Raw genomic sequence first — 72,089 nt, 5'->3', positions numbered from 1 at the left:
GACAGCCACCCGCAAATACCACCAACTGATTCGATCCGCTAAGAAATCAGCATTCAAGGATCGTCTCGACAACAACACTAATAACAGCAAGGAACTCTTCAACATCGTCAAAGAATTCACCAACCCCACCGCAGCATCTAACGACATCACCCCCTCCCAAGACCTCTGCGACGCCCTATCCTCCTTCTTCTACAACAAAATTGCCGACATCCACAACAGCTTCAAGAATTCTCCCAGCGTTCACCCCTCCCCACCCCCCTCAGATCCCACACCGCCAACTAACAACCTCAGCACCTGGAACCCAATGACCACTGAAGACACCATTCGCCTCATGAACTCAATCCACTCTGGCTCGCCCACGGACCCCTGCCCCCACCACATCTTCAACAAAGCTGACTCCATCATCGCACCCCATCTCCGTGATGTCATCAACTGCTCGTTCAACTCTGCCACCTTTCCAGAAAGCTGGAAACACGCCGAACTCAGCGCCCTTCTGAAGAAACCCACAGCAGACCCCTCTGAACTCAAAAACTTCCGACCCATATCCCTCCTCCCTTTCCCGGCCAAAGTCATCGAGAAAGCCGTCAACAGCCAGCTCGCCGCCTTCCTTGAATCCAACAACTCCCTTGATCCATCTCAATCTGGATTTCGAGCCAAACACAGCACCGAAACTGCCCTCATTGCAGCGACCGGCGACATCCGAGCACTCCTGGACAACGGAGAAACAGTGGCCCTCATCCTACTCGACCTATCCGCCGCTTTCGACACAGTCTGCCACAGCACCCTTATCCATCGCCTCAGCAACATCGGCATACAAGGAAAAGCCTTGGACTGGATCATCTCATTCCTCGCTGGGAGAACTCAAAGAGTCCGACTTCCCCCATTCTACTCAGAGGCCACCGAAGTCATCTGCGGCGTACCTCAAGGATCTTCACTCAGACCCACCCTCTTCAACGTATACATGACTCCTCTCGCCTCCATCGCGCGTCAACACAACCTCAACATCATCTCTAATGCCGACGACACCCAGTTAATCCTCTCCCTCACCAAAGACCCCAACACCGCCAAAACAAACCTTCACGAAGGCATGAAAGAAGTAGCCGAATGGATGAAACATAGCCGCCTTAAACTCAACTCAGACAAAACGGAGGTACTCATCCTAGGACCTTCCCCCTCAGCTTGGGACGACTCCTGGTGGCCTTCCACGCTGGGCGCAGCACTCACACCCACAGACCATGCACGTAACCTTGGCTTCATCCTAGACTCCTCTCTCTCAATGTCCAGACAAGTCAACGCTGTCTCTTCCTCCTGCTTCAACATACTTCGCATTCTCAAAAAGATCTTCCGCTGGATCCCCCTTGAGACAAGAAAGACTGTCACCCACGCACTGGTCACGAGTCGACTGGATTATGGTAACACACTTTACGCCGGAATCACAGCAAAATTACAGAAAAAACTCCAGCGCATCCAAAACGCGTCAGCGAGACTCATTTTAGACATCCCGCGCCAAGATCACATAACCGGACATCTAAAAGACCTCCACTGGCTTCCGGTTAACAAAAGAATTACTTTCCGCCTTCTCACCCACGCACACAAAGCCCTCTACAATCTAGGACCCGAATGCCTCAACACTCGACTGTCCTTCTACAAACCCACCCGCCAACTAATATCGGCCAATCATGCCCTCGCCGCAGTCCCGCGCATCCGGAAATCCACCATGGGTGGCAGATCCTTCTCCTTCCTGGCTGCCAAGACCTGGAACTCACTCCCCACACACCTCCGCCTTACTCAGAACCACATCTCCTTCAGAAAAGAACTTAAAACTTGGCTTTTCGACAAATAATGAACCCCTTCCCCTAGCGCCTTGAGACCCTCTGGGTGAGTAGTGCGCTATACAAATGCTAGAACTTAACTTAACTTGAAGTTAATAAACAAAGAAATGTATAGATATCTAGAGATGCAGAACCTCCACGGATCCATAGATACCTGTGGGGAAACCACAGGTACAAAGCTTAATGGAAAAAAACTCACTCACTTACACACCATATTAAAGTACGGTAATGATATATATTACTTTACATTAAAAAACCATGCAAATTCAATTAAAAAAACAAAGGTTACAGGAACCTTATAGTTAGGTTCATGTGTTACCCACACAAAACCATAGAAATGTGGCCGTTATAGTTATTTTTTAAATTCTATTTGCTATCTATAAGTTCTCTGTAAACTTTGTTTTTTTAATGAATTTCTAAGGTTGTTTAAATTTTATTTGATAACAATAATGTCCCTGCAACCTTTGTTTTTTTTGTGTGAATTTTTTTTTTAACTAGCGGTAAAGTTTGCAGAGTGGTGGAGAAAGGGTGTGCAGCCTCCAAAAAGCCCTTAGGAATTCTACTGCGTAGGACTTACAGGAGGTACCAGGAGGGCTTCTTGGTCCTCAAGGTCCCGCGGGAGCCTAGGGAACTTTATCCCCCAACTAGTAGTGCGCCAGGAGGCACATTTGCAGAGTGGTTGAGAAAGGTGATGTGACAACTTCTCAGCAGTCCTGCTGTGTGGACTTACTGGAGGTAACAGGAGGTGTAGTTGGCCCCCATGGACATCCTTGGGGGCCAACTACCCTCCTAATACCTCCGTTAAGTCTCATACAGCAGGATTGCTGAGTTCTAAGAGCAGGCCACGCCCCCTTTCTTCCCAACTCTGTAAATGTGCCTCCTGGCAGGCTCTTGGTTGGGGGATGAAGTCCAGTTTGCTGCTGATTGCCCTTAGGGACCAACTAGCCAACCTGTTACCTTCAGTAAGCCCCACATAGTAGGATTGCTGAGAGGTGGCCGCAGGTCACGCTCCTTTCTCCACCACTCTGCAAAGGCGCCTCCTGACGCACTGCTGCTTGGGGGATGAAGTCCACTATAGTCATGAGTCTCTCAGGATGAAAGGGGACCTCCTCGCCCCACCAGCAGCGTGTCGAGAAGGGGCATTTGCAGAGTGATGGTAAAAGGGGCATGACCTCTGACCACCTCTCAGCAATCCCACTGTGTGGGGATCACTGGAGGTAACAGGTAGGCTAGTTGGGCCCAAAGAACCCTCACCAGCAAAGGGGACTTCATCCCCCAGCCAAGAGCGCAGCAGGAGAAGAATTTGCAGAGTAGTGGAGAAAGGGGGTGGGGCTTTTGTGAGATGCAAGTTTCCTTTTTTTGTGTGTGGCCCCCTTCCCTTGACCCTTTGGGGCTCCGGGGACCCCGTCCCCTGCGACCTGACTCATTTAAATTTTTTTTATTAAAATAAAAGGGGATGGGGGCCGTGCCGCACCCCCTCCCCAGACTGATTTTGGCCCTGGGAACCCCTTCCCCAGGGGCGTGGCCATTTTTTTTCTTTTAAAAGGAGGGGGCCCGAAGGACCCCATCCCCCATGGCCATGATCCTTGGGGACGATGAGGAGGCTGAATGCCCCTGCAGTCCTGGCCCGCTCCTTCCTCCTTTGGGAGCTGGTATTGCTTTTTACACCGAGGAAGCTACTAAGATGCAGCTGCCTGGGTGTAAAAAGCAAAGTGTTCCACTTTGAACAAGCAAGAACGTAATACTCTTGCATGTTCAAACCGGAGCACTTGTTTGCTATGGGATGATGGGAATACTGCTCCATCCATCCCATAGCAAACTGCAGTGTCCTCAGGACATTGCTGGAGCTGGCCCTGAGGGTTGGCAGTCCCCCAGGGCCATTTACAGCTTCACGAGGGAGGCTGTGTGGCCCCTCTCCCATTTCACAGATAGCACCAGGGAGGTGGTGGCCTCCCTTGATTTTTATATACAAGCCACTGGGAAGTGGCGTTCCCCGGGGCTGCGTGGGGGGCAGAGCCCCCATGCATCCTTTTTCAGTATAACACAAGATGGCTGCCAACACTTCCTGGTTTGAGGCACGAGATCGGGAGGGGTTCCCGGATCCGTCTGGGCCACATTTGTATATCTGAGCAATCTTACAATTTCCCAGGCACTACTGAACGTATTTACATCATTTAACAAAAAGAGTGCTTTCTTGACCAAGTACTACCTTTTTGCCAAATATGGTGTAATTTCGTTCATCAGTTCGGGCTGTAGCCACGTCAAGAGTTTCCTATGAAAATTAACATGAAGAAGACCCATTTTGGTACCCCTTTTTTCCCAGCCCTCGCTTCACAGATCAATCTGATATTTTAAACACAGCAGCTGATGTGACCGCTTCATTTGTTTTGAAACTTTCGCGAAGACTCATCAAACGGCGCCACCGTTATTGGCAAATCAAAAAACTAGAAAGTAGGTCCTAACTATTACTACTTAGGTAATATATATATATTTTTTTTTTCACTGAAAAAAGCATAGGTTTCAGGGACGTTATAGTTAGCTGGACATTTCACTCATACAAAACCATAGAAATTCCACCGTTATAGTTAGTTCAGCTAACTTTAACTCACGCCCCCACAATGCACTGCTCAAGACATCACATATTACATCATTCATGACATGGTCAGTGACACCACTGATGACATCACTGATAACATCTCAAATGACATCACTGATGACATCTCAAATGACATCACTGATGACATTATCCACTTGAAAATCTGATGCACCGCCTCACACTCTAAGATAACCTTTGATACACCCACTATAAAATACAGACTGCCATTTTCGAAACCAAGACCAGTTACTACATACGCACTGCAGGGGCGCAAGTTATAGTTAGCTGAACTAACTATAACAGTGGAATTTCTATGGCTTTGTACGAGTGAAAAGTCCAGCTAACTATAACGTCCCTGAAACCTATGGTTTTTTCAGTGAATTTCGAAGGTCATATAAATGCAAATGTCTAACTACAATGTCCCTGAAACCTATATTGTTTTTAAGTACATTTTAAAAAGACGCGCATACTTTTTGTAGTGAAAAACTAACTGTAACAGTAGGCTGTTATAAGTTATAATTTAACAATGTTTAAAACTTAATTAGCATTAATTAACTTATACGTGTGGAAAAAGTGTGACGTAGCAGTTATGTTAACTGACTTCGAAAAACACTGTTCACAGTTCGATTCCCAGCTATTCTCGTTCTCCCTATACAGTATATAGGAATAGTATTGTATATATTACTACTTTTTTATATATTCTTAATGGAGTACATGATCTGTTACCGGAGCAGTGAGCGACCTCTAAGCACTATGACAAAACTTTCCTGACTTCTACAGAATAGAGACTGTAAAAATTTTGTTTTTTTGTTGTCCTACTTATTCTTTTTCCCCTGTGGAATACTATAAAGTCACTGTGTATATGTTAATACTTTGAACAGATAGTACTTCAGAGGTGATGGAGATCTATCTCTGCGACATCCATTTACTACAATTATTTCCATTGATAACTTACTACCTCACAGTTTGTAACACTGCTAATATTTTATAAAATAGTAGTCTTTTAAAAAAAAAACTGTATACATAGTGTTTTATTTAATGTTTTGATGAAGCGTACATTTTTAGGTAATATGACATCATTTATGTTTAACTGTTTTTTACTTGTTATTGTTCTCCTGACCTGAGATGATGTAGTACGGGAGTGTTTCTTGTAGCACTTCTTTTTTACTTTATCTAAAAGTAACTGATGCCCTCTTACATTAACAAGAATATGGGGCAACACTTTTACAAACTATAGGTGACAAAAAAAGGAGGGTGTGGCCATGCTTAAGGGATATTTTATGAATTGCGTTATTATTTGTCACCCCTCTGATATATACAGCTACACTTTCTTAAGAAAGTATAATGTTGATTACTTAATAAAAACTGCTTCAAACCTAGACTTAATTTTTTGGAGCGCAACCACACCTACTATTTTGTTGCAAGGAAATAGCCCTACCCGCGACAGAAGTAAGCACCACAGTATAATTATACATTATAAGTAAACATTGCTCCCGAGAAGTAGGTTACCCAGAACCTTATTTAAATGAAGTGGGCAACAGCGCACCTTCTTTTTCAACCCAACACACTGTTATTTTCCCGACATGATTTGTAGGCCCCACGCAAATTATATAAATGGCCCTTAAAATATATTAAAGAAATTTACCTTCACAGTCCCGGTCCACCACCTTGTGATCACTGTACAGAGTTAACAGTGTTCCTACACTCCCTTCTACTACTTTGTTTTCCCGTACTCCTTCGAAGTAGGTCACAAAATGGCTGACAACAGTGAACCGTTCCCACCTAATAAGGAGCAAACTTGTACTCAGAACACTTTAGTCAATAAAATGTCCATGGTGTTCCGCAGAAGGGGAGGGAATGGCTGTCAACACTTCTACTTTTAATGCTTCGCAGCCAATGAACATTAAGCTTGGGAAGGGCCTGTAAAATGTACCTTCACAGTCCCTGTCCATCACCTAGTGACCACTGTTCAAATTTAACAGTGTCCCTACACTCCCCTCTACTACTTTGTTTTCCCGTACTCCTTTGAAGTGCGTCACAAAATGGCTGAGAACAGTGAACCATTCCCACCTAATAATGAGCAAACTTGTACTTGAAACACCTTAGTCAATGAAATGTCCATGATGTTCCGCAGAAGGGGAGGGAATGGCTATCAACAATTCTACCTTTAATGCTTCACAGACAATGAACATTGAGCTTGGGAAAGTCCTCCTTGGAACACGTCAGCCAATTAGATGTCCCTCCTACTCCGCCGAGGGGATGTGAATGGCTGGCAATATTTCTACTTTCAATAGTTCGCAACCAATCAACATTAAGCTCTGGAAGCTCCTCCTTAGAACACGTCAGCCAATCTGATGTCCCTCCTATTCCGCAGAGGAAAAAGGAATAGCTAGCAACACTTCTACTTTCAATGATTCGCAACCAATAAACTTTAAGCTCTGGAAGGTCCTCCTTAGAACAATGGAGCCAATCAGAGGTCCTTTCTACTCTGCGAAGGGGAAGTGAATGGCTAGAAACACTTCTAATTTCAATGGTTCGCAGCCAATGAACATTAAGCTTGTTGTTGCAACACCTCAGCCAATTAAATGTTAATTTTGTTCCGCGCACAGATTTAGAACATGCCCTCCCACATATTATTAAATTTCCTTTAACAAAGTTACACTATCCGTGATTAAAGTGAACACTGCATTATAAATAATCATTATTCTGCATTATATTAAAGGAAGGCCGCAATACAGCGCATTGTTGTTTTCCAGATGTAATTTCTACAGCCTACCCAATCCCCCTCCCAACATGAGCAAAGCCCCAAGGCTGTGGGGGCCCCAGTGGACCACACTATTATTTTTTAAGAAATGGCCCTGGACCTAGCCCACCCAGGGGCCTCATTAAAATATTATTTTTTAAGAAATGCCCCCGGGACCTAGCCCACCCAGGGGCCTCATTAAAATAAAATGCGGGAACTCGCACCCCAGTTTTATAACAAAAATGCTTTTTTTTGGCCCTGGGGGGCCTTCCGAGACCCCCTAAGCATGCCTAGGGGGTCAGGGTCTTTCTACCCTACCCCTTTCTCTTGTTTGCGCGTTTGTTTTATACCTTTATTGCTCTGTTTTCTGGTGACTCGCTTTTACCGAGCCACAAGATGGCTGCCAACACTTCCTGGTTTGAAGTGTTCACAGCCAATCACAGTGAAGCTCGTGCACTGGACTTAGGCCCAGCCCAGATATCGAAACTTTTACTTTTCTAATTTCTCAGCAACTACTGAACAGATTTACACCATTTAAAAAGGTTGCTTTCTGATCCAAGCAGTATCTTTTTGCCAAATATGGGGTAATTCCGTTCAGTAGTTTCGGCTGTAGCCTTGCACAAAAATAAGAGTAAAAAAATCTATTTCCCATAGGAAACTTTAGCCAAGGCTACAGCCCGAACTGCTGAACGGAATTACACCAAATTTGTCAAAATGTACTGCTTGGCTAAGAAAGCAACCTTTTTAAAAATGGTGTAAATCCGTTCAGTAGTTGCTGAGAAATTGTAAACAAAAAAATATCGATATCTATGGCCGCGGTGGAGTGGCGACCTCTCCAGACCACGAGCTTCATTTTAATCGGCTTTCAACTCTCCAAACCAGGAAGTGTTGGCAGCCATTCTGTGACTCGGTAACAGAAAACAGAAAAAAAAGAAAAACAAACATGAAAATCAAGAAAAGGGGGCAGGGTAGAAACACCCTGACCCCCTAGGCCTGCTCAGGGGGTCCCACAAAGACCCTCATGGGCAAAAAATGCATTTAAAAGAAAAATTCAGGTGAAATTTGTTCTGGGGTCGCGAATCTTGCCCAAATTGTTTTCCACGCTTCATTTAATTGAGGCCCCCGGGTGGGCCTGGTCCTGGGGGCATTTGCAATAAATATATGCGGGGCCCTCCACTCCCCGGGCTTGCTTTATATCAAGTGCGGGAGGGCACTCGATTGCTATCCCCGGGGCTTCTTTTTTAATGTGTGGGGTTCCTTCAAGCCCTGGAGACCGCCACCCCGTGGCTTTTTAGTGATTAGTCGCAGGGACACATGGCCCCCTTGCTGCCCTGGGGACCGCCACCCCCGGGGCTTTTTAAAAAACAATATCTAAACCTCTGTGGAGGGGCTCCAGACCCCTCACGCACCCCAGGGACTGCCACCTCCCCGGGGCACTAATATGCAAATGCGGGTGTCCATTAAGGTCCCACAAGCCCACCACCTCCTCTTGGCTATACATTAGGTGGGAGGGGGGCCACGCTGCCCCCCTCCTGGAGCCCTTAATGTCCCTGGGGACTGCCACCCCACAGGGCCAGCCCCTGAAGTGTCCCGGGGGACCTACCCCAGTGACACTCCTGTGCTCCCGCCCTGTCATTGCAAACTTGCTTTGGATTTTGGAAGCGAGAGCAAGGAAATCTGCTCTCGTTTCCAAAATCCAAAGATGATTACTTTTCCACACGGGTGCTGCATGTTAGTAGCTCCCCATGTGAAAAAGCAATGCTGGCTCCTGCAGGAAGAGCGGAGCCAGCGGGACGTTGGGGGTATTAGGGCCCCTCCCATGGTTTCCAATGAAGTGGCCAGGCCCTGGGGGATGGGGTACTCAGGGCCAGAAGTGGCCCAGGAGGAGGACCACACGGCCCTCCTCCCCAGGAAATGGGGATCCCGGGGCTATATTTGGCCTGAGGAGGGGGGAAACCATATAAGCCCATGACTCGTGCTAGACCATCTCCACCTTCCATTGACATGGAAGGAGTACCTGAATTTTGAGTAAAATCTGTCCTCAATTCCAAGAGAGTTTGTGGGAAATTATATTATTTGGCAAACTGGAAGGGTTACGGGCCTGAGGAATGGTCCTGGGAACCTCTTGCTAATTTACAAAATGCACCAAGAATGGTGAAGGCATTTTGTACCCGATATCCTGACAAACCAAAACCCATTCCTTATGTCTTAGGGGGGATTTTGTGAGGGGGTACTGTCATGATACCCCTGTCCCAGCCCCGAAAATCATGGAGTCTGGCACAGCATAGCTTCTCCTGCTCCTCGTGGAGCCACAGATCCCCCTTTAAAAACCCTCCCATGTCCCGTGCAACCTGCACGCCAAGTATGTATTATTGGGTAGTAATGTGCTAGTATTGTGCAGTCATGTGCAAGAACCTTTATTATGGAGTAATCATCATGATAATACTGTGGAATTCCAATGCTTGTCTGTACTTACAATAACCATGTAACAGTAATGTGCAATAACAAAACTTGTTTGTGCTTACAGTGATCATACGCTGGTTTTTACTGACTGCTCACTGTTTATACTTAATAGAGGGTCCTGCTGTGCATGCAACTCTGGAGTTGGTAGAATCGAACTATACACAAATTATTTAGGTAGGATTACTACACTGAGGCTGATTGCACCTGTGTTTATAAATATGGTGGAGGTACACTGTTTTGACATAAATATATGGTTAGTTTTTCTCTTTCTCCTTTTCACTGCAGGATCACCAGATCTTCTGATTAAGACAAATTGATTTTGGTAGGTCCTTCAATTTTGTATGAATATATTTATAATTTTTGATATTTCACTAACTAAGCAGAGTGACTTGATATTAAGGTCCCAATGAATGCCCTGTACAAAGTACTGTCAGCTTGGGCAGAAACATGTTGACCATCACACAGGGTAGACATCCATAACCCTGTATCCTGTTACCTTTTTAATCTTATCCAGTGGGACATTTGAATAAAGTTTAGTAGTACCCTCTGAGATAGTTTTAATTCACACACTCTTTAATTAAATTTTGTTTGCACTCTGCCCCTTACTCGCACCATTGAGGTATGGAAACATTTACATGCTAGGTTAAAACACTCCTGCTCCTTCCCGAGGGGGAAGTTGAAGCCCGTACTGGTACCTTGTGGTCTCAGTGTGCTTGAAGGAACCCAATGATGAAGCATGTCACCCTTGGGTGAGTGAGGGTTTTCGTCCATTAATAGGTAATGCCCCCCACATATACACACACACATACATTCCCAGTTAGTTTAGTATCCTTTATTTAGTGTGAGTTATACCGTAAACTCTATCCAATCCACTGACTGACTGTTTACTACATTTCCTAGTGAGGTCAGCCAGAGGTGTGTCTTGTCTGTACAATGTCCTGTGTGCTGACTTGTTTTGAAGCAAACTGAAGAGGACACGCTAATTTTGGCAAAACAAATTTGCATGATTATCAAGTGGCGATGTTTATTTTGGACAAAGAAAACTTTAATTAGTTATTGTGGCGTAGTAAGTTAGACCAATTGGGTCAGATCAGTTTGCAAAAAAACACACTGGTAACAACAACACATAGGTGGAAAAAACTGATTTATGGTAAATTGATTTTGGGAAGCTCCAAAGGCTTAATCTTGAGGAAGGGACTGGCCTTTCAGTGTGACATTGGTATCATTAGTTGATTGTTTCCTCCAGTCAATTTACCATAAAGCAGTTTCTGCCGCCAATGTGTTTCTGTTATCAAAACAATTCTTTACAAGCTGATTGGATTCAACTAGTCTAGCTTACTAAGCCAAAATACCCAAACAAGGTTTATATTCACTTCCACCTTTATTTACTTGTCTTCTGAGGTGAACTTAAAATCTCCTGTATCTATTATGGTCCAGATGGTGGTCTCACATGCTGATAACACTGGAAATCTAAACGTTGATGCCATATCCATTTCTTTCATGTAAATCTTTGGATATTTGTTCTGAAATCATTTGATAAATAGAATGGACTGATTCCATGATTATAAATAGTGGAATTTGCATACATTGATCTATGGTTCTAAGACATAACATTTTAATTATTTCCTAGTCATATGAATAATATATGAAGGGTTTATTTGTTTGTTATGTAGCCTATATTTTGAATTATTTACATTATAAACATTTTTCATACCATTTGTTATTGTGTATGCCTGTTCCGTTTGCAATTGCTTCAGAAGGCCAATAAATCTCCTTAGTCTCGTGCCTTAAGATTAATTCTGCTTGTCACCATCCTTTGGAAAAATAATTAATTTTTACTCACTGAATATATGTTTAAATGACTCCCCTGTTGGCAAATTACTTTTACTTTTATTTTAGCAAAACCTAGCAGACCTAAAGCTTTATCCTTCAATGACACAGCACTTTTAAATCCACTACCATTAGCAGGCAGTCAACTGCCCAGAAAATACTAATAATAGACCCATTCTAGCTAAGGGCATCTGTTAAAATCTGGATTGTGGCGTAAACATTATCGGCGCCATCTTGTCCTTTCCAGATCCATACGTGCGCGTAAGCAGCGACCATTTTGATTGCCATGGCCTCTCTGCCCACTCCCGATAGCCAGCGTCTCTCTCTCTCTCCCTCACTCCCCAGCCTCGCAAGCATCCCCGACAACCCCCGGTCTCTCCTACTTGGGTCATAAACGCACCTCCAGCGCGACCCTGCCTCCGAGCCACATCCCGTGCTGAACCCCCTCACTCTTTCATCTCATTCATAGAACAGGCCCTTTTGATAACCTCTTCCTCCCTGCCCGATTGTCCGGCCTGACCCCAGGCCATCACTTAGCTCAGCAAATGCAGTTTATTGCCCCCTACAGTAGGACCTCGCCCCACATCAAAGGAGTGGGGATTAATCAATGCCTTCACCCCCCCCTAGATCCGACCGATTGCCCACATTCCTGTTCCCAACGGAATGTCCAGCTGCGCGATAGCCATCATGCTGTGATCTGGGTGGGGACCTCTACTGTAGATATGTGTGAGAACGGGCCTGAACCGGGGATTCCAAAGATGCCTTTGTGAACTTCAAAGCAATACCACGGATGTCATAAATGTAATAAAGCCATAAACCTGTGTATAAGAGGCCAGGCCTCAGAGATGCGGTTAGAGCACCTCGAGAAGATACCCTGTTGTCTGATTTGACGTGTTCTGCTCCGTCGGAATAAAAACTTCTGTTTCCTGCCTTCCAGTCTCCAGCGCCTGCCTCTTTATTTGGTAACCGAGAGTTGGGTGAGAGGCGGCTAACGCCGGGCAAACCTTGAGAAGGGGTAATCGACCTGTGGAAAAGTAAATTTTGCCATGTTCTGTGTCCCTACGTGTCATCCATCATATGTTATGTGTGCATGACCAATATGCATATGTTATTCCCCATGTCCGATTAATGACGCAATTATAGTTGTGTCCTCCTCTAGTATGCCAGTTTCCAGTCCTCGTGAATACTACGGATACCAGGCCTATGTAAAGCTACGTTGCCACGTTTCTCAGTGTGCACGTTATTTCATTATAAAGTCCCCGTTTCTAGGCCTCAACAGGGCCCGGACATCAGATTCAGATTCAGCCCCTGTCTCCTGAAGCCTCGCTGAGGAGCGATACAGCCCCCACCTGTATCCTCGACCTTTCACTTACTTCCTGCCTCGCAGTGCCCGGTGCAGCTTGGCTCTGCCTCTGAGTCTGCCAAGACTATGTTATGATTCCAGTTATCAGTTTAGTCCTCCTTCTCTGCATTCCTAAACTACTGAACTGCATCAATAGTTTCCGTCATTGTCTAGCCTATGCGGCTCCATGTTAAGAGAAATACTGTATTTAATGGTCATTTAATATTCTTCATCACGCACTATATGTAGAATAAATGCATGCTCTAGTCTTAGAGTCAGTTAGCTTTTCCCCTCATGACTTCTAGTTTATATCAACATGTTCCCTAAACATCAGATACTAGATAGGGTTTAGGTACATGTCGCTCCGACCCTCCAGACTTTAGTCTCTGCTCCTAGCACAGAGTTCATAGCCCCCAGCTTCTCCTAGTAACACGTCATTGCCAGTTTGCGCGCACCACCAGGTTAGAGGTCCCGGCTCCTTAGGTAGCCCCCTCCTATGTTTCCGCCCATTCATGACATATTCTGTTACGTTTGCATCACATGTCTGAGTTACACCTTCTTTTTACTCTTATCTTTCGCGACTGCTACGCGTCACGCCTTCTGCTCCACCCACTGCTACGCCTACTGCAATATAATGCTATGTGTTTGCGCTATGTATATATGCTCATGTATTGTTATTAAAAGTTAGCGCGCTCATCCCAGACCCAGCCCCAGCAGCTGCTGGGCCCTGTCATCCTATTCCTATGCAGGTTGTCCTGTTCCTGTCCTTATGCTGTATTAAACCTGCAAAACTCCTTCTACCTCGAATCTTGACTCTTATTTTATTGAGCTATCTGTTATTCATTCATTCATTCAAAAATAGATCCGGTATTATTTATTTATATACCACATAATGGCGCCCGAATAGGGACTTGCCCTTTCCCCACGCGTCGGTGAAGCCACGCCGACCCCCTGACCCTCTGCAGTCGTGACGGAACTCTTCTGCGCAGTGGCAGATATTTCTGCTCAAGTATCCCTCAGGCCCACGGAGGAGACGGAGGAGGCGGTCCAGCATCCAGACGAGACGGTGGAGGAACGCGGCGAGTCCCGACCAGAGCCCAAGCCAAGAGTCCAAGGTCCGAGGTATCCGGAGGTCCACCCGTAACTGAAGTCCGAAGTTCGTCGTCGTAGCAGTCCAGTCCAGTCCGAGGCCTTCCGTTCTTGCTACCCGGTGAGTACCGTTACTAGGGTGGTATCTAGACAGGGTCAATTTAATTGACTCTGGTCTGTGGGTTGGTGGTACACAGTCCCACAAACGAAGTGTTCACTTCGGTGGATACGGGTCCTGACGTGTCTCTTTAAGAGACCGGTAAGTTTCGTACTGTTTCAGCAGTGCATCTAGTTTCTGTTCTAGTCAGTTCTGTTCTCGAGAAAATTCATGTGTTCTGTTCTCAGTATTTCCAGGTAGTATTCTGTCCGAACTGTTATTTTAAATGTTTTTCATGTATTTTAATGTCGTGGTATGAATGGAGTATAAGTATCGTGTTCATTGTGTATTGTATTGTGTCTAGATTACAGTTGAGTCATGCCCATATTTTCCAAATTACGTCAGTTAAAAACTAGAAAGGGTCTGCTGGAAGCAGCAGTTCCCGTCCCGCCCAGGGACAGTCCAGGTCACTTTATGTATCAGAAGCATGGCATAAGCGCCATATTGTATCTAGATTTATGGGTAGAGTATACCAAACAGTTAGAAGAAAAGTATAGATGGCCCGTATCGGGTACATGGGATGCCGAATGCATCATGCGAGTAGAGGAAGCATTATGGAAAAAGAAAGCCAGACAATCACAGAAAGACGCCATCGAGTTATGGCGTAAAGAAGCTCATAAAAGAACCGAAAGAGAAATCAGAAAGTCGGAACTAAGTAGAGAATCCCAAGAACGAGCCCAAGAAAAAGAATTAATCGAGATAGGTGAACGAGTCAAAGCTGAACAATCAGATAGACAGAGGAATGCCCTCATTAAGGGTATGTATCCTCTTCTTGCTGAGGGCTTGCCAAAAGCGACCCCGGAGGCATCCAGTAATTTCCCGCCACCATTAGTTCCGACCAAGCTACGTCACAAACCGACCGCAGCTGATATTTTTATTTCGTCCTATCTGGACGACACAGTCCCAGAATATGCAAATCCTGTTCGCACTCCGCCAGTCCCTGTAAATCAGGTAATTCCTGCTCCTCCAGACACCGGGGTGCCCTTAACAGCCCCCCCGGGTCAGCCCGCTATACAAGTCCAGCCCACGTTACAATTACCGACCCTGCCAGGACGAAAAGCATCAGTTGATGATTCTAGTCTAGGGGCCGCAGGAGGAGGTCTTCCTCAAACCCCGCCGCCATACAAACGTTTATCAGCACTCGAATTACATGCTCAAGCATCACAGCGTACTCCTAAGAGTAATAAGTCTGTTGCAGAAATCAGGCAAACCCTTGGCGAATGTGTCTATGACCCAGTTCCAGGCGAGTTTAATATGGTTTTATATTCCGTACGCGTAAGGAGAGTGACCGAGTATCTAGTCACCCTGCCGAATATGAAAGAAGATCTAGACAGGATATATCGTTTCATCCGTACAGGGGATGACCCACAAAGTATTAGTGATGCCATGTCTCAAAGGAAAGCCGAGATTCAGCGCATGATATTAAAGTTCCTAATTAACTGTCTAATAAGAGAACAGGATTACCCGTCTAAAGACCCGGAAGAAATGAAAACTCTAACAAAGTGGAGTGATAATATAGCCGAAGGAAAGCACAATACTATTGGTGCCATGGAAAGTATGTACAAGAAAATCCGTAGAGAGATAATAAAGATACACGAACAGCGTAAAGCAGCACAAGTAAGCGAGAAAGAAAGTACCTCTGATCCTGAAGAGGAAGACGACGAGAATACTGCCAGAATAGCGTATGTAGGAAAACCCAGATTTCCAGATCGCCATTTACGTCTAGAACACAAGCCAACTTTCCATCATTCAGCACCAGAACAAGGTTCCCTAGAACAAGTATTTCAAGCTACCGATCACATTCTGAAATCACGAATCGGTTACAGTAAGTTAAGTACTATGCATGAACAAGAAATAGCCCGATCAGCAGTCCGATGGATTACTGATTCTACCACTTTTCCAGACGAAATAGTGGCACAAATGTTCCTGAAAATGCCCCCAGCCGAGCAGCGACTGGTGGGTATGTATATGATTCAGCACCTCATTATTCTGTATGAGGGTCAACATTCTGATCCAGGTCCGTTACATGATATCCTGAATGAATTACTCCAGTATAAATGGAGAGGTCTAGGTACCGATTTAATTAGTGTCATTCTAGAACAGCGTCACAAATATAGAACGTTTCTGAACCCGCATTTTGTTCATGTCTCACCCCCAGAAAGTAAATCATTCTACATAGACAGACAGAATCCGTTACGAGAAGTCCACCCAGTCAGAGGAGCGGGTGGCGAAATGCAGCGAGTGTTTGTATACACCCCGATCACAAAGATGGAACTCCTCGAAATGAAGAAATTAATTCCCTGTCATGATAAAGATCCAGCAGGGTTCCATAGAGAATTAAAAGACATGCTCCGTATGGGAGAATACACTTACCCAGATATCATTAAAATGTTAAAGGTTTTGCTGCCCGCAGGGGTGTATGAAAAGCTAAAGGAAAAAGAATGGGAGGTGGGAGAGAAAAAGATAGATTGGGCAGTCCTAGAAGCTGAAGATAAGATACGAGTACCAGGTACTGGTCTTGGAGAGAAATGTAAAGAATTACCAGAATTATTAATTCAAGTTTTACCCAGATTATTGACAACGAGAAAAGAAGACTGGGATGCAATCTCAGCCTGTAAACAGAAACAAGATGAAGATATTAGTGATTTTTATTCTAGGTTTGAAAAGTGCTTTAGTATCAACAGTGGCCTCAAGACAAGTAGTGAGTCATACCCTCACCTTTTCGTTACTAAATTAGTCGAGAATTCAAGTCCACCAATTAAAAACCGAGTCCTGAAAGTCGAAAGCACCTGGCAAGCAAATACTCCGTCCCAGATGTTCCAGATGCTCCAGTATCACCAGAATAGAATCAGGGAAGAGCAAGAACACGAGAGAAAACGTATGAAAGACACGAAAATGAAAGTGCTAGTTGCACAATCTGTTCCTCAAGACAGTCAGAAGAGGGGTCCGAATCAAGCCAGTCATCCTGCAGCTCCCGTTAAAGGGAACTGCAATTATTGTAAACAGCCAGGTCATTTTATAAATGAGTGTGCAGTCCTGAAACACAACATAGCTACTGGTAAGACTAAAGAAAGACCACGTCCGCCTAGACAAGAACAAGTTTCACAGACTCCTCAGCCACAGAATGCACCACAGACAGTTACAGCACCGCAGCCTATTGCTGCAACACAGCATGTTACACAGCAGATGTACCAGTATGCACAGTCTGAGTATCCAGAGTACCAGCCATATTCATGAAACAGCCTAGAGAGGGAGGTAGGCTTGCCTCTCATCGAGATACCTGTAGATCAAGAAGGTCCCTATGTTCACAGTCAAGTATTAGGGAAGGACAGAAAGTTTTTGATTGATACAGGGGCAAGTAGGACCACAATTAGTCATGCCGAAGTTCCAGGGGCTCCGCTCTCAGGCTCAAGAAATGTTTCCCTTGGATTTTCAGGAAAGCCTATCGTTAATGAGATTTCAAAGCCAGTCACTCTAGAAGTAGGTCCATTGTCCCGCACTACTGATCTGTTACTTACTAAGTCATGTCCAGAAAATCTATTAGGCATTAAAACACTGAAAGAGTTAGGTGCCGTTATATGTTGTTCCCCAGAGGGAATACGATTGTTCCTACGTGACTTTAAGGGTCACTATGTATTACGAGATTTTGATTCCAGACTGTCTAAGGTTCCGCAGCATTTATGGGCGCAAGGTCCAACTGATGTAGGTTACATGCAAATCACACCCCATCGTGTGACTCTCAAACCAGGTGTAGTGTTACCACGAATCAGGCAGTATAGATTGCCACCTGAGGCTGTAGCAGCCTTATCCAAAATTATTGACGAGCTCATGGCCCAAGGAGTAGTTGTAGAAACTGACTCCAATGTATGTAACTCTCCGATCATTCCAGTCATGAAACGTACTGATCCAAATGCACCCCCAGTATATCGATTAGTGATCGACCTACGAGAGCTTAATAAATGTATTATTCCGCAGTACCCAGTTGTCCCAGACATCTCTTCTCTATTGACAGCCATTGATTCCGAAGCCACGTTCTTCACTGTCATAGACCTCAAGAACGCATTTTTTAGTGTTCCTATTCATCCAGACAGCCACTTTCTTTTCGGATTCTGTTTAAATGGAAGGAGCTATATGTTCACACGCGCTCCTCAAGGTTTCACAGAAAGTCCTAGTATTTACAGTCAAGCACTCAAGAGACAACTAGACAACATTCACATGCCAACTGACACTGCCCTGCTCCAGTATGTCGATGATCTACTGATCACAGCCCGTTCTGAACGTGACTGCGAGCGAGCGTCACTCACGGTTTTGTATTTCCTGGCCGAGATGGGGCACAAGGTGTCCCCTTCGAAGCTTCAATTCTGTGTCCAGCAAGTGGTCTACTTAGGACACTTACTGTCCAAGAGGGGTAGGCAGTTGACACCAGACCGTATCCAGTTGATAGCGAGTCTTCCCCAGCCCAGAACCCAGAAGGAGATACGTGCCTTTATTGGCCTTACTTCTTATTGCAGACAATGGATTCCTCAGTATGCATTTCTAGCCAAGCCACTGATACAGTTAACGACACAGGAGGCAGCCGTATCGACTGTCCTCCCTTGGACATCTGAACATACACTTAGTTTCAACGAGTTGAAGAAAGCTTTATGCCAAGCTCCAGTTCTAGCTACACCGAACTACAGTAAGCCTTTTACACTTTTCGTTACTGAACGTGAAGGTACAGCATTATCTGTTCTCACACAAGATCAAGCAGGACAAAACAAGCCCTGTGCTTATTTTTCTAGCACACTAGATCCAGTCGCCCAGGCTCTGCCTGCGTGCCTCAAGTCAGTTGCAGCCACAGCACTAGCTATCAGACAAAGTGATTCCATAGTCTTAGGACATACCTTGACAGTACAAGTCCCACACTCCGTGGAAGTTCTTTTAAACCGAACACAAACACAGCACTTGACAATTGCACGTTTAACAGGTTATGAATTGACACTGTTTCAGCCACACATAGAAATCAGACGCTGCAACGTTCTGAACCCTGCTACACTGTTACCATCAGTTAATTCAAATTCTGCCACACATGATTGTGTGGAAGTAGTCAACATTACGACAAAGCCAAGACAAGACCTGACAGACATTCCGTTACCAGACCCTGACCTGACACTTTATGTGGATGGTTCATGTATGAGAACTAGTACAGGAGATCTAGTCGCCGCGTATGCAGTGACTACTGACACCGAAGTTATTAAGACACACCGCATTGACACCCTGTCCGCTCAAGCAGCAGAGCTAGTTGCTCTGACACAAGCCTGTATACACGCCAAGAACTTGAAAGTTAATGTTTACACAGATTCACGCTACGCATTTGGAGTCGTACACGACTTCGGAGTGCTCTGGCAGGAGAGAGGTTTCATGACTTCTCATGGAACCAAGATTCAGCATGGTCTCCTTATTCAAGCTCTGTTAGATGCCATACATTTACCGACATCCATTGCTATCATGAAATGCAAAGCACATACGAAAGTTACTGACATTATTTCCCAAGGTAATGATCTAGCAGATCGCACAGCCAAGCTTACAGCACAGACTCTAGACATTCCAGTTAACATGACACACACTCCAGATCCGACTACATGTATGACCGTTAAGGACCCTACTCAAGATGTCATAGATATCCAGTTACATGCTACTCCCGATGAAATCAAGAAATGGTCTGAACAAGGAGGGGTCCAGACAGATCAAGGATGGGTGACGAAGGGTAGGACCGCATGGTTTCTCCCCGACTCTATGGTTCAAGTCATCATTAATACCGCTCATAGTCCAGCACATTTAGGAGAAAAAGCTATGTTAGACAGTATCCAGAACATTTGGTTCAACAAGCATTTACGAGCTGCAGCCAAGCAGAAAGTCCGTACCTGTATGATATGTTGTCAGTTTAATCCAGGTAAAAGTGTCCCGGTGGAACAAGGGGGATTCCAGCCTCCTGACCACCCTTTTGAGGTCCTCCAGATGGATTATATTCAGATGGAGCGATGTCGAGGTTTCAAGTATGTCCTTGTAGTTGTATGCGCTTTGTCCAGATGGACAGAAGCATATCCAGTCCCAGATTACACAGCCGCGACCACTGCCAAGCAGTTGGTTCGTGAATTCTTCCCTCGATATGGACTCCCTAGAGTCGTATATTCTGATAACGGTCAGCCATTCTCATCTGAGTTGATGAAGCACGTTTCCCTGTTGTTAGGGTACCAGTGGAAGTTTCATTGTGTACGCCATCCTGAAGCAGCCGGTCTAGTCGAGAGACATAATCAGACTCTGAAAATTCGAATTGCCAAAATATGTAAAGATAAGGGTGTGGACTGGCTAGTAGCTCTGCCAGTTGCTTTGTTTTATATGCGCATGGTCGCACATTCCAGATCAGGTCTGTCCCCGTATGAGGTCGTATTCGGCCGCCCCCCTAACATGTGGGGTACTCCTAGACCCCGAAGTATTACTGATGTTTCATGTAATATGCTGACAGATTACCTAGCTTCCTTGATGTCTGCCCTCAACTCATGTCGTTCACAGGTTGCCGCCACATTTCCAGACAATACCGAGGTGGCACCGCATGAAATCGTTCCAGGTTCGATGGTGCTCGTCCGGAACTTTGACAGATCAAGTCCGCTGGAGCCACGTTGGAAGGAGCCCCGTCAGGTCCTCCTCACCACCCGTACAGCTGTGAAATTGGAAGGACGCCGCGGCTGGGTGCACCTTTCGCACGTCAAGAAATTCTACGGATTAAAGCCGGTCTCCAAGAACATTTCCCAGGATATCAAGACTTGTCAAAACATTGTTCCTAAGGACTGTCCCGCAAATGACATTGACACAACCCCTCCCCTGTTAGAGAAAACTCCGCAGCAGGAGTATAAGCAAAAGCTAAGGTCTAGTAAAATAAGTCAGCCAGTTTGATTGTATAAGTCCTCCCCTAGGTGAAACGGTTAGACTGTTTCTGACATGTATAAAATAGACCCCCATAATGAGAGAGTTAGTCAAAACTCAAACCGATGTATCGTTTTTCTAAGTTTCATATTATTCATCAGCATAATGATTTCCTGCACTAGTTACGCATTTTTCCTGTGTTTTCCAGTTCCTCATGTAAATAAGCCTTCTAATGTTACCGTAGAACACACGTTTAGTGATCTGCCTCCTCACGAATATTCATACCGCCTCGCTATGCGCAATAACTCATTTATCCGCATGTTACATTATTCACACCAGACCAGCAATGCCACTAATTGTTGGGTGTGTGGTCGACTCCCCCCTTTCCAGACCCCGAAGGGAGTTTTGCCACTTTTTCCTTATCCTTTTTCACATAATGGTTCATGTGGAGCATGGTCCACGTTAACGTCATCCTCAACAGATATGTCTTTTCTTAACAGTACATGTTTCCCAGACAAGCAAGGTCTCACTCACCGAACAGGTTTAGATCTAGAAAATGAAGTGTACAATTTAGGTAACTATTCTTCGAATTTCATGGTCCTGAATGTTCAGTCTGATACTACTCCAGATTCACCTGCTATTTCAGTACTACCAGTCAAAGGCGAATTATGTGTCCGTAATTATGGTTCTGTATACGTAGGACATAGTGATTGTACTACTATTATCCAGTATAGTGACAGTGGGAAATCTATTTTTAAAGCTTCACGTCATTCTTATTTTGTTTGTGGTCAAACTGCATATGTTCGTCTGCCCCTCGATTGGGAGGGAACCTGTTACATTGCCTTCCTACTGCCACCTGTTTTTCTAGCCCCACCTGACTACCATAGGAATTCCTTCCTAGTACATACTAGACACAAGAGAAACCTCCCGATTGTCGATTATACTGAAACTGCTGCAGAACAATTCATTGATATTGATAAAGGTGTGTTCCCTTATTTAGGTACAGTTGTAAACAGTAAGCTAATCCGTAGGTTAACAAGAACCCTTGAAGCTGTAGTAGATGAGACTGCCTCCGCTCTAGGTAACTTAACCGAAGAGCAATCTGCTATGAGATTTGTAGTTTTGCAAAATCGTCTCGTCCTTGACGTCATACTGGCCGATAGGGGCGGGGCCTGTAGAGTCCTCGGATCCAGTTGTTGCATTTTCATTCCAAATAACGCGCCGTCTGTTTATTCAGCTATAACCAGACTCCATAAAATAGCCCATCTATTACACCAAGATCCAGGCACCTGGACATGGTCCGGTTGGTTCTGGAATATAATTTCCGCCTGGGGATGGAAAGTCCTGTCCTTTCTAGGTATCGCAGTAGCGCTCATATTCAGCTGCTGCCTCTGTATACAATGTGGCCCTGCGATTTGCGGCATGTGTGCTACCTCTTGTATTCCTAGTCCCAAGCCCCGTTCTAAATCTCGTTTCAAGACAATTCGAGATGAACAAATGGTACTGTATGAAATGATAGATGGTATCATGAATATTGATGTTTCCTGATGGAAACGTAGTGACAAGGAGGGAATGTGGAAAAGTAAATTTTGCCATGTTCTGTGTCCCTACGTGTCATCCATCATATGTTATGTGTGCATGACCAATATGCATATGTTATTCCCCATGTCCGATTAATGACGCAATTATAGTTGTGTCCTCCTCTAGTATGCCAGTTTCCAGTCCTCGTGAATACTACGGATACCAGGCCTATGTAAAGCTACGTTGCCACGTTTCTCAGTGTGCACGTTATTTCATTATAAAGTCCCCGTTTCTAGGCCTCAACAGGGCCCGGACATCAGATTCAGATTCAGCCCCTGTCTCCTGAAGCCTCGCTGAGGAGCGATACAGCCCCCACCTGTATCCTCGACCTTTCACTTACTTCCTGCCTCGCAGTGCCCGGTGCAGCTTGGCTCTGCCTCTGAGTCTGCCAAGACTATGTTATGATTCCAGTTATCAGTTTAGTCCTCCTTCTCTGCATTCCTAAACTACTGAACTGCATCAATAGTTTCCGTCATTGTCTAGCCTATGCGGCTCCATGTTAAGAGAAATACTGTATTTAATGGTCATTTAATATTCTTCATCACGCACTATATGTAGAATAAATGCATGCTCTAGTCTTAGAGTCAGTTAGCTTTTCCCCTCATGACTTCTAGTTTATATCAACATGTTCCCTAAACATCAGATACTAGATAGGGTTTAGGTACATGTCGCTCCGACCCTCCAGACTTTAGTCTCTGCTCCTAGCACAGAGTTCATAGCCCCCAGCTTCTCCTAGTAACACGTCATTGCCAGTTTGCGCGCACCACCAGGTTAGAGGTCCCGGCTCCTTAGGTAGCCCCCTCCTATGTTTCCGCCCATTCATGACATATTCTGTTACGTTTGCATCACATGTCTGAGTTACACCTTCTTTTTACTCTTATCTTTCGCGACTGCTACGCGTCACGCCTTCTGCTCCACCCACTGCTACGCCTACTGCAATATAATGCTATGTGTTTGCGCTATGTATATATGCTCATGTATTGTTATTAAAAGTTAGCGCGCTCATCCCAGACCCAGCCCCAGCAGCTGCTGGGCCCTGTCATCCTATTCCTATGCAGGTTGTCCTGTTCCTGTCCTTATGCTGTATTAAACCTGCAAAACTCCTTCTACCTCGAATCTTGACTCTTATTTTATTGAGCTATCTGTTATTCATTCATTCATTCAAAAATAGATCCGGTAATATTTATTTATATACCACAGACCTGATCTGCCTGACCCTTTTTCCTCAATTGGCGTCCCAAACGTGGGGCCCATCAGCGACACGTGGATCCAGTGGGAGAGGTCCTGACGACGGAGTGAACGACTGCAACGATCGGGAAGTGCACCTGCCCGATAGACCCTTGTCTGGCAGCCGATCATCCGAACTTCACTAGTTCCGAACAGACCTCTCTCGAGTGATCTACGGTCCTGACTGGGAACCATCAGGAGTGCCACGACAGAAGATAGAGGACGATCGGGCGCTGGAATCGGAAGACAGGAAACTGTCCATACGGTCCGGGTAAGGTCGTGTAATACGACAAACTGTGAAATATTTGATTGATTGATTAGAAAATACTAGTATTACTCTCCGAATTGTTGGTTCTCTTGGAGATTCTCTGTCTGCAAATGGAGAGAAATAAAAGTATTCTCTCTTCCTTTGCAGGTAGTGAAGGGTAGGTAACTCAGGCTTTTGCCCCCGTTGTAATCCGTCGTGCCTATCTTTCTCCCCCACTGATTGATTGTTTGCCCGAACATTGTGTGTTCGAGGATTGTTTTCTCGAGAATTCTCTGTCTACAAACGGGGAAAGATAAAAGTATTCTGTCCTCCTTTGCAGATAGTGAAGAATAGGTAACGCAGGCCTTTGCCCCCGTTGTAACCCGTCGTGCCTATTTCTTTCTCGCCACTGATTGTTTGATTGAACGGACATTAATTGTTCGACATTTGGTTCTTTGGAGGTACTCTCTGCTAACAAATAACGTGGAATAGAGATATTCCGTCTAGTCTTTGTAAGCAGTGAAAGGATAGGTAGTGCAGACTTTTGTCCCCATTGTAACCCGTCATGCCTATCTTCTCCCCATTGTCCAGTAGTTGGTTCAGCCCGGACCGCTTATTAAAGGTGGATCACCCAGCTCCTCTGGAGGGCACCCCTAATAAGGATATGTTTTTAAAGTATGGACTAGTCGCCGTAGCTTATAGTAAGTTATGGCATAAATATACTAAAAAGGATCAGGAAAGTCAGTGGCCACTGATAGGATCCTTCGATGACGCAAAAATAAGCGTGCTGGAAACAGCCCTTTGTAACAATAAAACAACGCCCACTATGCTTGATAGTTTCGGCATGTGGCGCAAGGAGACGGAACAACGAAAGAAAAGAAACGAAGTCAGACTAGAGAAAGAATTGCTAAAAATGGCTCATTTAGCTGCGAGCAAGTTGAAAGAAGAGATAAAGGAAAGAGAGGGAGCTAGACTGAAGCAAGAATCCGAGACAACGAGCCAATGTCCCGTTAGAACACCCTCTATGCTTTACCCTGAGCTACCTTCGAAGCAGCGGACGAACGATGATCTACTGCTTGGTCCCCCGATCATCTACATGCCCCCTCCATATGCCCCTTCCCAACCTCTAGTGCAACACACGCAACCCCCTAGCACAGGTGAGAGCAGTGCCAGAGCCTCGGTCCTCACGGCCTCCGCGCCGGCCGAGCCCCTTTTACTCAGCGCAGCGCAAGCAGAGCCCGAAACTAAGAAGAAAGACTCTGCTAGGCTCCATCGATTGAATAAAGATGAACGAGCAGGGATTGATAAGATCGCAAAGACGCTAGTAGAACGGAAAGAAAGCGAAGATTACGTGACAGATATATGCAATACATATACTGATAACGACAAACGACACTTTGTTGCACGTTTCTGTTACCACACTCTTAACGCCTATGAAGACCGGTATCGTAACAAAGGTCCTGAAAGCCTAACGACTCTGTATATAAAAGTCGACTTTGGAGAACAGGGCGAGGGTGATGTGACGGACCTCTTCTCGCGCACGCTTGAAGTCTTCCGCCACCTCACTGAACAGAGATTAGAGGCCGACACCACGACCCCAGCAGCAACTGAGCCTCAAACCGAGAGAACTGACACCATGATGCCAATAAGAGAAGCGGCACCTTATTGGGTCCCCTCACGAGGACAGGGAACACACGACGATATTAACCACCAAGATGCGAAAGGGAGAGTAGTGTACAACTGGGTCTACCAACCCTGGGATCGGCAAGACATCCTGACTTTCCGAAAGTCCTTGCCCGATCTACGAAAGTACCCCACTGCCTTCTACACAGAATTAGATACCGCCTTGGGTTCGACGATTATGACCCTAGCGGACATCCACTTGTTTTTCGGGCTATGTCTGCCAGCTGATGTGTGGAAGCAAATCCGGAAAGTCGACCACCTTGAGCTGTTCGGACATACCTGGTCACAACTCGATGGCATAGACAAACAGCGAGAGCCCGGACAGAAACCCTTGAAATCGATTCTAGACCTACCAGACAAAATAGTACTAAAACTGAAAACCATAGTACCAGAAAAGAAGGTGGACTAGTCGGTAGTAACGGCCTGCTGCCAGAAACCACAGGAAGACGCCTCAGAATATTTCTCCCGGTTCGAAACGGTGTTCTCCGATTACAGCGGCCAGGACATGACCTCTGTGACCGGACATCACTTGTTCGTCCAGAACTTTGTAAAAGGCCTGACACCAGAAGTCTCGCAAAAACTGCAGACTAGTGAAAGTAGTTGGGCTGCCTCCAAACCCGCGGCTATCCTTCAGATGGCTCAATACTACGAACGGCAAAAGAACGAGAACGATAAGGCGACTGAGAAAAAGAAAAAGGATTTGAAAGAACGAGTGATGATTGCTCAATTGCAAGGAGTGACGACAGGAAGGGAACAGAATAGAGGAAACTACCAGTCCAACGCTCAAAGAAATCCACCCCCTAGAGACCGCACACCCGCACCAGGCTCTCCACGAACAGACCTCGATGAGAACCAGTGTGCGTTTTGCAAAGGATATGGGCATTGGAAGTCCCAGTGCCCGGTCCTGCTAGAAATGTACAAAAATAGGGACGCAAAAGACGTAGCGGGTGGGCCGAAAAATAAAGGACAGGGACGAGGGCACACAAACGACGCCAGAAATGACAGATCAGGCAGACCGAACACTTTTGACCACCCCCGACAGAACCAATGCCAGCAGACTGACTGTGACGATGCCCGCGACTTCGCATAAGACTGCCTAGGGCAAGGGAGGGATCCAGTCGAGCTCTATGTTGACCCGCAAGGTCCTTACGTCACCGCTAAGGTCCTAGGTACGAAATCTCCATTTCTGGTAGACACTGGCGCGACACGTAGTGCGTTATCTAAACGACTGATTCCAAGGGCACCCTTGTCTGGCTCACGCATAACATCAATAGGCTTTGATGGAACGCCCTCCACTAACCCCTTATCCGCACCGGTCTCCTTCGACTAGGACAGTAACCCCACTGACACGACATTTCTGCTTTCCTCCAACACCCCCGATGCCATTATGGGACTTGACTTACTGAAGCATTTCCGAGCTACCATCAGGTGTTCACAGGACGGAGTTCGAGTCATTCTGTACGATAACCCGACTTTGCTCAGACCTCATCCCGCACGACACATGTTCTCCATCTCTGACGCTGACGCATCCTTACTTGACTCTCTGCCTCTGTATCTGTGGGCTAAAACTGACGCTGATGTAGGACGAATGATGATCGACCCCGTGCACATAACTGTTCGCCAAGATGCGATACTCCCGAAACTTCCACAGTATCGGATATCGCCCGAAGGTGAGAAGGCATTGGTAATGATAATCCAGTCCCTGGTAGAGGCAGGAGTGGTGGTAGAGGAAGTAGTCAGCAATATTTGCAACAGCCCTATCATACCCATTGTAAAGAAGCAGGGCGAGGGAGATGAAAAAGCGTACCGCTTCATCATCGACCTTCGAGAGGTCAACAAGGTAGTTGTACCTCAGTACCCCGTAGTCTCAGATATCGCCACCATTCTGACCCTGATTCCTTCCACCACCACCACCTTCACTGTAATAGACCTCAAGAACGCTTTCTTCTCCATCCCCATCCACCCAGACAGCCGCTACCTTTTCGGCTTCACGTTAAAATCCCGCTCATATAGATTCTGTAGAGCTCCCCAAGGTTACACAGAAAGTCCTAGCCAGGCCCTCAAGAGACAGCTGGACGCCGTTCAGCTACCGGAGGGAGTGGTGTTGATACAGTACGTTGATGACATCCTTTTGGCGGCCGACACCACTCCACTTGCAGTCACAGCCACCATCCAACTCTTGCACTTCCTTGCAGAAAATGGCCACAAGGTCTCCAAGAAGAAGTTGCAATTCTGCCAACCCCAGGTCACCTACGTAGGCCACCTCTTGTCCAAAGACGGGAGAAAGCTTAGACCTGATCGAATTCAGGCCATTCTAGAAACCCCTGTCCCAAAGACCCAGAAACAAGTCCGCTCCCTGGTAGGCCTCACCTCCTTCTGCCGGCAGTGGTTGCCAAATTGCAGCCTCATTGTAAAGCCACTACTTTCCCTACTAGCCAAAGATGTCCCCTTCCCACTCCCTTGGACCACCGAATGCCAATCTTCCTTCAAAGAACACCGAGACGCCCTTTGTTCTGCACCAGTCCTAGGAACCCCCGATTACACCAAGCCCTTCTCTCTCTACACTCACGAAAGGGAGGGGTGCGCTTTGTCTGTCCTGACTCAAACTATTGGCCCCAAGCAACGACCATGTACCTATTTCTCCGCCACCCTTGACCCCGTAGCGAGAGCCTTGCCTGCCTGCCTTCGAGCCGTAGCTGCCGCTGCTGTCTCTATCCGACAAAGTGAGGGGGTCGTACTATCGAATTCCCTGACGGTATTAGTGCCCCATGCTGTCGACACCCTCCTGAACCAGACTAAGACGCAACACCTGACTAGCGCCCGACTGACTGGATACGAACTGACTCTGCTTGCACACCACATCACGCTGAAAAGATGCACGACACCGACCCAAACGTCCCCCCTATACATGACTGTGTGACCCTCACAGACGAACAGACTAGGAGTAGAGTTGACCTCCGAGACACCGCTTTCACAGACTCTGACGGAGAGCTATGGGTAGATGGCTCTTGCATCAAACTCTCCGACGGCACCACCTCAGCTGCCTATGCAGTAACGACAGCCCGAACAGTAATTGAGACAGCCCGCATCACACAACGATCCGCACAGGCGGCAGAACTGATTGCCCTCACACGAGCATGTATTATAGCGACAGGGACCACGGCAAACATTTACACGGACAGTCAGTATGCCTTCGGAGTGGTTCACCATTTTGGACTCTTGTGGAGAGAAAGGGGATTCCTGACGTCCCACGGCACGCCCATCCTCCACGGAGATCTAGTCTCCGCCCTGATTGAAGCAGTTCTCCTCCCCAAACGATTAGCTGTAATCAAATGCCAGGCACACAGGAAGGTGACAGACTTAGTCGGACAGGGAAACGCGCTGGCCGACATCACCGCCCGAACCACAGCTGAGAATAGGACGACGACACGCATGTATGTGACCAGGTCACAAGCAGAAAATTGGACTGACGCTAGGGAAACGATTAGGGACATCCAGATGGCCAGCTCACCACACGAATTGACTGAATGGACACGGGTGGGAATGAAAGACGATGAAGGCTGCTGGCGGACAAAGGACACTAACAAATGGTTGTTACCCAATTCATACCTGATCCCCATACTGACTATGGCACACTCCCCCGCACACATAGGATCTGCCCCCATGATCGAACTCATCTCCAGGGTCTGGCACAACGACAAAATTCCCGACTCAGCCAGACGCCTGGTCCAGCAATGCCTTATCTGCCTGCAACACAACCCTGGGAAAGGAACTGTGGTACCCCGGGGAGGGTTTGGGGTCCCCAACCATCCCTTTGAGGTCCTCCAGATGAACTACATCCAACTAGAAAGATGCCAAAGCCTGAAGTATGTATTAGTCATTGTGTGTGCCTTCAGCAAATGGGTAGAAGCCTATCCAACCCGTGATAACACTGCCATGACCACTGCCAAAGTACTACTGAAAGAGTTTTTCCCTCGCTACGGCCTTTGTCGAATTCTATGGAGCGACAACGGCCCCCACTTCATAGCTGAAGTTATCCAACTAATCTTGAAAGGGTTCGGTGTAAAACAAAGGTTTCATGCAGTCTTTCACCCCCAACCCGCTGGCTTAGTTGAGCGACACAACGCCACACTGAAACTAAAACTGTCGAAGATAGTGGCCACCACAGGACTTAAATGGCCAGATGCCCTCCCACTGGCATTGCTATCGATGCGCTCCACTCCCACTAAGCACCATTTGACCCCCTACGAGGTTGTATTTGGGCGACCGATGAACCTCTGGACTGCCCCTAAACCGACCTCCATTCACGACGTCCCGGACGTCCTACTGTCTGATTACTTGTGCAAATTGACTAAAACATTGTCTGTCATTCATCAGCAGGTGCAGCAGGCCATCCCCGATGCTTCCAGGGGTCCGGGTCACGATATCCAACCGGGGGATTATGTGCTGATCCGAAATTTCCAACGGGCGAAGAGTCTGGAACCCCGGTGGACGGGCCCCTGGCAAGTACTGATCACCACCCGGACGGCTCTTCGAGTGGAGGGGAAACAACACTGGCTGCACGCACACCATTGTAAAAAGATCTCCTCGACCCTGGCCACGACAGAAAACGTCAGCACCCAAGAAGAACTGCTGAACAAAGACCGGCCATCACTGAACTGTTATCCTGATACCGAAGCACTCGAACTTGCAAAAATCTCTGATCCCACTGTGCCATCCAGGGAAGGGTATTTCCTGCGTCGAAAGGAGGGAGCTTCGGCTAAGTAGACCACAGACTGAGTTGAATCTCAGAACGGTAGCCTAAACACAACCAAGGGTTACCCGGAGAGAAGCTAAACGAAGTCTGCGGTTCTGCCCACTACCGAGCACCTCGAAGATGATGGAAGCGCCAGATAAGAAGATGATGGAAGCAACCGGAAATACCCACTACCGGAACCCAAAGACTGACAGTATACACAAATCGAAGACAATTGCCCTTTTCATTGTCCTCCTCTTTTGCCTTCTCCTCATGACTTCCTTCTGGATTTGTGGAAGAGAGCGCACCTGCTCATCAGATATTGCTGACCACTGCACAGCCAACCACCATGAAAGAGCATCACCTGATCTCCCTTTCGCCCCAGCTCCGAGAAAGGCGTAAGGAGTTCTGGAACAATTCCTTCGTGCAACTGTTGCACCAACACAACCTTGCCGCCAACGCCACCAACTGCTGGATCTGCGGGTTGCTCCCGCATGCCACCGGACACTCCTTCCCTTTCATCCCTTCCCCGTTCTCAGTTCACGGCTCCTGCCTTGCCTGGTTGATTCTCTTGCAAGAGAGCTACAAGGACAACGCCACTTCTGGTCAAACAGTGTCACACTTCTACCATGGGTTCTGGCTGAACAAAACCGGAAGAACATCTGCTCCCTTTTGTCCTTTGACCTCTGGTCCCTCCTTCCAGATGGACATCCCTGCCAAGGAACGAGTTGAAATGCAGGTGTTCCATAACCCAGCCAGACCCACCTTCTCCTACCTACGGAAACGAACTGCTGCCACTCTGACTGTGGCTCTGTCTGTTATCAATGTCACGGGCCTCGTGTGCCTCGAAGGCCTGGGAACACAGCGGGTGGGCCACCGTTCCTGCCACATCACCAGAACATTGGACTCAATTGATCCCCCCTCCTTTGTTGCTTCTCCGAATATGTACTTTGTTTGTGGCACCAAAGCTTACACGTGGCTTCCAAAAGGTTGGGGGGGTACTTGCTACATCGCCTTCATTCTCCCTCCAATGTACGTGGCCCCAGCAAACCATCACCGGCAGAAGCGCGAAAGAGACATTGAACAAGCCGACTCCACCGGAGCACAGTTCCTGGATGCAGTGAAGGGACTTGTTCCTCTGTGGGGCCCAATGGCAAACAGCCGCGCCATCCGACACCTGATCCAGGCAGTAGAAACGACCATGAACATCACGGCTGGCATCCTCACTAACAATACGACCGAGCTTCAGGCAGTCCGCCTGGTGGCTCTTCAGAACCGCCTTGTTCTAGATGTGGTTCTAGCTGACCGTGGAGGAGCATGCCGCATCATCGGATCCAGCTGTTGCACCTACGTGCCAGATAACTCGCCCTCAGTTTACAAAGCAATCAACCACCTCCACAGACTTTCCTCAGAGGTTCACCAGGAGCAAGAAGGATGGTCGCTTTGGAGCTGGTTTTGGGGTACTTTGAAGGACTGGGGATGGAGGTTGTTTACATTTATATTGATACCGGTCGTGGTACTGTGTGGGTGTTGCCTAGGTATTCAATGCTTGCCACCTTTGTGCTCACTCATCGCTAACTGCATGTGCCCTAAGACTCCGAATTTCGACACTGAACGTATGAACGCTTTATATGATATCGAAATACGTAATCTAATGGGGATAGACATAAATTGACAAGTTGGCTAGATATGTTGAAAAGGGAGGACTGTTAAAATCTGGATTGTGGCGTAAACATTATCGGCGCCATCTTGTCCTTTCCAGATCCATACGTGCGCGTAAGCAGCGACCATTTTGATTGCCATGGCCTCTCTGCCCACTCCCGATAGCCAGCGTCTCTCTCTCTCTCCCTCACTCCCCAGCCTCGCAAGCATCCCCGACAACCCCCGGTCTCTCCTACTTGGGTCATAAACGCACCTCCAGCGCGACCCTGCCTCCGAGCCACATCCCGTGCTGAACCCCCTCACTCTTTCATCTCATTCATAGAACAGGCCCTTTTGATAACCTCTTCCTCCCTGCCCGATTGTCCGGCCTGACCCCAGGCCATCACTTAGCTCAGCAGATGCAGTTTATTGCCCCCTACAGTAGGACCTCGCCCCACATCAAAGGAGCGGGGATTAATCAATACCTTCACCCCCCCCTAGATCCGACCGATCGCCCACATTCCTGTTCCCAACGGAATGTCCAGCTGCGCGATAGCCATCATGCTGTGATCTGGGTGGGGACCTCTACTGTAGATATGTGTGAGAACGGGCCTGAACCGGGGATTCCAAAGATGCCTTTGTGAACTTCAAAGCAATACCACGGATATCATAAATGTAATAAAGCCATAAACCTGTGTATAAGAGGCCAGGCCTCAGAGATGCGGTTAGAGCACCTCGAGAAGATACCCTGTTGTCTGATTTGACGTGTTCTGCTCCATCGGAATAAAAACTTCTGTTTCCTGCCTTCCAGTCTCCAGCGCCTGCCTCTTTATTTGGTAACCGAGAGTTGGGTGAGAGGCGGCTAACGCCGGGCAAACCTTGAGAAGGGGTAATCGACCTGATCTGCCTGACCCTTTTTCCTCACATCTAGATTGATAGTACAAGAAAAAAGTTTTTGGGGAATGGGTTTTTGAGTAGAAAACTAAACTTTGTTTTCTCTGTATTTATTAAGAGGCTCTGTTTCAGTGAGAATTCATGAAAAATGTTAAAAAATGTGCACCCCATCAATGTTGTAGATATTAACCATGTGTCATCAACACATATTAAGTTGCATGTTATCCTTCGCTTCTAATGTGCAAGTATCATGTCTTAAATTGATCAATGAAATAATTTGTATAAAGGTTGAATAATGGTGTTGACAGTACGTACTCTTGACCTACCCCTCTACCGATACAAATAGATGCTGCCAATTCACCCAATTTAACTTTAGTATAAATATTGATATGAAGTTCAATAATTTGATGTAAGAGGTTCCCAAAGAGGACCATGTCAAACAGTTATTTCCGTACTGTGAAGCGTGGTACTGTCTCAAATTCAGATTTAAACTGTTATAATCTACATACTTAGCCTTTTTGTTTACAATAAATAATTCTATATTAAAAAGAATTGGAAACTTTAATCATACTTTTCCCTAAAACCTTCCTGATAATGAATAAGCACATTTGCACTACTGATCCAAACTTTCAGTTTCACATGTACCCTTTTAGAGAAAATGTTTGCATGCCATGAATTAGGTTAATAGACCTATATTTCATTGGGTTACTACGATTGCCTTTTTTGTATCTGAATTTATTCACCTTGCGAAACTGCCATGAGTTGTATATAAGGGTCCCATATGGTTGACTCTAGTTTAAACAAGGCAAATGTAATGTTGGCCAGTCCTGGTGCTTTACCAAATTTTGGGAGCAGCAAAGTATCTATTATATTTCTACATGAAAAGTGAATACTAGTGCCAGCAGTTGACACCTAGGATGTAATTTAAGATGAGTAATTGCTCATCTTGTTTATTCTTTCATTATCTTCAGAATACGGATGTATGAGGTTACAATGCATACTTTTACAACGCATACCTTTACAACGCATTTTTTACAACACAACATCCATTACAACGCATTCCTTTACAACGCATGCCATTACAACGAATTTTTTAAAACTACCTTTACAACGCATTCCATTACAACGCATACTACCTTTACAACGCATATCATTACAACGCATAACATTACATTGCATGTATGGTAACTATTCAATAGTGTAGGGGTAAAAATTACTATTCTAACTCCAGGGGGGTGCAACAGTAGGGTAAGTGTTGGATAGTGTAGGGGTAAAAATTACTATTCTAACTCCAGGGGGTGCAACAGTAGGGAAAGTGTTAGATAGTGTAAGGGTACTATGCGTTGTAATGTTATGCGTTGTAATGGTATGCATTGTAATAGCATGCGTTGTAGTGGTATGCGTTGTAGTGTCATGCGTTGTAATAGTTGCGTTGTAATGCCATGCGATGTAATGGATGTTGCATTGTAAAAGTTTAGTTGTAATGGTAGTGCGTTGTAAAAGTTGCGTTGTAAAGGTTGTTTCGCAAGAATACAATAGTGAAAATGCAGGAGCCATTTCTCAGGCATTATAGGTGTCTCAGATGCTCTTGCCGAGGTCAAGCTTCTAAGCACTATTCTAAGCAATATAATACATTATTTAGCCCATTCTGCCACCCCAGTTCAGACATGGCCATATGCAAATCAGTCTGACCCTGTGCCTCATGGGAACAGTCCAGCCCGAACTGCCAAGCAATGCCTTCCCTGGACCAGAAACAAGCTTCCTAGGACCGGTTTCTGGGAAACAAGCTTCTAAGCACTATAAAATGCCAGGAGCCTTGTGTATCATTTACAACGTATACATGAGTCCCCTCGCATCCATCGTGCGCCAACACAACCTCAACATCATCTCCTACGATGACGACACCCAGCTGATCCTCTCCCTCACCAAAGACCCAAACACCGCCAAAACCAACTTACACGAAGGAATGAAAGATGTTGCCGAGTGGATGAAGGACAGCCGTCTAAAACTGAACTCGGACAAAACGGAAGTCCTTATCTTAGGCTCATCCCCCTCTGCTTGGGACGACTCATGGTGGCCACAGGCCTTGGGAAACGCACCCAAACCAACGGACCACGCACGTAACCTGGGCTTCATCCTGGACTCCTCCCTCTCGATGACCAGGCAAGTCAATGCCGTTTCCTCATCATGCTTCAACACCCTATGCATGCTCAAAAAAATATTCCGCTGGATACCCACCGAAACTAGAAAAACGGTCACCCATGCACTAGTCACAAGCCGACTGGATTACGGCAACACCCTCTACGCCGGAACCACAGCCAAACTACAGAAAAAACTCCAACGCATCCAAAACGCCTCAGCCAGACTCATACTAGACATCCCCCGCCAGGCTCACATTTCCGGTCACCTGAAAGACCTCCACTGGCTCCCTGTCAATAAGACGATAACGTTCCGACTCCTCACCCACACACACAAAGCACTCTACAACTTAGGACCCGAATGCCTAAACACGCTCCTGTCCTTTTACTCCCCCACCCGCCATCTCTGTTCGTCCAATCAGTCCCTCGCTGCTATTCCGCGCATCAACAGATCCACCATGGGGGGAAGATCCTTCTCCTACTTAGCGGCCAAAACCTGGAATTCTCTCCCCACCCACCTCCCCCTTACACAGAACCACCTCTCCTTCAGAAAGCAACTTAAAACTTGGATATTCGATAAATAAATTACCCCCCTCCCTCAAGCGCCTTGAGACCCTCTGGGTGAGTAGTACGCTATACAATTTTCTGAACTTGAACTTGAACTTATCATTGGCAATGGTGTCAAAAAGTAAAACTTCCCACTGTTACTTCTGCCACTGGCCTTTCTTAGATTTTAAATTTGACTATAACATTTTTGCGCTTCCACTAACTATATCTTCCCTCTTATTTTTACCAATGCCATTATCAAATGTCACTTTGCATCTTGACATTCCCTATCAAGCCATGGGTGGCTATCATTGCACTGCCATTGCCTACGTTTTTAGTAAGTGTTTTCCAACGGTCTGGACCATTATTACACATACAAAAAAAGACAGACATCACTGTGAATATTGAATAAAATTGCTTCCAAAAAAGGAATACCAGTGTTATAAATATCAACTAAAATGTCAAATTACATTCGTGGGTCGATATTACTCTTCTATAAATTTTAGATAATCTAATACTTGTCCCCCACTGCTTAGATAACGCACTATAGTGTGCATTATCTCTTTAATGTGAGAGACATTGGTTCATGATCCCATATCTATAATATGTTGCCAATTTCTCATGAACCATAATGCAGTAGATATAATTACATCAGTGGCCCTACTTATAGGTTCGGCAAGATGGTATATCTAAGGTGCTACATCCATTAGAGGAAGAAGGTCATTTGCCACAGTGAGCGAGTCAAGCTGAAATGCTATGAAGTTCATTTGAAAATGTATTTCACTAATTCAGGAACCCTTTAATTAATTATCTTTGCCTTGTGTATCCCATGATATTGTGGGAGTTTTAAATGTGACATTTAATATTCCAGCAAACAGATGCACGGTTTGGCTGGTCGAAGAGTTTATCACGCCACAGGAGAATCAGTTGCTTCTTGAACCTATTGCTTCACCTATTATAGATGTTCAATATAGACAACCTGGTCACTGATGGAATCTTAATGGATAACTGATTCAAACTAGGTAACTTGTCTCAATATAACTACTTTAACAGACCAGGTTTACCATAATCCAAGAGTTAATCCACCTGAAATACGACCTGAATTTGAGGAGCAAGGTTCAATGCTAACATTAGAGAAGCAACCTAGGAAAGTAGATATAATAGCAAATGTGTCCTGAAATAGACAGATGTGATATGTGGTTATAAATGACAGCCGGTAAGAGTCACCCAGCTTTGATTTTAGTCCGGATATATTCTAGAAGATCTTTATAAATTGGCTGGCTGAGTCCTCACCTGTTAAAACGTTCTATGGAGGATGTTGCAGAAGTCAGTACAAGACTGAGCCGTCAATCAATGTTCTCAAGGTCTGGCAAAGATTCCTTGTCCTTTAGTCATTGGATATGCTCAAGTTCTTTTCTTCTCTCCTCTTCTATGGGCTCACTAAACTGGATAATAGGGAGGACTGTACTGTTCTTTTATTGAAGGGATAAATGTTAGCTGAATATTCGAAACATTTGGGGAAATGCTTTTCCTATCAAGTGTTAACAGACAAGTTCTGATTTCAGGATCACCTACTTTAATGTAGATTTAGCCATACATTTCAGAGTCAGTCAAAACACGCTTTACTTAATATTTTCTGCTCTGTCACTGAATAGTGCTGTTTCACTCAACAAATCCAATGTATCACCTTATTTATCAGTGATTTCTATTCTTCAGCTTTGTCTTTAGCTAATTTTGCAACACCAACCAGTAGATATGCTTCTCTTTCTTCCTTAGGGTTTTTCTACCTAGTTTAGTACATTATCTTGCTTCTTTCCCACCTTCGCGCTGGGCGCTTTTTTGGACGCTTGGGACAGTTTGTACTTAAACATTTGTAACTTTTTTCCAGGAAAAGGTATCCAGACCAAATTTGCATCTTTTTCCCCATATCTTCGAAATTCTAAAGGTACTCTGAGTTTATGAGTTCCCAGTAAGAGGACACCAAAAACAGCCCAAAAACATTTACGTTTTTGCTGGAAAATGTGAAACCAGTGCTATGCAAGACATTGTATATTGTTTGCCCTAAAAATTGCATCAACAAAAAGTTTGCTGTGCTACGACTATCATACTCCCAGCTTTAAGGAGCAAGCAGAAAAACATTTTTTAATCATGGTTTTGGAATTTTTCTTGTCTGGGTTTCCATTGTTTTTTGTGCAGTTTCAGCCTACTTGCAGTTTGTGGTGGAAACAGGTGTGAACTCTGTGGATGAACCATGAACACTATCCATTTCTAAAAACTAGACAAAATCCAAGGGGAGATATGTGTAGATTGCTAGTGGTTTTCCAAAAGAAGCTAATAATTGAAATAAAAAACTAATATGAATAAATAGCCATTGGTGACAATGTTTTCATATGTAATTCTTCACCTTTCATGGACAGTTTTACAAACTGACCATTCCACTACATCCGTCGGACTCCTCTGGTCACTGGGATATATACTGTTCTTGTGTGTCCAAAAAACACATTCTACCATGAGCCAGCAAAGATTTATCATTGCGTACCAACTATGCAACAGTTCATAAGGTAAAATCTAATGAATTAAAACAAGCATGAAGAAAATGTATGTATTTTTTAAATATGCACAAAATACCAAGTTTAGGAATAGTGGGAATTTTTACACATCCAGCCGCGGTCGGTAGTAGGAATTTTTGCAGGGCGGTGACATGGGGAGGGGGAGGGGAAGGGTGGCGGGTAGTAATGTATGGATTACGGAGTTTAACAGGTAAGTATACATATAAATAAATAAAACAAATTTTGTTGCAAGCACTGCATCGCATTTGGTGATGCAGTGCATGCAACGAAATTCGTTTTATTCATTTATATGTTTACTAACCTGTTAAACTCCGTAATCCATACATTACTTCCCCCTACCCCGCCCCTCCCCCTCCCCACGTCACTGCCCTGCAGAAACTCCTAATACCGATCGCGGCGTAACACATCTGAATTTGGGCTTACCAATACTATCATGTGATCCATAGAGCAATTTGCAAAATGTGATCTTTCCCTGCATATTGGTTTTCATTTGGAAGTCAATAATAGAGTTATAGACAGTTCATAGCAATAACTCTATTTTGCATTCCAACATGTCTCCCAATAAAAACATTACCCCACTTGTGGGGTGGCACAGCCTAGAACCTGTGACACAAAATGCCCCAAAACGCAGCATGGATCTTTTGGCATTTTCATTCAAGCAAATTACTTGTTTTGGTTATTCGCATCTGGGCTCTGCCCCCACCAAGGGAAAACTACCAAACTCAGACTTTATTAAAGACTATACAAACTCCGTAATCCATACATTACTTCCCCCTACCCCGCCCCTCCCCCTCCCCACGTCACTGCCCTGCAGAAACTCCTAATACCGATCGCGGCGTAACACATCTGAATTTGGGCTTACCAATACTATCATGTGATCCATAGAGCAATTTGCAAAATGTGATCTTTCCCTGCATATTGGTTTTCATTTGGAAGTCAATAATAGAGTTATAGACAGTTCATAGCAATAACTCTATTTTGCATTCCAACATGACTCCCAATAAAAACATTACCCCACTTGTGGGGTGGCACAGCCTAGAACCTGTGACACAAAATGCCCCAAAACGCAGCATGGATCTTTTGGCATTTTCATTCAAGCAAATTACTTGTTTTGGTTATTCGCATCTGGGCTCTGCCCCCACCAAGGGAAAACTACCAAACTCAGACTTTATTAAAGACTATACAATCCAACCAGGGGGTTTCAGGTGGTATGCCTTGCATGGGCCCCATGATAGTTTCTTAACCACAATACCCTGCAAACCTCAAAAAGTTCCAGATTTCACTAATTTCCCTCTAATTTCTTTGAATAAAAGATCCAGAATCTGAGCAGATTAACAAAATTCTTACCACCTAGCACTCCAGCATGTGACAGGAATGGATAAAAGCAGGGATTATGTCAAGTCTTCGCATGGTTTGACAATGATGCCTACATTTTTCATAGTGCCTAGTGCTTTTTCTGCCCTCCCCAGGGCTCTTCACATCAATGGTGTCTGGAAAAGGCCTTCCTTGATGTAGTCACATCAATGCAAACAGTTAAAAAACATAACTAAGTGGCTCATTGCGATGGTGGTCGGACAAGTGCCTGACCGCCATCGAAGCAGGATTGAGACCACTCACTAAGGAGTTAGAAGTCTCACCCACCATTTTTATCAGACTACTGTGTAGATGGTCAGAAACTGCCTCTTTCTACTGTAGCTTGTGCTGTGCCCTGGAAAAAGGGCTGCAGCACCAGCCGCAGTAGAAAGAGGCATTTATCAAACATGCAGGCACCGAGTGCGAGGCACCATGTGGTGCATGGATGTTCAGGGGCTCCCCATGTGCCCCCAGCCACTTAGCAATGGCCCACAGGGGATAGGGGCCCTGCTTGTGGCCCCCAAAGTCCCTTTCTAGCTGCCATTCATTGGAGTTGGGACTGCCATGAACAGGCAGTCAGAAAGGGACATTGTGACCCTGATGTCGGTGCCTGAGTTGGCACAACCTCCATTCAGGATCACGATTCCGACCATTGCCCCGTCGGGATCAGTAAATCCTGTCAGAGGCAGCAGTCCATTCTTAGTGGGAGTGGACTTTGCTGATATTACCTGATGTATATGAGGTAATCCCTTGGGGTTTTTAGCAGAAGCTCTGTGAATGCTGGGTTAGGCCGTGCTCTGGGTGTTTGGACAACATTTCGAGATTCAGACATACTGGAAAAAAATGATTGTGACAAACATATCGTGAAATATTTCATGAAAATAAAATCGATTTTTTTCAGTAAGTAATATCTGTTCAAGAATTTCTGTGTTAAAGCCAGGGAGTCGGCTCCGCTTAGATGGATGATCCAGGTGAGCCATCCCCTGTATGATGTTAAATTGTGTAGTTATTCTATTTTTGTGTTATATATTAGGTGTGGGTTTCTGGGTTTGTACAGCCATAGTGTGGGAAGTTAATTGAGTAATAATTCATTATTAATGTATTATGAATTATTTAATTGAATATTAATTATGCAAATTGTGCAATACATTATTTTTTAAGTTATATATTAGGTGTGGATTGTTGGATTTATAGGGGTCTAGGATGGGAAGTTATGTAAGTAGTAATAATTATTATTTCATCGATTATTTAATATGTTAAATGTATTATATATATTTACTTTAGTTGCATTTAAAGTGTGAGGTGCTATATTTGTGGGCGTATAGTGTTGAAACTTAATTCAACAATAAATTAAAAACATTTTTTAATTCTTAATTAGAAATTAGATTTTTAATAATCATGTGAATTGTTTATTCATTTTCTATTATAAAGCATAATATTTCCGTAATAAGGGTTGTGTATTTGTTATTCAAATATGTTATGTGTCTGCAATGAAGTACTTTTCCTACTGCTGCACAGACTGGAGTGGGAACAATAAATATTACCCTCTGTAGGCCAACACTTTCCCTACTGTTGCATAGACTGGAGTGAGAATAGGAAATGTAACCCCTTCAAGTTCAAACACTCTCCCTACTGTTGCATAAACTGTAGTGGAACTAGTAAATGTAACCCTTTCGAAGTCCAACCTTTTGTCTACTTTTGCACAGACTCGAGGGGGACTAGTACATTTAACCACTCTTTAGGCCAACGCTTTTCATATTGTTGCCCTTTCAGGAGTGGGAGTAGTAAATATTACTACTCTGAATTCCAATGCTTTCCGTATGATTGCACAGACTGTAGTGGTAACATTAAATTTCATCCCTCCAAAGTCCAACCTTTTCCCTGCTGTTGCACAGACTGGAGTATGAATAGTAATTTGTTTTTGTTTTTTATTGAGCATTTTTGTCAATACAGCATAGAGTCAAGCATACAAATTTAGAAAAACCTCATCCCGCAACAATAAAACTATACTTCCAACTTGCAGTACATATTGGTGCATGTCCTTCAATATGATCCACATATCATATATCTCTCAACCTTCCCCATGAAGTCAGCGCCTTCACCTTCCATGCTCAGAGGGCTTAATTCACTCCTCAGTGGCTATTTAATCTCCAGATTGTATTGCTCTAGAATAAGTCAGGGTTTCCCAGAAATAGTTTGTAACAGGCTCTAGATGTCTTTTGGCCTGGATGCAATTGGTAGCCTTTCAGCATATATAACTAACTGGTGTTTGCAGTATACTAAATCCTTGAACCACACCTTTATCATTGGAGCTGCTTACCCCTTCCTCTCCCAGTGTTTGGCCACCAACCGTTTGGCCAGAAAACAAGCAAAGGCAACAAATGTATGATAGCTAGGTTTGAGTTTGGTCAGCAGCCCAGCAGACATACCTGTGGCGTACACAGCACCTTCTCCATAGTCATCTGCGAAATAATTTGCGTCACAGATCTGCATCCCCAGGCCAGATGCAAAAAATCTGCATTCTCCACCCTACAGCATGCACAGCAAGTGTAATCACGCAGGACAAATTGGTAGAGACGCTCTGGCGTATAGTACATTTGTTGCAGATACTTAAAATGTATTATGCGCAGGTTACAGTTTGCTGTTAGGTGCCCTGTCAATGTGCAGCACGTAACCCAGTCTTCCCACATCATCTGCGTATCCTGCACCGCATACTATTTCGGTTTAATCCTAACACACACTTTACTTTTTCAACATATGCTTTCTAGTTATTGACTAGAAACCTCCAGTCTGTCGTCTGTCTCCATCACGCCAGGATGTCCGGTGCCATGACGCGCACTCTGCCAATCACGAACGGCACCCGGTGGGAAAATGGGATTACTTAAACAGACTCTCTGATGCCTGCCTGCACCTACAGAATCCTGGAAGCAGGCCAAAGCAGGTATGAGGAGCGGGCCAGTGACCTTGATGAAGTAAGTGGGGAGTAAGGGGTTTGACATCCAGACTGTGGACGGAGGTCTCCGTTTCGGCAGGGAATTCCCCGATAATTGGTGTTGTCTCTCTTTCCCATCACACACTCAGGGGCCGATTATGATCGCGGACGGACTTGAGTCCGTCCGCGATCACCGAGGATGAGGGAACGTCCGCATGGGCTGTGGCGTTCCCTCCTGTGCTATTAGGATGTGACCGCCACCCTGGCGGTCACATCCTCTATTTTTAACATTGCGGTGGGTGCAGCTTCAAGCTGCACCCGCAGCAATGTTAAAAATGCACGCATTGCATTTGTATGTAGAAAGTGGCAGGCACCGCGCGGTGCCTGCCGCTTTCTGCATACAAATACAGGGGGGTAACATAGGTACCCCCCATGTGCACCCCCCTTCACCTAGGGGGCCCACAACGGGCCCCTGCAGTGAAGATCCGTATGCTTTTCAACGGCGGTAAATCCGCCGCGGAAAAGCATATGTTGGCAGCAATCCTAATATGGCGGACGGTGTCTGAGAGACACCGCCACCATATTAGAGCTTTTCCGCCGCGGTTGTAAGCCAACCGCGGCGGAAAAGCGGCGGACGGAAACCAGGACCCACCAGCCATCCTAATGTGGCGGTGGGTCTTTGGTGGGTCCGCTGCGGTTTTTCCGCATCCTCCGGGCCGGCGGTGGCTTCCGCCGGCCCGGAGGATGCGGAAATTCCGCAATCATAATAGGCCCCATAGTGTGTGACTACAGATCCAGCCCCCTCACGGGATTTGTGTTGCTCGCAATGAAATTCTCATTGTAAGCTTTTTATTTAATCTAAACTAAAAATGTCATCTATTGTTCTTTGCTATATATAGTGACACAGTACCGCATATGAATCAGCATCAAATTAAAGCCAATTTGACCAGCGCCACTTCACATTTCACTACCTTTATTTTGCCGCATAGTGATCGGACACGGCGCTCATCGAGTCACATGATTATTGAACAAATATGAAATACTTTCCATACTAAATGTCCGTGTTTGTATGTCTTGTCTGTTGTTCCATTTTATTCCACAGGGTTTGAGCAATAGGAGAAACAAGTCCTCCCTAAATCAATGCACCTTAGCAAGTGCAATATCACCTATGGACAAACAAATCACACCTGACCCTCACTAACTAACTTAACATATAGGTCCTGAAGAAAGCCAGCCAAGATAGCAGCCTGGCTGAAACATGTAGGCCTTATCTTTTACATTAGGGTATTGGAGACTTAACTTGACCTCCTCATATATCTGCTCTGTCATTTTTTTAATATTGCCAAGGGCCCACCATTAAAATCCTTTGGTCTTAGGGACCTATTGGATAGTTTTTTTATACTCACTCAATCGCACCACTTCACTCGCACATACACAATGGGTTAGACCTTCGGACATTTTTGGTCTTCACATGATATTTCTCCCTTCCTGGGTTTCATAAGAGAACATCACTGCATGTAGCTCCTTTCTTGTCCTACATCTCATTAGATGGAATATTGCAGAATACATTTTGTGTGCTGCACCCATTGGAACCAATTTATGACGAACACTACATGTCATTATTTAGTTCTGTCTGCAGCTTTGAGAAAGTTACATAACAATCAACGAAACACGTCTCGGCTGTCATCGGCTGTCTTTTGACCATCACTACCTGGAAGGCCCTAGGACTAGGACCCCCAACGTGGCCGTCACTTCTTGTCTTTCTGTAGTGCTTTAGCAATTCGTGCATTTAATGTGAACATCACGTCTTATGCATTGTTGACACCCTATGTACTTCCTATGGATCTCCTGGAGCATAATGCCGAGAGATTCTTGATGTTTGGTATTATACAATTTGGAATTGAAATAACATTAAATAGATTAAGACTAATGTTTAAATCTTATGATGTTCTCTTCTCTCTTCTTGGAGTAATTATTATGACGTTGCTACATGCGTAAGTGAATTCTTTTTTATATGATCATTCAGCACTGGCCATCTGATATATACGTATTGACCAAATTGCAAATTGCATAAATATAAATTTTAGAGTGATGAGGTACAATCAATTTGTAAGACATACAACAGCATATCATCTGCATACCGAGATATGATGAGTGGACGGTGCCGAAACCCCAGAGCGGTAACTGTCTTATTTTACAAGCCCAGGGCTCAAGTACCAGGGAGAAGAGCATAGGCGACAGCGGATGACCCTGGCTCGCCCCTCTGCCTGTGCTAAAGGGGTCTAATACCATCTCATTAACCCTCATTCTCGCTGTGGGTTCCGCATACAGTAAATGCAACCATTTCACAAATTGTAGTGGCAGCCCCATACGGCCCAACACAGTAAACACGTAGTCCATTGTATAGAGTTGAATGCTTTGGCGGCTTTGAGCAACACCGCCACAGCACCCACGTCCGGGTCTATTTGATGGAGCTTCACGAATAGCACCCTCAGGTTGTGTGTTGTAGACCTCTCCTGTACAAAATCAGACTGATCAGGGACTACCAAAGTGGGAACCAACGGCTGTAATCTCATTGCTATGATTTTGGCAAGAATTTTCACCACAATGTTCATGAGTGAGAGCGAACGATATGACCCACAATACTTGGCTTCCTTGTCGGATTTTACTAGCATAACAAGCAGGGCTTCCTGCAATGTGGGCCGCAGAATCGCATTTTTGTAGGCCTCTGCATATACTTCAATAAGCTGCGGGGCGAGCTGGTCCGCATATGCTTTATAAAACTCTCCCGACAGCCCTTTGGTGCCCGCCACTGTACCATTCGGTAATGTTTGAATGGCCTCCTTGACATCATCTACCGTCAAGGATTGTAAAAGGTACTCCCTTTGCCCTGGAGACTGCCAACCTAACGTGACATCCTCTAAATAATTTGTTAGCTCACGCTCCGTAGCTCCTGGCCGTTGTCCATATATTAGGCATTATAATACTCAGTGAACACTTATAGTATATCCTAAGTCATATATTTTGGCTCTAAGTCAGCATTTAATATCTCTACGATATATCCCTGCTCTTTATATTTAGATATTTTTTCAGAAAGCGCTAGCCCTGCCCTTCCACCTTCCCCATACGCCCTAGCCATCCACCACCTAGACATATGGTGCACCTTCTGTTCAGCAGTATCTGCATGCTCTGTATGGAGCACTCTCATACGTGCAAGGGCTTACGGGGCTGGCTGAGACTCATATTGCCTTTCAAGGGTTTGAAGCTTGCCTTCGATAACCGCCATCCTATTTCGAAGAGATCTCAAGACCCCCGCCTGCACACCCATGCATGTCCCCCTTATTGTCACCTTAAAGGCTTCCCAAAGAGTTCCAGCTTCCTCCACAAACCCCTTATTCTCGTGAAAGAGGTTACTGATGGCTGTGCCTATTGTGATGCAAAAAACATCATCTAACAGTGACACTGGCTGCATACGCCACTGGAAAGGCGGTTGCACATACGTCGGGACATTAAGTTCCAATAAGACGGGGCCAAGATCCGACAGTGTTCTAGCCATGTGGTCCACTCTCATCTCCCATGCACTCACTTCTTTAGACAACAGCCAAAAGTCCAAACGGGACCATCAGCCCTGCACAGATTAAACAAATGTGCCCTCCCTCGCATCTAGATTCCATACCCTCCATACATCCACAAGTCCCTCTATATGCATTATTTCTTGTACCACATGCGCCGCCTGCCCCCCAAGTCCATCTGCACTAACTGACCTATCCATACTCAGATCCAGGGAAACATTAAAGTCCCCTCCCCAAATAACCCAGACATCAGGAAGCAGGAAGGAATAGTAAATTTTACCCCTCTGAATTTCAACACGTTCCCTACTGTTGTACAGACTGGAGTGGGAATACTACATTTTACCCCTCAAAAGTCCAACGCTTTCCCCACTGCTGAACAGAATGGAGTGGGAATAGTACATTTTACCCCTCAGAATTCCAACACTTTTTCTACTTTAGTACTACATGGAGTGGTAATAGTTCATTTTACTCCTCTGAAGCTCAACATATTCCCTACTGTTGCACAGACTGGGTGGGAATAGTAAATTGATCCCCTATAGAATACAACGTTTTCCCTTCTGTTGCACAGACTTGATTGGCAATAGCACATTTTACCCCTCTGAAGTTCAACACTTTCATTACTATTGCACAGACTGGAGTGAGAATAGTGTATCTTTTATTGTTTTATTTAAATACTTATTTTTAATATTGTTAAAATATAGATATATGATTATTATGCGTTAGTTGTTTAATTTTATAGTATTTGTTTACATATAGATATGTTTTTTAATTATCACAATATTGTTATTTCACATTTTAAAAATGTCATAGTTTGTCATATTTAATTAATTAGGGAATTTATTTTAATGTTTTGTCCTGTTTTAATATTTGTTATGTTTCATGTAAACATATATAAATATATGTATATTGATATATGTGCTTTTCATTGTGGTAAATACTAAAATAAATCATATACATTAAAATATATATTTTTATTACTAATGTTACATTATATATGTTTACATCAACATATATAGGTGTGTTTTTTTCAGATGAATATACATTTTTAGATATTTAATATTATTTTTAAAAAATTACATTATATTAATCTTACACGTTAAAATATTTAAGATTAACTATTTTATTATATATATAACGTTGTGTCTGAAATAAACCTGCACTAATAATAGAGGCCACGGCTCCTGTGTTGTTCCTTTCCGTGACCTATGGATGGAATACGCCGGTTGGGTGTGTTTGATATATATAAATATATATATATATATATATATTTCTGAAAAGTCGGCAAAGAAGCAACGCTCTCTCAAATGCAGTATACAGCAGTTTTTAATCCTCACTGTAAGGATTAAGTGAGGATTAAAAACTGCAGAAACCATAGGTTTCAGGCACGTTATAGTTAGGAATTAGCATTTATAAAACCGTAAAATTCACTGAAAAAAACATAGGTTTCAGGGGCATTATTAGTGATGTCATTTGAGATGTCATCAGTGATGTCATGAGTGATGTCACTGGCCATGTCATGAGTGATGCAATATGTGATGACATCAGCAGTGCATTGTGGGGGCGCCAGTGATAGTTAGCGGAACTAACTATAACGGTGTCATTTCTATGGTTTTGTACGAGTGAAATGTCCAACCAACTATAACACCCCCGAAACCTATGGTTTTTTCAGTGAAAAAAAAAAAAAATAATATATATATATATATATATATATATATATATTACCTACTAGTGGTCGCCAGTAGGTAGTTATAGTTAGGACCTAGCTACCATAGGAAATCAGCAACATTCTATTGGGAATAACTTTGGCGCCGGTTGAGGAATTTGCGTGTAATTTTCCAAAATTTAGGCCAGCTCCGCTCCGCTCCTTCTCTGAAAGTTTCGGGGGCATTCGTGAAGTTGGGGCCGAGAAAAAAGGGGGGTCCCAAAACGTGTTTTCCCCATGTTAATTTCCATAGGACGAATTGACAAGGCTACAGCCCGAACCGCTGAACGGAATTACACCAAACTTTGCAAAATTGTAGGGACTGGTACGCAGAAGTGCCTTTGCTATATTTGGTGAAAATTGCTCCAGTGGTTTTTTCGAAAATTAACTTCAAAAACACATATATATCTATAGGCGCGCTTCCAGCCCTTACCGGTACGCGTACCGGGGAGCGCACCCGGCGCGCTACTGGAGTGCGCGAGCGGAAAGCTGATTGGCTGTTGGATGTCTGTCAACATTCTAAACAGTCCGGAGAGTCCGCCATCTTGTGTCTCGGTAGAATCGAGAAACAAGAGGTGAAAATAAAAAGCGGGAAATGATTAAAAGGGGGCAGGGTAGACACCCCCTGACCCCTTAGGTTTTCTGAGGGGGGCCTAGAAGGACCCTGAAGGGCAAAAAAAAGATTTTTTAATTTTTTTATTTTCGCAGGGTAAGCGCTGGGTGCATTCCCATGTACGCCTACCGGTACGCGCACCCTGAGCGTACCACAGGGAAAAACAGTGTAAAAAATTAGATTAAAAATAAATTTAGAGTGCTTAGAGGTAGGGTAGCTCTGAAAAGAGCTGTTGTGTTATGTGGGTGTTTTTTGTACCTACAAGTAGGTACCAATGCAGAGTCTCAAATTCAAGAGGAAGACTCTATTCCCCTCATCTGTAAAATGTACACCATCTCTCCTATAGATGCCTTGCATGTTGTAACGCAAGTTGTTGTGGTATATGGAACCCATACCATAGTCTCTGAGGAAAGCAGAAACAGATTTATTCACATGTTTCCTTGCTTTCTCAATCTGTGGACAAAATTGGTTGGACCAGTTCCATTTTTGCCTTTGGCATATATTAGAATATACAAAGGCAGTTTTTGGAAAAAGTGACATCAATTGCCCAAAGGTGTCCTTTAAAAGCATTTCCAGACCTACCCCAGTCAAAGTGCCCAGGTCATTGCCACCACAGTGCACAATTATGAGGTCAGGGTGTGGTAGATGCATAAAGGATTTTACCAAAAAATATTATCTTTCTTTGCTCCCTCACTCAGTCCCTTTCTGTCACTCTTTCCTTCAGTACCTCTATCCCCTCACTTCCTCACGCCCTTTGTCTTACCCTCACTCACTTTTATCCACCCTCTTTCATCTCTCTTTACTCATGCTCTCTGCCGTTCTTTCACTCCCGTTCTCTTAGTCTGGTTCCCTCACTACCCCTCATTCCCTATCTTTCTCTCCTTTTCCCTTTACTTTCATCCCCCACTCACCTTCTCTCAGTACCTATGCTTCAGTCCTCTTCCCCTCTATTCCCTTCCTTCGCTCACTCACTCATTCCCCTTACCTTACTCACCTTACTCCACTTCACTCACTCTTTCTCTCACTACCTCTGTCCTGTCATATCCTCATTCTCCTTCCCTCACTTCCTCTCTCTTAGCTTCACTACCTCCGTCCCCTCACTCTCTCACTCCTCTTCCATCACGCTTACTCCCTATAACTCACCTACACTCCCTCACTTATCTTTCTATGCTCCCTCACTCAGTCCTCTTCTCTCACTCTTTCCTTCACTCCCTCTGTCTCCTCACTCCCTCACTCCCCTTGTCTCATGCTCACTTGCCTTTATCCACCCTCTATCACCACTCTTTCCTCAACCTCACTGCTCTTCTCTTACCCTTCCTCACCCCGTTCCCTTACTCCGCTTTCCTCATTTATCCTCATTCCCCATGTTCACTACCCTTCCCCTAACTCAGCTCTCACACTCACCTTCTTTCAGTCCCCCTACTACACTTCCCTTCCCATCTCGTCCCTTCCTTTGCTCCCTCACTCATTTTTCTTTCCTCTCTCACTGTACTCCACTTCACTCAATCCTTTAGAATATGTAAAGAATATAGCTCTTTTTGGAGAATTAGAAGTAGTTCTAAAAAGAACTGTTTTTTTTCTTCTTTTTTCTTTTTTTTTTTTTACTTTTTCAGAACGTTTTTAATTTTTTGTGGTATTTTTTTCAGAACAAAAACAAAACTAGGGAATGCCAAACTGCTCAACAGGAGCAAAAAAAAGGGGAAAAATTAGGGCTGATGGGCGCAGCGGTGTTCTTCCCTTTTTCGAACAATTAGTAGAATGCTCTGCTCCCCATAACAAAGCAGTTCGTCACACTGCTTACACCTAATTGTAATGTCAGAAAAAACAGGCTGAATATTTGGTATCAACTCGACTGCTCTTCCTCTCACCGATGATGTTGGTCCTCCGGTGGAAGTCGAGGGGCCATATCTTGGTGCATTCCGTGCCAGGTTCATGACACTCTTCCGGGCATAGTTCAGGGAGTGCCTTCTTTGCACATGTCTAATCATGGTGGAGTTCCCAAAACTGTATTTTTTTCTGGGGTCACCACGTGAAAGAATTGTGTGGCAAATCTTGCATTCCACCTTAGGAGCATTTACTTTCTTCTCACCTTCTGGAATGCTGAAAAACTTCCAGATGAAGTGCTCCTTAATTTTTGCTTGAGGAGGGTCCTCATGGAGAAACTCATCAGAGTCACTGCTGCTTGGTGCTCTTGCAGCCATTCTTTCCAAAGAATTGAAGAGGTGAAAAAGGGAACAGGTCTTGCTCTCTCCAAAGTGAAAGAGGTAGTGAAGGAAATGGGTGGAGTTTTCATTAGTTGTAAAAAAAACTGTTAACAACCAATGAAAAGTGTTATTTTAAGGTCACATGACTTGACGCGCTTACGCTACGCGCCCCGGAGCGCTTCCGGGGGCCCTAACGCGGCACGTACGTAGGCGCTTCCGGGGGTGCTTACGCGGCGCGCCGTAATGACATTTTGTTAGATTTTAGGAAATGCATTTAAAGTTAAACTACGGTTATTTAAAATCAAAAATACTACTTTTATAAGTATGCCACTGAATGTCTTGCATTATTATTTACTTTAAATACATACTTATATTTTTTTTCGCACGTCGGTATAGTGTTCTCACTATGTGTACGGGTGCGTTTATGGGTGCGCGTACCCTGAGCACTCCGAGGCAAAATGTTAAAAAAAAAACACAGGAAAAATACATTGAAACATTAATTTTAGAAAAAATAAAAATAAATAAATTATAAAAAATATTATAATTAATAGTTATAAAAAACAGCTATTAAAAAAACGTAATAATTCACTTTAAAAATCGTAGGTTACAAACTCGTTATAGTAAGGAATTAGCTTTTAAAAAACCTTTGAAATTCACTGAAAAAACCATAGGTTTGACACTTGTTATAGTTAGGAATTAGCATTTAAAAAACCTTTGAAATTCACTGAAAAAACCATAGGTTTCACACCAGTTATAGTTAGCTGAACATTTTACTCATACAAAACCATTGAAATTCCCACGTTATAGTTAGTTGGACTCACTATAACTCGCGCGCCCGCAATCCACTGCTGATGATGTCACATATTACATCATTCATGACATGGTCAGTGACAGAAACAAAACTAATCATCCCACGGTGTGGTTTGTATACTTTTCGGTTACTTAACAGTCTATGGGATCATTTTATTGCTCCTTTCACTTTTAACTCACGTTTTTCAGTTGACAGGTGTTCTCATTTCCACTGTTTTAGTATGTCACATGTTTATGTAAACATGCTTTTTTCCATACTTTTTAACATTCGTATAATTTCTTAAATGCTTTATTTAAACTTGTTTATCTTATTAAAGCATTTCTATAGGTTACTTTTTTTTAATACGAGTATTAACATTCATGCCCCTTTTTTTCGACTTATAATTCTAGTATCTTCCCTTTTTTTAAAAATTATTCTTCATTACCCTAAACCCCTAATTTCCCTGTGTGAGCAAGGATTAGGCAGATTACAGTGGAGGTAGCAGCCCGCATGAGGAAGGAGGGGGGAGTAAGACCTCCCCTAATTGTAGTGTTACCACTGTTAAAAAGAAAGCAAAGAAAAGGAGCTCTCAACAAGCTATGTCAGAAGGGGCTTTAACACCCTGTGTTGAATTAAATGGAGCCCAACCAGCTATGGTAGCCTCAAAAGAGATGGAGCAAGAGGGGCAAAACCCATTAGATACACCCCTACCTCAGGAAATTACCTTGGTAACAACTTACAAGACAATGATGAACCACAGGGGCGAAAGCAAAGCTGAAAATATACGTATGCAAGCCACCCGTAGCAAGGTAAAAAATGCAGTTTGGCGGGCAATAAAATTGGGGGCAGAAACTGCGGATAGAGTCACGGAGCCCGAAGCCCGAATATCAGCCCTAGAGGACGAAGCAGCAGTACAGAGGGAAGAACTAGATCTTATAAAGGCACATCGGGATGATTTAAGTCACAAGCTATCCGAACTTGAAAATCATTCACGTAGGAATAATTTGCGTTTTTTGGGAGTTCCAGAAAAACGGGAGGGATCAGATGTTCGCAAGTTTGTTGCAGAATTGTTGACAGAGGCCTTCCCCCAGCTCACGACGTGGGACTGGTCCCGGGAAATACAACGGGCACACCGGTTCCCATTTTCTGTGAGAAAGCCCCGTCAAGGTGAAGAGAACCTCCCAAGGGCGATACTGGTTTGTTTCAACAATTTTCTGGCTCGGGAAGACATTTACACCTTGGCAAGACCAGACCGGAAGGCCACCGCTAAGGACTGCAACTTTTGTGTAAGACCAGACTTTTGCCAGGCTACGGTTTCCAAGCGTTGGCACCTCCGCCAACTTATACCGGACTTTCAAAAGAAGGGGGCGGTTGTTTTTTACAGAACCCGGCAAAACTAAAAGTCATTATGAAGGGTCAAACTAAGTTTTTCTGGTCAGAGGTTCAGGCCAAAGAGTACTTGGCAGCTATATAGAGGGTGGAGGCTTGTAAGACGGTATTTTGACGATTTTGTGATGATTTTTTGGCTTGAATGATCGTTATGCTTTTTTATTAGCGTTCCATCTAGTGTTTTGACTAGTGTTTTCTTCTGAATGGTAGTCTGGATTAGTTTTGGTTAATTTAAGGTCTTAAGGGATAGGGGGGAGACACAGCACTCAATTACACAGGGACTAATGGTCCTTGGGCCTCATATGAAGGGAAGGCAGGGTGGGGGTGGATGGGGAGTGTGGGTTGGCAGGGGGGAGAAGGGAGGGAAGGGGACTCTGGTGGTGGTGGGTGAAAATGGCAGTAGCAGGCAATAAGAAAATATTGTGGGGCATTGAAAGGGAGAAAGTAAGGACACAGGGAAGAAAATGTTATAATAATATGCAAAGAGAGATGAAAAGGCTTTCTGGAGTTAAATTCGGGTGTTTTTTATGGGTTTGACTGTTAATAAGTCCAATGGATGGGAAGATTAAGATTTGTACGCTAAACATATGCGGTTTAAATGATTTTAGGAAAAGACAAATGTTGGCTAAAATTATTCAGTTATTTCGTATTGATATACTTTGTTTACAGGAAACCCACGTGGCTTGGGAAATAGAGGTTACTTAAAGAATATGGGAATGGAGCTGGTTGTTTGTTCCAAACAAATGGGAGTCAAAAGAGGGTTGGCGATACTCAAAAAAAGAGGAGTGGGAGAGTGCGTCAAGACCTTATCGGATAGGTGGGATCGATGGGTCATTGCCGAACATAAGGTGGAACATCATAGATTTACTTTGTGTAACTTGGACGATTCCGAGGTGTTTAATTTAGAACTAGCACAATGGATTACCCCTGTAGTGTTGTGTGGTGATTTTAACATTAACATTGGTGCAGATCTGAATGTTAGATCCACTCAAGCGTACACAGGCAGAAAGAAACTAGTGTATGCGGCAATCCAGAGACTATTCTTGGACCATGGTCTCTATGATGTGTGGCACGCAAAATATCCCAACGACCCGGGCTTCACATTCTTTTCCTCCCCTCACACTAAATTTGTTAGACTGGATTATTTTTTCACCACCTCTGTTTTTTTAGCTAAGAGTAATATTCAAATTCAACCTAAACTGATTTCTGATCATAATCCGATCGTATTAGATCTGGCACTGGATATCGAAGGAAAAATAGAATCCCCTCAGTGGTCTTTTGAGCGGAAACTACTTTTAGACGAGGAGTACTGTCAATTTCTGAAACAAATAATTAAAGAATTTTTTGACATCAATAGGCAGCACTGGAGGTAGTCTGGGACACATTTAAATCCGTGGTTCGGGGAGAGACTCTAAGCTTTTCTGCATCTAGGTGCAAACAGATCTGTCTTAAACAACAACAAGACTTTAAGCAGGTTTTGAAGGCGGAGAAAAAACTTGCAGAGGTTATTAGGTTAGGATATGACAAGGAAGAATGTAGCCTCGCCCAAAAAGATCTTACTATTAAAAGGGCTAACGTATATACCAATATTGCAGATCAATTAGCAGCCAACTATACACAACACAAAGAAGCAGCATATGAATATGGAGAAAAGACAGGTAGGATATTAGCGAAGAGGGCAAGGGAGAAAGCTGTATATGGTGATATACCGAAAATTAAGGACTTACAGGGGGTTACCCAAGAGATGAAGCAAGGGGTGTTAACTGCTTTCCAAGAGTTTTACCAGCGGCTATATAGTGATGAGATCGGTCAGGCAGATGCTAGAGAATATTTAAGCGACACGAACCCTGTAATTTTTTCTGAAGCTCAACGAGTGATACTGACGGCACCCCCAGATTGGGGGGAAGTAGAGTTAGCAATTTTGTGTTTGGCTCAGGGTAAGGCCATGGGGCCAGATAATATCCCCTTGGAGTTTTACAGAAAATTTTGGAATGAGCTAAAATCCGAATTAGAGTTCATATGTCAGCAAGCATTTCTAGGAAAGGCTCCACGGTCATGGGCAGAAGCCACCATTGTGGTATTCAAAAAGAAAGGCAAAAAGGAAGACGAAATGGGGTCGTATAGACCTATTTCTCTGTTAAATTCAGACAGTAAAATTTACTCAAAATTGATCGCCAATAGGTTAAATGACCTGATGCCCGGTCCCGTCTCTATAAGACAACATGGGTTTATACAAGGAAGAGGCACCACAGACCACATAAGACGAATATTATCTCTGTTGGATTGGACACAGGGGACTGGCTCCCCTGTAGGTGTGGCCCTGTTTGGACGCGGAAAAAGTGTTCGACAGGGTCACATGGACTTTTCTGTGGTCTGTGCTGGCAAAAAAGGGGCTTCCAGAGGAATTTGTCAATGGAATAAGATCACTATATATTCAACCATCTGCCACTATCCGTATATTAGGAAGGAGCACAGGGATGGTGCGAATAGCAAGGGGGACGAGGCAGGGTTGCCCCTGCTCGCCCTTGCTGTTCGCACTATATATCGATCCGTTTATTAGACATTTGGAGAGTAACCCGGCTATTAAACCAGCGCGGATAAATAATTTTGACTCTAAAGTCTGCGCTTATGCAGACGACATAGCTATAGCGACATCAGAGATGAGTAGTGCCCTTCCTATTATAGTGAAGTCTGCGGAGGAATTCGTCCGGCTTTCTGGATATAAATGAAATATCGATAAGACACAGCGGATCCACTCAGTGGCCGGTTGTCCAGAAAATCTAAAATTTGAAGAGGAGGCCACATATTTAGGCTTAAAGATCACTGGCAACATTGAAAAAATTATTCCTATCAATTTAGACCCTATCATTGGTACATCGAATAAAACTCTGGAAAGATTAAACAATTTGAAGCTCTCACTTTTAGGTCGCAGCAAAGTGATAAAAATGCTCATCTTCCCTAAGTTTTTGTACATATTTTGTTCAATACCTCTACTGATATCTTCTGGCTATTTTGGTCGCATTGATAGGATGTGTTCGAGATTTCTCTGGAGGTATCACCGGGCCCGGAGAGCATTTAAAAGATGTGTGTTGCCAAGGGAAAAAAGGGGGATGGGGCATACCGAATTTCCAGATTTATTATTGGTGTGTGATATTGCAACATATGGGTTTCTTAATTTTACCAGAAGATTCTATGGAGGATTACATGATGCCATCCATCTACGAGATGCTTCTGGGTTCGGAGGCTAAACAATGTTTTAATCGAATTATCGAACCCAGCAACTTTAAAAAAAACAAAGTTCAAAATTGTTGAAACAGTGTTTACCATATGGAGGGCTATTAAAAAAAGATACCGGCTAGGCTCCAATTTGAATATATATACTCCATTAAGGAATTGTTCTTTTTTACCTGAAATTTTTCATGATGGAGTTATATCTAGGTGGCACAATTTGGGGATTATTAAGTGAGTTTGTATCCTTTGAGCATTTAAGGAATGAATATCAGGTACCGAGAGCCGATTTTTTAAAATACCTACAGGTACGAAGTTTTTGTGCTCAAAAAATATCTAAGTCCACATTGGTATTGGGAATAATCATGCTGTTCGAAGCAATCAAGAAAGCGCAGAAAATTGGATATTTATACCAATTATATATGGAGAAAGTTGAGGACGATTTAGAATTAAGAGCGCTCAAGTGGCAAACTAAACTGGGAGTGGAGTGTGTTAATTTAGAGAGAAGCTTGGCGATTGCTGGCAAGGTATTACTTAATGGTTCATTGATAAGCCAGCATTATATGTCAATTTTCGGGCTATACTACACACCGGGCAAGTTAGCCAAATGGAACTCTGGGAGGGGGACAAAGTGCAATCGCTGTAACCTTTATGCAGCGGACGCTGCACATATGTTTGTTTTATGTCCAAAATTGGACCAATTGAAAGCTGATATAGAGCGTTTTATTTCCGGTAATTTGGGCATTGTGATTAAGATAACAACGCCACTGGTTATCTTTGGCTGTGAAGAGAGCACGACTCAACAAGTTTCTGATTTAGAGGAATGCTTTATTTTTATTTGCATGTCTGAATTTCGTACATGTATTACATCTCATTGGCTTGATGAGGAACCTTCTAATTTCATAATGTGGCAAACGAAGCTTTTGTTTATGTTTCACTTAGAAATTGCTCTGTATAAATTGAAGGGTATAAGTAAAAAAACTTTCGGAAGTAACTTATGGTCCCCTATAACAAATTGGATAGGATAGTTAAGGGATACGCCATAAAATGCATGATTTTGGTAATGTAACTTGTATATTATGTATGTCCTTGTTTTTTTTTGTTCTTGACCTGTTTGCTGCCTCAAAAAAACTTAATAAAAAAAACCAAACAAACAATATGTTCCCTTTGAGGAAATTAAAGATATTCTCAAGATGCTTCTGCAGCCCCGAATCATTACCTTGCTCGTAGTTTCTTCGCCTGTATTGATTCTCTGAAACAAAAGTAATCATCCCACTGGTGTGGTTTATATACTTTTCGGTTACTTAACAGTCTATGGGATCAATTTATTGCTCCTCCCACTTTTAACTCACGTTTTTCAGTTGACAGGTGTTCTCATTTCCACTGTTTTAGTATGTCACGTGTTTATGTAAACATGTTTTTTTCCATACTTTTTAACTTTCGTATAATTTCTTAAATGCTTTATTTAAACTTGTTTATCTTATTAAAGCATTCTATAGGTTACTTTTTTTTAATACGAGTATTAACATTCATGCCCCTTTTTTTCCGACTTATAATTCTAGTATCTTCCCTTTTTTTAAAATTATTCTTCATTACCCTAAACCCCTAATTTCCCTGCATCCCATGCCAGAGATACTCTCTATTAAACTTCGAGTATTCTAATTTATATCCGAGTATTAATTTATTTCATTCCATTATTTCGAGTTTTAATACATTTATTTATCTAATATGTTTAATCTTTCTTTATACACTGCAAGGGATACTGTTATTTGTCTATAATCACACTGTGAATCAGTGTCCATTTGGGAAAATTGAGAGAGAATGATTTGGTTGGTTGATGTGTTTGCAGACACATAAGTACATGTACTGTTGTAGTGAGTTAGGCTTTAGGGCATCTAGTGCTTGAAACTCCCATGCAAAATGCATGTAGTAGTCTAACGACCTTCACACTTGTGTTTCAGGCCTAAAATTCCCCATTTAGTATCCTTACACTCCAGCAAACACTCTGTAACTGCTTTTTCAATCCAATAGTGACTCATTCAGTAGCATGTTGTAATCCTTTCAGTGAAGTCCAAGGGATGCTGTCTTTTGTGTAGAATCACACTGTCAGTCAGTGTTCATTTAGGAAAATTGAGAGAGATTGATTTGGTTGGTTGATGTGTTTGCAGTTACATAAGTATATGTACTCTTGCACTAAGCCAGGCTTTAGGGCATGCAGTGCTTCAAACTCCTGTGCATTATGTATGTAGTGATGTAACCACTTTCACATGTGTGCTTCAGGCCTACAATTCCCCAGTCACTATCCATATATATTCCAGCAAACACAGTGTGACTGCTGTTGCAATCCCATACTTACTCTTTCAGTACCATGTAGTAATTCATTCACTAAAGTAAAAGTCAACCAATTAAGAATTCACCCAGTGTCTTTCCTTATATTACTGTAATCATTCAATAAGCATGAACTCATGCAGTGAGCCAGGCTTTAGGGAATGGAGTGCTTTAAAGTGCTATGCATTATGCATGTAGTGGTGTAATGACCTTCACATTTGTGCTTCAGGACTACAATTCCCCACTCACTATCCATACCAGGGGTCTCCAACTTGTAGCTCGGGATCTGCGGGTAGCTCACCAGCACCCTAAAAGTAGCTCTCAGAGGTGAAGCCAAACCAAGCCAATTTCAGACAATCTGTGTATATTAAAGAAGGCAGCACTGCTCATTTCACTACCCTTAAGAGTTACAGACAGCCAAACAATGGCAGGGCCTGTTGATAACACTCAAACACACACTGTGGTGGCGTATCAATCAATCAATCGGGGATGTATAGAGCACACTACTCACCTGTGATGGCCTCCAGGCGCTGGGGGAGTGGGTGGGGGATTTGTGCAGCTTTGGTCATTCGAAAAGCCAGGTCTTATAGCTCTTCCTGAATGCTTTCGGTGTGGGGCTTCATCTGATGCTGAGGGGGAGTTTATTTCAGGTCTTGGCCATGATCTAGGAGAAAGGTGTGCCTCCATTCTTGTTCTGTGGATGCAGAGGATTTCGGCCAAGGCCTGGTCAGCGGAGTAGAGGTTTATTTTGGTGGTGTAGAAGGAGATTGAGGTATTGGAGTTTGGTGTTGTGAAGGGCTTTATAGGTGTGTGTGAGCAGCTTGAAGGCTACTCTTCTTTCGACGGGGAGCAAGTGGAGTGCTCGTTTATGCTGGAGAATGTTGTCTTGTCGTGGGATGCTGAGAATGAGTCTGGCTGCGGCGTTCTGGACAGTATGAAGTTTGTGGAGTAGAGATTTGTTGATTCCGGCATATAGGGCGTTCAAGTAGTCCAGCCTGCTGGTGATGAGTGCATGGGTGATGGTCTTCTTTGATTCGGGGGGGTGAGTCCATTTGAAGGTCTTGCTGAGTATGTGAAGGGTGATGAAGCATGTGGAAGCTGTAGCGTTGGCCTAGGGGTCTCTCACATGAAACATGTTTATCCACTTTAAATCTGAGTTGGGGAGACTAACTGCTGTGGTAATTTCGTTTGTGGCACACTGCATGTGAAGATTTGAATTGTACTTGATGACAAGCATTTAATATTAATAAACGTTTTCCTAGCATTCTGCTGATAACTTAACCTGGAATTTTTTGGTGGTTAGTACTGATAATTGTGCTTAGGGTGGTCATAGTGTAATGTTAATACATACCCCCAGCACAACCGATACATTTCACAAACACCACTACACTACCCTAAACCCTAAAACCCTACCCCCAGCACGACCCGCTACACTACACAAACACCACATGCCTGCAGTTTAAGCAGCAGTGCAGAGGGAAGCACAGACTTCCAACATATTTATGTACATATGTTGCATCCCTGTGCTTCGGAAGTAGCTTAGCACGCTGTAGCTAAAGAGCTTACCGTGTCATGCTACAGCACTTCCTTATAGTTCTGCAGATATACATTCACCATATACCACAAATGCATTCTTTAGTCAATTATGCAGTACGTATACATTTATTTATTTATTTATTTATAACACTTATAAAGCGCGCTAATACCAACCGGTGTCCTGGTACTGAAGAGGTAACTCCCTGAGATTGAGCCTCCCTAACTAGAGGGTGAAGAGCCATGTTTTCAGATTTTTTCTGAATGCCAACAAGTTCGTATTTTGTTTAAGGGTTAGAGGAAGGGCATTCCACGCCTTTGCTGCTCCCCTGACAAAGCTTCTGCCCCCCCAGCGCGCCTTCCTAATACGGGCTGTTTTAATCAGCCCCATACTGGCCGACCTTAGTTGTCTCCCTGGTCTGTACCATTGGAAGCGATCCTGAAGGAACATCGGGCCCAGACCATGCAGTGGCTTGAAGACGATGCAAAGGGCTTTAAACAGAATCCGCTTCCGCACCGGGAGCCAGTGCAGCTTCTCCAGTTCCCTGGTGACTGATGAAAACTTGGGCAAGCCCCCTATGAGGCGAGCTGCCGCGTTTTGTAAGACCTGAAGTTTGTTGAGCAACCCCTGTTGGGCCTCTAGGAGAAGGCCGTTACAATAATCGAGGCGCGAAAGCACAAGTGCCGTCACCACCGTCTTTCTGCTCCCCCTCGGTAAGAAGGGGAGAACCTTCCTAATAAGTCCAGTGTATGGAAGAAGTAATCGCCTTGACTTGGGGTTTAACAGAGAGTTGGTTGTCAATAATGACTCCAAGATTTTTCACCTTTGGAGCCGGAGATGGCGGAGATCCCATATCTGTAGGCCACCACTTAGAGCTCCAAAGGTTTGTGTTTGACCCGAAGATAAGCACCTCGGTCTTGGAGGAATTCAATTTTAAACAGCTTTTTGCCATCCAAGAGCTAACTGCTGACATGCAGTCCTGAAACCTGGCTGCCACACCCAGCTCTTTGCCCGGAAGCACAGAAACCACAATCTGGGTGTCGTCTGCGTAAGATGTTAACTCAAACCCAAAGGATCGGATCACCGACGCGAGAGAAGATATGTAGATGTTGAATAAAGTGGGGCTTAGGGAGGATCCCTGAGGGACCCCCCGGGGAGTTCGAAAGGTCTTTATTCGAAGTCTCCCATGGCCACCACTTGGACCCGGTCTTTCAGGAAGGCTTTCAGAATGCTAAGTGCTTGACCCTGGACCCCGCAGCCCTCCAATCGGTCCACCAAAATAGCATGGTGGACCGTATCGAAGGCCGCAGACAGATCCAGAAGGATCAGCACTGCCTGGCCCCCATCGTCCAGCACCTTCCGGACCTCCTCTGTGGACTTAATCAGAGCGATCTCAGTGCTGTGTCCTTCCCTAAACCCATGTTGGGCCGGGTCCAGACCCTTCGAGGTATGCAGGAATGAGCAGAGCTGGGAGTTCATGGCAATCTGGCTATTGGCCTATAACTGTTGGGGTCCGTAATATCCAGCGAGGGTTTCTTGAGTAGTGGGCTGATGGATGCCCGCTTCCACACTTTAGGAAAGTCACCCTTATCAAACATCAGATTGAAGAGGCTGGCTAAGGAGTTCGCTATGGGGAAGGCTGCCAACTTTGCAATTGATGTAGGGCAGGGATCTTGGGGTGAAACCGACTTGGTTGCCATCAGTAGTTTTAAAACATCGTCGGAGCTCACTGGCTCGAAGGCCGAAAATTTAGCCCCCGAGGAACCGGCAGGATGGGCCCTATGGGACCCCTCCAAGAGTCTCTGAGCCACCTGCGGTTCAAGTGTAGTGAAAATTGCTTAAACTTTGTTCAGGAAGAAATTGGCCAGAGATTCACAGAGTTCGATATTGGGTGGCACTGTCACCGGTTTGGGGGAGGTCAGACTGGCCACTGTATCGAAAGGTTCCCTTGCTGAATTCTTGGCCTTCTAAATGCGGTCCGTGTAGTAGGCACTCTTGGCCTTCCTGATACTATCTTTGTATGCCCTTTGGCCGACTTTTAGTCTCTCTTTGTCCGGCTCGTTGTGATTCACTCGCCAGATCCGTTCTAGCTTTTTACATACTGCTTTGGCTTCTCTAAGCTCGTCCGAAAACCATGGAGCAGATGGAACCGACCTAGTGGGCCGGCATAACTTAGGAGGAACTAGCTTATGACAGGCCCGGTCGATCCAATCCGTGTACTCAGTCGTAGCTTTGTTCACATCTGCGGGCAAGGCTGTCCTAGAGGCTGTTAGCAACTCCTCCAAGGCCATACCATCAATATTTTTCCAAGCCCTACACATCCTAGTTGATTTCCCATCGCACAGAGTCTTCTTAACCAGGGGGCTGAGGATGGTAAACATAACTGCCCAATGATCTGTCCAGGGCACAGGTTCAGCTTTAGAAAATACCAGATCAGGATTGTTCGAAAAAATCCCATCTAGTGTATGGCCGACCTGGTGCGTTGCCCCTGTGACCACCTGAGTCAGTCCTACCGCGAACATCGCCTCAGCTAGAGCCATGGTGTCCACGTCAGTGACACCTTCTAAATAAAAGTTGAAATCCCCCAGGACCGTGAAGGAGTTGGCGCAGAGGGCTTCCTCCAAAATGCTGCCCACTGTTTCAAGAAAAAGGCACTTCGTCCCAGGAGGTCTATACAGGAGGCAGCCCTTAAAGGATTGATGGTTGGAGAGCTCCAGCTTAAACCCCAGGGCCTCACATGCCACTGAGGTCACCGGAAAAAAGACTCCTTGGATGGAAACATGATAAATAATAGCTAGACCTCCTCCCTTTTTCCCAGGTCTATCCAAGACAAAGTTAAGTTAATTCGGTGGAGTAGCCTTTACCAGATCAGTACCGGATGCTGCGTCCGTCCAGGTCTCAGTGATAAACGCTATTTGAGCATTTCTATCCTGAATCAGCTCAGCGCACTCAATACTGTGCTTTACCAGTGATCTGGCATTAATCAATAGGCAGTTATTGATTTGGTCCCCTTGTCTTTCCTTAATAATGGAGGTGTGGGGGAAGGCCCTAGTTTTACAACAGAGAATCAGTGGAAGGTTCGTTTTGCATGAAGGACAACATTGCGGGCCTACCTGCAGATCTTTATCTGGAATCACCGTAATGTAGCCAGTTCCCTCACATCCCCCCCTCAGATTCCAGAGCTGCGCTCGGCTGAACGTGAGCCTCCGAGGAGGATCTGAAGGAAACTGACCAGGGGTAGTGGCGGTGAGCGCGGGTCCGGCGCGGACGGGCGCAGACGGGCTTGCCTTTGGCGCGTCGCCGGCACGCCCGCTGCAACCGCCCGCTGCGCGGAAGAGGCCATGTGGCCATTTTATGGGGCCGAGAGGAGGGCGGGAGGCTGCGACAACTAGTCCGCAGACCTTCCCCTACCTCCAAGATGGCGGTTCCCTGTGCCCCCTTCCGCATCAGCGCCTAGTCGGCTGCGCGGGTGGTCAGGAGATGGTAAACAAACAGTAAATGTCACCGGAGCAACCAGCCAGCGTATTAAGATTACAGAAGTGGTAAGTGCAGTTCAAATTAAAATTCGGCTGTGCAAACAGATTTGTTTAAAAATGACTACAGCTAAAATCGTGCAATCAGAGTTCAAATTTCAGCGTGAGGCTCCAGCTCTGACCCTAATCCCCCGGCTTTCCGCCTCATGGGAGTACCAGAATGAGCGCAGCGTTTCCTGCTTGTTTTTATGTCTCTGGGAGGGCGGGAGGCTGCGACAACTAGTCCGCAGACCTTCCCCTACCTCCAAGATGACGGTTCCCTGTGCCCCCTTCCGCGTCAACGCCTAGTCAGCTGCGCGGGGGTCAGGAGATGGTAAACAAACAGTAAATGTCACCGGAGCAACCAGCCAGCGTATTAAAATTACAGAAGTGGTAAGTGCAGTTCAAATAAAAATTCGGCAGTGCAAACAGATTTGTTTAAAAATGATTACAGTTAAAATCGTGCAATCAGAGTTCAAATTTCAGCGTTAGCTGCAGCTCTGACCCTAATCCCCCGGCTTTCCGCCTCAGGGGAGTACCAGAATGAGCGCGGCGTTTCCTTCTTGTTATTATGTCTCTGGGAGGGCGGTAGGCTGAGACAACTAGTCCGCAGACCTTCCCCTCCCTCCAAGATGGCGGTTTCCTGTGCCCCCTTCCGCGCCAGCGCCTAGTCGGCTGCGCGGGGGGGTCAGGAGATGGTAAACAAACAGTAAATGTCATCGGAGCAACCAGCCTGTGTATTAAGATTACAGAAGTGGTAAGTGCAGTTCAAATTAAGATTCGGCAGTGCAAACAGATTTGTTTAAAAATGATTACAGTTAAAATCGTGCAATCAGAGTTCAAATTTCAGCGTTAGGCTCCAGCTCTGACCCTAATCCCCCGGCTTTCCGCCTCAGGGGAGTACCAGAATGAGCGCGGCGTTTCCTGCTTGTTTTTATGTCTCTGGGAGGGCGAGAGGCTGCGATAACTAGTCCGCAGACCTTCCCCTACCTCCAAGATGGCGGTTCCCTGTGCCCCCTTCCGCGTCAGCGCCTAGTCGGCTGCGCGGGTGGTCAGGAGATGGTAAACAAACAGTAAATGTCACCGGAGCAACCAGCCAGCGTATTAAGATTACAGAAGTGGTAAATGCAGTACAAATTAAAATTCAGCAGTGCAAACAGATTTGTTTAAAAATGATTACAGTTAAAATCGTGCAATCAGAGTTCAAATTTCAGCGTTAGGCTCCAGCTCTGACCCTAATCCCCCGGCTTTCCGCCTCAGGGGTGTAAACTTTCACACACTAACATATACATTTAGCTCTTTCTTTAACCAGAGTAGTTAGTTCTGAAAATAACTTTTTTTTAGTTTTTTGTACTTTTATACGTTTTTTTCTTTATTTTGGTTTTTTTAAAAGAGAAAAATAAGTCAACAGGACAAACAAAACCATGAACTTTGTGGGACAAAAAAAAAACTAGCATCTATGGTTATCAATTGCTCTGCAAACTAGATCTACTGAATGCTCCCCATAACAAATTAAACAATAGCACTTCACGCAGTGCATTCTAACTTTCACAAATTTGGGACATATGTCTGGTGGTGATGTTGAAGGTGATGCCCCAGAGGTACTTGGTATTGCCGGTGGTGGAGGTGCATTTTGGAGCAGTCTTCTACATTCTTCGTGAGCATAGTTCACAGGATGAATGGATTGGAGGTGCTTGCGCATACTAGCAGATCCACAGGAGTATTTCTTGTTTGGATCTCCTCTGGACAGTACTGCCTGGAAAATCTTGCATGTTACTTTGGTGGCATTACATTTCTTTTGCCCCTCCGGAAAAGTAAAAAATGTCCATACAATGGATGTGTATCTTTCGGGAGGGGGGGTTCTAGAAATTGTTTATCAACAAAATCATCAGCATCAGATGATTCTTGCAGTGATGTAGCCATTTTTGCTCGAAAAAAGGAATTTAGGTTTACAATGAAGAAAAAGTGACGATCTTTTCAGGACAGGTCTTCTCCTAAGGAAGGTCTAAGAAGAGTAATTAAAATGGGTAGGGTTCTTCAATAGTTAGAACAGTAATTGTTATAAACCACTCGAATCTCTTTTTTTTTGGTCACATGGGATCCGCGTTGGGTGCGTACACGCAGCACGCACCTAGCGCGACCGCGAAATTCCATTTAAAAGTAATATAAGTTTATTAAAACTAAAAGAATATTTTTTTGCCTTAATATTTTTATTAAATACATATATATATATATATATATATATATCTTTTTGTATATCAAAAAATTTCACGGAAGTCGCACGCCCACCGCATTGAACACGTAGATGACGCCATGCGAAAGCGCGCCCGCATGGTGTGGTGTGATACGTATATGTTGCGTATGCGCATGAAGTCACGTAAGGGTCGCATAGCGGTCGCACACCCTACGCGGATCCAGCAGAACAATTGAAAATGGCGGCTACGTTCCGTGCAGTAGTTGAGAAAGGTTCGTTTTGAATGAGCGACTACTCAAAAAAATTGGAAAAAAAGAAAAAAGAAAATATTATAAAAATATTTTAGAAAATATAAAATATATATGTATAATATTTTAAAAATATATATTAAAAATGTGTAATGTAATCTAAGAAAAAATAAGATATCTAAAAATAAATAGATTCAAAAATTTTGTAAATCAGTATCAAAGAAATAAATATAACAATTAAGACATTTAAAAATTGTCAGTGAAAAAATCTTTCAAAACACTGAAAAAAAACATAGGTTTCAGTCAGGCTTTACTAAGGAATTATCTTTTAAAAAAACCTTTGAAATTCACTGAAAAACCCATAGGTTTCAGGCAGGTTATAGTTAGGAATTATCATTTAAAAAACCTTAGTAATTCACTGAAAAAAACATAGGTTTCAGGGGTGTTATAGTTGGCTGAACATTTCAGCCATGTTGTTGAATCCCTTCCCACATAGTGTGGGTCAGTCCAGGCTGGAAAGTGAAGGGCCAGATGTTGAAGATAAAGCTTTAAGGGCCAGATGTAGGTAGCTTAATACTGGTCGGTAATGGGTGAAAATCGGTGAATTTCCCGTTACCGACCGGTATTTAGCCCTTCCCAATGTAGGAGGCAGTAAATAAGGATTCTGTAATTTACCGATTCCTTATTTTAAGGAATCAGTAAAATACTGATTCCATATTTTAAGGAATCGGTAAATTACCGAATCCTTAAAACTTATGTAGGTAGCGCTTAAGTGAGTGTATTTTTGCTTTAAGGATTCGTTATTTACCACTAACTACACATTGGTAGTTAATACCAAATACCTTTAAACAAGCAATTATTTGCTTTTTTCAAAGTGCCATGTGCACACATGCACGATTCAGGGGTGCAACAGGGATTCGGTAATAAGGAATATTACAGAATCGGTAAATTTTACCGATTTGTTACCTACATCATATTTACCGATTCCTAAATACCGAATCGGTAAAATTCTGTATTTAAGAATCAGTAAATTGAGATTACCTACATCGGGCCCTAAGTGACTACACCAGAGGTACTGGACCAGTGTCCAAACTCCTACTCACTCAACTTGCACAATGCACAATTATCCACAAATAATGACATTAAATTAAATGTAATCATGCATGAGATATCTTATCTGTGATGGTATCACAGAAGTGAAGATAAAGAAAGGGGTAGGGAAGACCATGCTCGTGAGTTTCTGGTGATGGGTCACTTCCTTTCCTCCTACAAAGAAGAAAACAAGTCAGCATCCAATGACTGAAGGCAAAAACACATTATGTAAGTCATCACTTTCAAAAAGAACAATTTTCTTTCTCATGCAGATGAAGGAGTAGTCAAGAATAGAGGAAAATGAAATCATTCCTCTTTGAGGTGGACAGCAAGTTCCTCATCCTGGTCCAATCCACCCGGGATTTTTGTCTGGAAGTCAACCATATACTTCAACTCCCTCTTCCTAAGCTTCAGAACTCTATCCCCACCTCTAGGGTCATTTGTGATTTGTTAGATGGCACAGTATGTGAGTTGGGATGAGTCTGAAAAATGTTTGTGTTGGGCTACTGGATACTTAGGGTTGTTGATGGCCCTCATATGTTCTAAGATTCTTCTTTAGGCCATCAGAGTAGTGCTACCAATGTACCACAATTGACATGGGCACTCAATGATATAAATGACAAAGCTGGTACTACATGTGAGGAATTGGGAGATAACCGACTTAGTTGGACCCTGTATCATTTCCTTGAGCATCAGACTGTTCTTGCATGCCTTACAGTGGCCACAGGGAAAGAAACCTTGAAGGTTGTGTGTACTGCCACCCATAACTGCACTAATGTCACTATGGACCAATATGTTCCTGAGGCTGCGTTCTTTTCTGTAGGGGATGTGGGGTCTCGCCTCTATGCTGTTGCTTATAGTGCTGTTGCTTTTGAGAATGTTCCAGTTCATCACGAGAATCAGCCTGACATTACTGACAATGCCATTGTATGTAAGGATGATCCTTGTGCCGTGCGTAGTTAGTTCCGTCTTGGTGTTGGTCTTGTCCGAGAGGGTCTCCTGTCTACTGATGCCATCGGCTCTATCACTAGCCCTATTGAGGACCCAGGTAGGGTAGCCTCTCTCCCTGAATCTGTTCATCATGATCCCACGCTCATGTTGATAAGCTGCCTCAGTGATGATATTCCGTTTGGCTCTTAGTAGCTCCCCATACAGGATGCTCTACTTGAGGGTCTCTTGGTGCCTACTTAGTGCATGCAGTAAGCTGTTGCCAGACGTGCTTTTGCGGAACAGCTCAGTGTGAATGGTTTTCTGCCTAATGTCAATCTTGATGTCCAAATATTCCACTGTGGTGCTGCTGATCTTACCAGTGAGTAGTATGCTTTGTTTGTTGTCGTTGAGTTTCCTAATGGAGTCAGTTGCTAGATCCTTACAGCCCCTCCAGATGATGAAGAGGTCATCTATGTACCTGAACCACATCACAAAATGACCAAACTCTAGTGCAAGCTCAGGGCACCGGTACATTTCCTCCACCCATAGGCCCATGAACAGATTGCCAAAATTGGGTGCTTAGCATGAACCCGTGTCAGTCCCGGTAGTTTGTCTGTAAATGACACCATTGAATAGGAAGATGTTATTCCTAAGACAATGTGCTATCATTTCTAAGATCATGAAGGTGTGTTCCCTGTACCGGATCTGTTTTCTGTGTAAGAAATAGCAACATGCTTCAAGTCCTTGTTTGTGGCCTTTGATTGTGTACAGTGAATTGACAACGAGGGTGATCAACAATTAATCATCCTCCCACTCGATGTTCTGTAATTTGCCCAAAAAGTACTTTGTGTCCCTAATGTGAGAGTCAAGTTTGAATACGTGGTCCCTCAGGAAATGATCCACATATTTGGATACATGCTCCAAAGCACTGCCCTTAGAAGACACTATGGGACTTTCAGATAGGACAAGAGGATCCTTGTGTATCATTGCAAGAAGATATACGACTGGTCTTTCTTGGGAAAAAAGTACTCCTCCCACTCAAGAATCCCCTTGTATCTCCATTTGCTAAGCTTATCCCAAATTGTAATGATACTCTTGGTGTAATCTTCCCTGGAGATGGGAATGTAAAACCTAGTGTCACTAAGTTGTCTCATTGCCTCAGTTATGTACTCGGTCAAGTAAAACAACATTGCCCCCCTTGTCTGCTGGACATATCACAATCTCAGTGTCCTCAGCTAAGGAGAGGAGTGCCTGTCTTTGTACAAAGGTAAGGTTGTTGGGTGCCCTGTTCCCATGGTCATATCTGTACCGGAGTTCAATGAGAGATCTGGTGACAACCTCATGGAAGGTCTCAATGTCGTCATGTGAAAGGGTTTGGAAAAAGGTGGAACAAGGCTTAAAGCTAGTTCTAGCTGCTGTGTCGTGGGTTATGCCCAATTCGTCAAGTACAGAGGTCTCGGTAATATCTATCCCCATGTGGTTGGGTTCTTGTTGTAGCTGCAACAGTGTGACTAGGGTGTCCATGTCTCTGATGTCAAGACATATCTCATTGACCAGGGCATGGGATGTACTACTAGTTTCAGGGCCCGCTAGCCTCAATGTGTGCCATTTTTTAAGCTCAAGTTTGCAGATATACTTATACAGATCAATCCTAGTGTCAGTGTAGTTGAAAGAAGAGGATGGACACAAAGTAAGACTTAAGCAGAGAGTACGTTTTTCATTTGCATTTAGAGGTCTTTTGGAAAGGTCTTTTGGAAAGATTAATAACGGTTCTATTAACCATCTCAGGGTCTATTTCAGTGTTTTCTTCCTTAGTTTCTTAAGTTTGCCTCCCAGGGGTTAATCCCTGGTGTTTGCGCAAAAAGAGTAAGAGCAGCCACTCTCCTCTCCACCTCTTCCTCCATACTACAGTTACAGTTTCCCTGTTCAGATATTTTTGTACTTACCATTGTAAGGAAAGGTATACAATATTTATTTAAAAGTTATTTTTGACACAATATTTGGGTGTCTCGGTTTTTATTACTCTGATATTCTGTCAGACATCCATGCTCTGGGTATACTTTTTATCTCCTTACAAGTATTGGGGAATTATGAATTATGAATAGTCCCCAGATTCTTCTTTACAGCTACAGCTTTGTGTTTTTTTTGGAGTTTATGTGTCATGTAATTTCTCTATTTGTACAGCATTCACCCTTTGGGTGAATTTATTATCAACATCAAGCATTTAAAATTAGTTCAGATTCTTCTAGACTTCAAATCGATCCATACACTTCACAGTAGAAACTATAGACAGATTACATGTATACAGGCCTTCAAGCAAAGATTCTAAGTAAATTTGGGAATGCCTATCATTATCAGAAGACCTGGGCATTCACATGTCGGAGGATGTGCATTTAAAGTTTATTTTTGCTTGGGTAGTTTAGCAATGCCCACTCTCTTCATTTTAGGTATTGCTTTTCCAGATTTTACTGTTGTTTGTTTCACAGTGAGAAGACAGTGTTTTGTTTGTGCATTATAGAGCATGCAAAACCACTGCTGAGCTAATGGACAAAAAAGGGAGTCTACTTCATCCAGTAAGGTAGTAATTTTCAATAGATGTGTACCAGAATATCTGATTTTTGTAAGTAATTACCTAGTAAAATTAACTGAGTTCCCTTTCTCGTACCCATCTTCAATAAAGTGCGCTCAACTTCCAACTAATCAGTTGACAAATACTAAAAAACAACTAGTCTATTAAAATAATGTAAACATCCTTTACCACATATATGTTACAACGCATGCTTTTTCCCCGTATTTTTTACTCCACAAAATCTTTTAAAACGCAGGGCTTTACACCGCAAACCATTACAACACATTCCCCAAAGTAACACCCTGGTGGAGCTAGAATAGTAAATTGCATTGTAATGGAATGCGTTGTAAAGCCCTGCGTTGTAAAAAATTTTGCAGAGTAAAAAATGCAGGGTAATGGAACGCACTGTAAAAGCGTGTGGGGTAAAGTGTCCTAGTCTTCAAATAACATTATTTCTGGTAGTGTAAACTCTAAAGTTCACCCAGACTGATTAATAATATGAACACAATTATGAATAAACTTTTATCGTTCATATAATGTGCATGTTTTGGGGGAATGCCCAACTGATTTGGGGAGAGGGAGGGTGAAGAGGACACTAAGGGCCTTATTTTGGGTTTGGTAGAAGGCCAATCAATCAATCAAACGAGCTTTATTCAATTTTAGGCATATAAAATCATTAAAGCAGACAATTTAAAAACACCTCATCACACGTCTAAGAAATACATAAGTATAAATCCAAATATACAAATACATAAATCAATTCATTTTACTTTAACTTTCGGTCGTATCATATTAAAAATATTAAAAACATTTGGGATCTATATCAAGAAATAGTCCATCCTAAATTGAACACCTCCCATATAATCCGCTCAGAAATTTAAGCATTTAAAATGTTCAGGGTCACATAGTACATCACCTCTGCTGCACTGATGGTGAGTCCCTCCAAGGTGCAAAATGTTTAGTAGATGAAATGCCGACAGCTCTGGAGGCTGTTCACAGAACGTTTAAACTCTATGGAATCGATTCCGATCCGGTAAAATATTCCACCGTACGATTCGTATTCGTATCCGAATCCGTACGAATGGGAAATTACCGTCCGACCTGCGAATTCCGATCCATTTCCGTCAAATGCCGTACGAATATCAGTGAACCGTACGAACCACAGTCGATGACCCGTATGAATAAGCATCGGGAATCCTACCGTACGATTCGTAACCAGGCCGTACAAACAGACTAGTACGATCCTGTACGAGAAGCCTGTCCGCGATTCGTACGGCCCAAAGATTTCGCGCATGAAGAATGATTCGTAGGGGAATATTCGCCTCACAGCAAGCGGCATCAACACATACCACACGTATACCCCTCGCTCAAGCCTACGCGAACCCCCCCACCCGCCAACGGCCCGTACAAGTCAATCGCACGCACAAGTACAACAAGCACACCCCCCAACAAGCCTACGCGAACCCCCCCACCCGCCAACGGCCCGTACCAGTCAATCGCACGTACAAGTATGACACGCACACCCCCCAACAAGCCTACGCGAACCCCCCACCCGCCAACGGCCCGTACTAGTCAATCGCACGCACAAGTACGACACGCACACCCCCCCAACAAGCCTACGCGAACCTCCCCACCCACCAACGGCCCGTACGAGTCAGTCGCACGCACAAGTACGACACGCA

Source organism: Lissotriton helveticus, chromosome 5_1 (genome assembly GCF_964261635.1).
Source record: "Lissotriton helveticus chromosome 5_1, aLisHel1.1, whole genome shotgun sequence".
NCBI classification, from domain to species: Eukaryota; Metazoa; Chordata; class Amphibia; order Caudata; family Salamandridae; genus Lissotriton; species Lissotriton helveticus.
The sequence above is the reverse complement of the archived record's forward strand: the minus strand, read 5'-3'. Positions refer to the sequence as shown.